We start from the raw sequence: 72089 nt of genomic DNA, 5'->3' as shown, positions 1-72089 counted from the left end.
GCCTCTTATCTATAATAAAAGTCACCATCCTCTTCAAAGTGTGTTGTGTCAATGTGCAACCTCAGTATACTTAATTCTCTGACACACACCCTCTGAGAAGAGTGGTGAGAGTTGCAAGGTGAAGCTCTCTTCTTTGGGGCACTCATTCAGAATATACGTAGACCAAAAGACAATTCTTGTCTCACTTTTATTATGATTTCCCAATGAGCCTCCTGAAAAGCTTCTACCGTTAAATTGATTATGCATAAAATATAATTTATGAACTTGAACAATCACATTTTTAATTTTTTGCAGCTGAAATGATATGTCGTGTACAGTTTAAAGGGTTATCATCTCCTTTCGGAAATAATCACCTGGTTATAAACCCATTATCAAGATAGTAAATAAGACCAAAATCTTCACTGGCTTTGAAGATAGACTTGGTTTCAAATATTTACCCCACAATAAATTGCTTGTATAAATTTGGGAAAATTTTTTGCCATTTTTGAGCCTCAGCTTCCTCATCTGTTAAGATTGGGTTAGTAATGATACTACTTCAAGATGACATTATGAGATGATGAGAGAAAGCACATAGGGCTTTCTAGAAAAATTCTGTCTCATCCGAAACTTGAAAGAGGTATAGTGTTAGCCAAGCCAAGAAGGTGGGAAAACTGGCCTTAAAAGAAATGATCAACTCTGCACAGAATATTCTTTATGGTTTTATCATACCAGTGATGGCATCTCTTGTCATATACATGCATTTAGGTCATAAACTACATTTTATTTAGCATTGAACATCCCCAGCATCCCCCTGCCTTTATAGGAATAAGCAACAAAAGATAAATTGAACTACATTGAAAGTAAAAGCTTTTGTGTTGCAAATGATACTATCAAGAAAGTGAAATGACAACCCATAGAATGGAGAAAATATTTGTAAATAATATGTGTATAAGAGATTGATATATAGATTGTTATAACTGTTATAATAACTCCTACAACTCAATAATAAAATGCCAAATAATTCAATTTTCAAATGGACAAAGGATTTGAATAAACATTTCTCCAAAGAAAATATAGAAATGGCCAACCAGAACATTTAAAAAATGCTCAACATTGTTAGTCATTAAGAATGTGAAAATTGGCCAGGCATGGTGGCTCACACCTGTAATCCCAGCATTTTGGGAGGCTGTGGCAGGTGGATCACTTGAGGTCAGGAGTTCAAGACCAGCCTGTCCAACGTGGTGAAATCTCGTCTCTACCAAAAATATAAAAAATTAGCCAGGTGTGGTGGCATGAACCTGTAATCCCAGCTACTCAGCAGGCTGAGGCAGGAGAATGAATCACTTGAACCCGAGAGGTGGAGGTTGCAGTAAGCTGAAATTGTGCCATTGCACTCCAGCCTGGGTGACAGAGCGAGACTCTATCTCAAAAAAAAAACCGTGAAAATTAAAAGTATATGAGGAACCACTCTACACCTACTAGGATGGCTATATTTTAAAAAGAAAGAAAGAAAAGAACAATAACAACTATTGTTGAGGATATAGAAAAATTGAAACCCTCACACATTGCTGGAAGAAATGGAAAATGGTACAGCCACTTTGGAAAACAGTTTGGATGTACCTCATAAGGTTACACATAGAGGCATAGAGGTATCTTGTTTAACTCCACCATGACCTAGAAATTTCCCTTCTGGGTATATGCCCGAGAGAAATGAAAATATACATCCACACAATAAACATGTGAAAAATGTTATAGCAGCCTATTCATAATAGCTGCAATATGGAAATAGCACAAATGTCCATCAACTGATGAAAATAGGGTATACCCACACAGCAGAATATTATTTGGCACTTAAAAAGAATGAAGTACCGACACATGCTATAACAAGGCCGAACCTTGAAAACATTACGCTAAGTGAAAGGAACAAATTACCAAAGATTACATATTGTGTGATTCAATTTATATGAAAGTTCATAAGAGGCATATCTATAGTGACAGAATGTTGATTGGGGTAACTAGGGCTGGCGGGGTGGAAGAGGGAAAATCAGATTAACTGTTAATAAAGAGGGGATTATTTGGGGGAGTGATGAAATGTTCTAAACCAAGATGATGAAGATGGTTACAGAACTCTCAGAATTCATTAAACCCATTCAATTTGCTAAATTTTATGGTATGTAAATTATATTTCAATAAAGAGTATTAGAAAAATGAAAACCATACAGGGTTCTATGCAGCATTGTCAGAAGGTGATGGAAATTCCAAAGCTCATTCCATTTCTGAGGTATTTTTGAAACTACAGGTATTCTAAAAATGCATGTATATATGTACTTGAAACATCCCGATGTAGAAAACAAACTACTTTTCAACTTAAGTGAAACTAGATTGAGATAAACTCAAAATAAAGTTAAGTCTGTCAAAGTGATTTGATACCATTACAAAATTATTTGACATTCACTATTTATCATGTTAAATTTTTGTAGCCTCTTCTGAATTGCTCTGTAGGCATGTGGGATTGTGAAACTATTACTCTGGCTAATATTTAAGTATTAAGGCATAATGTCTAGCAGATACAGTAATAGACAGTGTCTGATTTATCTGTTTTCGATCTAACTGATAGTAATAGATACACTTTCATTAACATAATAGAATCATTTCACAATTATTTTAATGCACCAGCTAGACACAGAAAATAACTTTGATTTTGTGTTCAGTGCCCATTTGCCCACTTAAACCTGCCGGCAAACTTGTCTTTTCCTACTGCTTGGATTAAATCTCAAGAATTCACACAATAAAAATTCATCCAGTCACTCTGAGTTACAAATAAGATCTCATTTTATCAACTGAAATATCTAGTACAGAGTCATAATCAGAACTCCAGACCCAGGCCTATTTAGTCCTCCTCTTCTCTGACAGCTCAATTCTGTGTTATGTCCGAAAGCTCGTAGCAGGAGGGGAATGGGCAGATGCATCCCCCTTCTTGCCTACTTGCTGGCTGTGCTTTCTGATCCTTCCACGGTCAGGCTCAGGAAGGCATGAATCAGGGACCCAAAACAGGGACTTTGAGATTACTCCGCCAGGGGATTAAGAGAAGACTGAAATTCTGCTCACACTCTGCTCACCAACTCGTGTGTCCTGGCATATGGCATTATGTCCCCCAGGAAGACGCGATACCATTCAAATCTGCACATGCCCATCATCTGTTCACAAGTCTTTTGCCTATGGGGTGGGCCTCCATCTACTTCAAGAACGTACCATTTAGTTTTTTGTTTTTTTAACTAGCAAAATTTTAACATCGTAAAGATAGAGCTGCCCTATACCATTACCCAGCTTAAAAAATTACCAAATCTTAGAGATGTCTTTTCATTTCAAACGAAGTTGTAGGGATGATGGGAATTTTTTCCTCCCCCTCTGAAGTTTCAATTCTGCTAAAATAAACTGACAATGGATTTACAAGAGGAAAAGCACACAAATTTATTAACATGTAAGTGTTTACGGGAACCATACAAAATATGAAACTCAAAAAAGGGCAAGGTGGTTGAAGCTTAAATACTCTCTTCATAGGGAAGAGAGAAATGAGAAATGTAGGTAATTTTAAGGGGTAGTAAGTGACTTTCAGGGAGATTGAATGAGTCCAAAGAACAGCCAATGTCCTAGAACAAAGCTTCTCTGATCTCTGAAGGATGTTCCAACAAATTGCAGAAAAGTGAGGGACAGAACTCCACAGTGAGCAAAGGTTGTCTTCTTACATAGGTAAAATCTCCCAGGTAACTTCTCAGAGCTAGTCTCAGAAGAATAGATGAAAAGTGTTTGGCATGGGCATGGTGACAGCATTGTCTTTTCTCTGTGCTTAATCTTCTTTGGTTGTTTGATAAGATTCCTAGGGAGGAGGTTTTAAGATAATTGCGTTTCTTTTGGAAGAAGTTTCTACAGCCATACTAGAGAACTTCCAGAGAGAAGCTCTCTCTGTAATAGATATACTTTCTATCTATCTGTCCTTGGTGAGGAGGAGAAACAAGAGAAGATCAGAAAGTCCCTGTTTCTGAGTCTGCTTCTAAGGCCTTTTAATTTCCTGTAGTTCAAAGTGCTCAGCATGCTGCAGTGCCATACTTTGGAGGACTGGGCCCCAGCAAAGGTATCGTTCTATGGACTCCTAGAGGCCTTAAACACACTGCCTGTAAACCTACCTTAGTGACTACTTCATATGGCGCCTTTGGGCTACATAAACTCTCCCCTCCACAGTCCTCACCGCTTGTCTAAACCATACCTGTCCTTTCAGTTTCACCTCCTTTATAAGATCCTGCCCTGATTGTCCTGACATAGCCGTTCCTTCATCCACTGAGAACGCAAAGCATCCAGTACCAGTTCCCTGAATACTTTTCTAGTGATACGTTATATTCCTTCCCTCCCTTTCCCTTCCTTCACCTTTCTCTCTCCGTCCCTGCCTCCTCCTCTCTTGTTCTTTTTTCTTTTTTGTCTTTCTTCCTTATCTTTTATTTCCAATTATGGGCCTTGTTTAGAAAGCCAAGTGACACAACTCCTTTAGGTAAAAAGAATAGTGCCTTACTCCAAACTTCTTACCCACTAGTCCTGTGCCTCAGATTGGTCATTTTTTATTGCTTTGCTTGTCTCTTCTGCCCTTTAACTTCATGTTTCTAAATAAAATGCATCTGTTGCTTTTAGAGCTTTTTCAATTTTATAAGTTGTCTTTTTACTTCCTTCTAACAAAGACTAGGATTTAGCTGTCTTATGCCAATGCTAACACACATACTTTATCCTTCCATGGTAGTTCCTTGGTACATCTTAAAGTCAAGATTTGGTGTCTGCGTGGTTATGTTTAAGTTAGATTTTTGTTTATATCAAGTCTTGTAGAAAACATGGTAATATTTCTTTTCTTGTATAACTTTTTATTTTTCCTGGATTTAATAATTGCCTCATTTATTTGCTTGTGTCTGTAATTAATGTGTCTATAATCTGTCTGACTGAACTCTAAGCCTTATAAATGTAGTCATTCAGACTGGTTTTATGGTTTTCTTGGTGATACCCCTCCTGGAACCATCTGGTTTCTATTCTGATCTGAACTGATTGCTCTGCTGGCCTCAGTGTAGTTGTTTTCCTGGGACTTTCCTTCATCTTCATCCTGGGAATTCCCTTAGCTTTTCTTCCCTGTTGGGTCCCAGTTCCTGAATCATTTGTCTTTTTTGATTTGGAGGCTTTGATTTTGGGAACACATACATCAGTATCCTCCCAGGAAAGTCAGCATGCCTGGGAATGGGCGGAGGGATGGATGATTGTTTTGAAATTTTGCTGCATGTCTAAAGATGTCTTCTTTATTTTACACCCACATAATTGATTTATAATTTGGATTGATATAGGATTTTGTGTTGTTAATTATGTTCCCTCAAATTTCACAGGTTTTCTCCACTGAATTCTAGCTTCCAGGGAGGCTATCAGTAATTCCGAAGCCATTTTAATGCTAATCTTTCTCTGCAAGCTTTTAAGGTACTCTCATTGTCTCAGGCTTTCCCCACTGAGGGTTCTTTTCATTCACTGCAATGCCTGCAAGTAAACTCTTTAGAATTTGTGCTGCAGACATTTATCAAGCTCTCGCTATATGCAATAACTATCTTAAAACTCATGCCTGGAGTGCTATAAAATTTTCTTTTATTATTTCCTATTTCCTACCCTTCATTTTCTATCTTCTCAATTTATAGTGCTCCTACGATCTGTCTGTTGGATATCAGATTTGACTCTAATTTTCTTACCTTTTCTCACTTATTTTCAATTTCAGTTTCTTTTGAATAGTTATCCTCCTATTCAAGAGATGTCCTAAATTATCTTCTGTTGTTTAAAAAATGCAACTTCTTAACTATCTGATTAAATTAATTAAAGTTTTAAAGTTTATTTTTTCATTTATCCTGTTTCATGTAAGTTCATTTTTTTCTGTTTTGGATTTTTTATTTAATAATAGCCGCATGTCTCAAATAATTGGATGTTACACCACTTCAGAGTATGGCTTTGAGAACTGGTAGTAAGCTACGAGAGACCAGCCTTGTTGTCTGCAACTGTTTTCTCTAGGACTAATAAATTCTGCTAAAGCTGGTCCTCCATTCTCCTGCCAATCAGGATATAAAGCTAGCATCCTTCAATCTGAATCTTCCAGGGGAAGGAAAGAGAAAGAGTGGACCAGATGTCTCACCATTTAGAATGAAAATGATCACCCATTGCTGGCCTTCCTTTCATGGTTAGTGTGTCTTCTGTCCACTTATGGAAATCTTGATGATAACGCGTTTCTCCCAGAGTCAAGGACGGACAGCTGCTCAGCTTTGTGGGATGAGAGAAGGCATCTGAGGATATAACTGTTCCCTACAATGTTTCATTCCATTCATCTGGGTCAGCAGCCTCCCACACTCCTCTTTCTGAGCTACCTGGTGCTTCTAGTCCCTGAGTGTTTTCAAGGTTTTGTGGTCTGTTTTTGGCTTCTTTTCATTAGGCGTGTACATTCCCAGAAAGTTCAAATCTGTGTGAGTTACCATTTGGTGATGACTCATCTGCTGTTTTGTCTGCTCTTTGTCTCTATGTTCTAACCATTTGGGGGATTTTGGGAGATAAGCATATATGTTCAATTGGGTGCATTTAATTTCAAGTCTATTTTACTGTTTCGTTCTATCCATCTTTCCTTTGGTCCAGACATTTTCTCTCCTCTCATTTTATTCTTCCCAGTCTCCAAGTACCCTAAAGCAATGATCGTGGCCTGCCATCGGTCTGTGAAGTGGGCAGCCAAGTCATGGCAGGACTGATTTTCAAGAGACAGGAACTAAGAAAGGTGGCCTGACCTCAGCCTGGACTATGGCTTTTGAGGGGGACTGGCAGGGCGTTGCTGGGCTGGTCTGGGGATAGGAGGCAGCTGGTCAGCAATAATTACTACAGGCTGAGAATTGCTCCAGGCTGCCTGGAAAGGAAAAGATGGGCATTGTAGGGATCACCTGGACCTGGTCAGGAGATTCTCAGAAACTCTAAGGAGATTCTGGGGTGGTTGAGGTCACCAACTAAAAGGCAAGAATGATTTCAGTCTGCTGCATTCATGATTACAGCTCCATGGTTTTCTAGCTGTGGGGCCCTTAGGAAACTTGCTTAATTCTCTGAAATTCAGTTTGTTCAGCTGCAAAATGGGGTCATTAGCCATACCTTCCTCCTAGAGTTGTGAAGTTAATCCTTTAATATATTAAATGACTAATATAGCTTCATGTAGTGACTCAAGAAAAAAATGGTGTGGGAGGACTAGTCTTATCATGCTTCATGTGTGACACACGGTACATCCTGTTAATAAACCTTTGTTAACTAGTTGAGTGAAATACATCTAGAGCTAATTATACTGAATTGAATTTTATAGCCAGTTTTCTATGCTAGGCAAGAAAACTAACAAAAAACCGTTTTAGTTGTTGCTTTTAGCTGGAATAATTAGCCACATAGCACTGCAATTGAAAAGATGTATATTTCCAAATCTCTTCCAAATATTCCAATCTACACTGCCAGGTAGACAAATCATGACTGATTAACCAAGAGCTATGCTTTGTTTGGTCCAGTAACAACTCTGCCCCAGGCACATCGGCACAGTCTTCCAGGGACTCTGACTGATCAGCAAAGAACCAAATGGCTGGTAATTTCTAATTTATAAACACTGCTTGACGTAGGCAGTTGGGCATTCTGCCACACTCCTATGGCCTGAAATGGCCCAACCACTTTTCAGTGCACGAAAAGCAATTTCAAGTGACTTAATAACTCTTTACCTACCCCTCTGTTGGGGTCCACAGACAACATTGGATGGAGATGGCCACCAAGTGGCCTCAGGACAAGGAGCTCAGATTACTGCTTCCCAGGGTTTCCAGCTGAACAATGAGTATATTGTGAAGGTCCCATCTGTCAAAGTAATCAAAGTATAAAGAGGGAAATGATACAATTAGACCTTTAAGACACATACATTTATCTTTGGTTTTTCAAAACTGATCGCAATTTGGCCAGGCTTCCCTTGGCGAAGAAGACAGAGATTGGCATTCTTTCATGCAAACTGAAATCTTGCCTAAAATGAATATCCGAGTACAAAGGTGAAAAAACAGAGAAGCAAGTAGGACTATTGAGGGAGGCATGGAAAAAATCCTGTATATAAACTAAGTGTTCCAACAAGGCAGATAACTAATTAGCTTAGGTTAAGCACTACTTTTTTTAATGAAACATATCCACCTGCTAATAGCATGGAAGGCTATATACAGAAAAAAAAAAAAAAAAGAACTGAGATAACTCCCGATGGTAAAAGGCCACTGTCCTCTCTGGTTGCTGTGACCTCTAGCAGTGTTGCTGCTGGACTCCCGGTTCCTTCGTCAGTTCTCTTCTGTACTGAGGGACTCATGCAGAACTCGCGCTCTCACTTTCAGCCTCCTTGGCAGCTACAGTCGTGTGCTAGACCCCCACTGTTTGAAACTGGTGGGATGCTCCTCCACCTTTCAGATGCTTTCTCTCTGCTCACCCCAAAGTCGTTCCTCACCTCTGCCATCAGCCATCTATTATCCGGTTACACACAAGCCCCACTGCTTCAAAGCAGTGACCTCCCTCAGTGACCTGAGCCCAGACTGCCACACTCAGACTAACCATCTTTGGACCCTGCCTGGGGCCACATGGTACTAGTTATGATTTCCCCACAAAAATCATTACCTTCCTGAAGGAGAACTTTTCTTCTTCCTATCTTCCCCATTCCCTTAGACCAAGCTAAGCAAGACTCATTATCCAGGTGCTATGGCCTCTTCTTGCTTCTCTGGTGAATGAATTATTGGGTATTCGGGGCACCTACAACCTTGTCTGGATCTGAAAGGGCATCAAATGGAAGGCAGGCAGACACCCAGACATCCCTTAACAACTCTGAATGCCATTAGGCTGGTGTCCTTCCTCCTGCAAGGTGCCTTAGAGCAAGGGCTCATCATCACTTGTCTAGACAAAAATCCTGATCTGTTTAATGAATCTAGCCTTACAAGAACCTCAGACACAAGCAAGAGCATCACCCCAGGACCAGTCCTAAGAAATGTGTGTTTAAGAACCTGAATGGAATTCCTAGGCCATATTTTGTCCTGCCAACATAAGGGCATAATACTGGACTAAATATTGGTGAAATGTCCCTGAAGATGATTAGAAATATGCAGTAATTTTTGGGGTCCACTGTTGATTACTCCTAACTTGTTCTTCATTTTTCTACCTTGATGATAGAAACAATCTCCTTGGGAAAGGGAAGTGCTTCCCCAGTCCCAGTCACATCTGTAAACTTCTGGCATTTAAAAACTGGGTTGGTATTTACTGTGGTGCCAGTCTACTCTACCTTACATAAACAAAGGCTTCTCATTTTAAAGGAAGTAGGGAATCCCTTTCCAGGATTGATGTCTTCAGGAAATAATACTGGGGAAAGTCAGTTGACTAATGTTACAGCTGGACTTTTAATGATCAAGACTACTTTTGGCCACCTGGACTGCTGCTTCTTACGAGAGCTGAAGCAGACCTAGAAATTCAGACTTTGAGGGATTAGATCAGGTTTCAAGGCATTTTATGTCTTCACCAAGTAGGAGCAACCAACCAGGAAAGCATCATATATATCAAGGACAATGGGGTTACTCCAATTTTACACATTTTCTGTCCCTATAACTTCAAGGCACAGGTGAATGAAATGACCCAGTGAAGCCAGTTCATCACTGAGCTCCATCCACAGCCCTTTAAATCTAACTGGTTCACTCACACATCATGGTGCAAAGAGCATGGAATCAAATTATAAATATCGAACTCATCTCAAATATTTGCCTAACACTCTCAGGCTTTGCCACCTGACCTGTTATTTCCAGCTCCTCAATCTTCTGGCTGTTCCAGCTCCCCAAATTTGGCTTTAAATCCTCTTGCTGTTTAGCACTCCATGTGAACCTCATTAATTGGTTTTTAACCTCAAACCCCTGCTATACTCTTGGGATCAGAGCAGGGCTGTTTCCCTAAATGTTTTGGCTTTCCAGAATGCTGACTGTCACTCACACCCCACCATTATGTCCAGGTCAGCCCCCTTAAGCTCCTTTTTTAATTTTTGTTAGAGCAAGATGTGATTATTCATTAAATGCCTAAAGAAACGTTGCCATATAAAATATTTTAACTGATTTGTTTTTAACTTTTTGAGCTATGTGTATCCCCTCTCCAACCCAAGTACATAATGCTGTAAGTCAACCTAAATCATTTTTGAAGACTTCCATTAGATGTACTGCTACTATGGCCTCCTATCTCTATATCCACAGCTACATTCACATGTTATTGACACTGAACTAAGCAATCCATTAATACATACAAACATACTCACAAAAAATTAATCTTCCTTTCATCCCTAATTCCTGCTTGCAAATTGATAGTCTTTGCCATATCTGTGTTTGCATCTGATTCTGATTCTTGGCCATTATTTTCCCCTGGATTCAGTTAAAGTCACTTCTTCCCATTCCTGCCATTTTCTCCCAGCTGACTACTCAGCCACCTTTACACAGCAGTATGTTCTGAGACAATCTTATGCCAAAAATTCTGTGTTTGCTCTTGAGGACAGAACTAAAATAGATAAGGCAAAATTATAGCAAAAAATGGTATCTTAATATAAGGAAAATCTAGCCATGTGTGGTATTTTGCTAAAGCTGGCTATCTCCGAAGTGATGAACTCAACTGCAATTAATATACTTAAGTCAAGGTTGAAGGACTAACATAATAAAATATTGTTTTTGGAAAGAGATGCATTAGAGAACTCCAAAGAGTCTTTCTACTTCTAATATTATATAAAAATAATATGTTCAAATAACATTAAACTCAATTTTGTCTGAGGCATCAAAGGCTGAGAGTAAATGGTGACTTTCACATCCCCAAGTGAGCTGAAGGAGCAGACTCCCTGCAAAGCACATGTTATGGGAGTGAAACTGGTTCTGCCAGCATAGGGAGCCAACCAGGAAAAGAGAATTGTTGCGGAGAAAGGGATAACCCCATAGCCTCTGCCATATATAGTTGCTGAACACCATTCTCCCACCTCCTCCAACCAAGTCTAAGCTTTGAAGAGAGAGTTCAACTTGTGTTCTTATGCCCAGGGAAATGCATAGAAATAAAGAATGGGGCCAGACACAAGTTTGAGAAATTTAAAGGTGACAGAAGTCACTAAAGCTGCCTTCCTCATGGTACAGCAAGATGACACAAGTCCTAGAAAGGGAGCTACACTTACAATAACAGGCTCAGTTTCCCCATGGGGCAAATGAAGCTGTTCTTGAGCCATCCTGAAAGAGCCTCCACCCAAGAGGGTTGCCTGAATACCAAGGGGATCTTAAAACAATGTGATAGAGTGCTAGGATCCAGGGTCTGAGGGAGGAAGTGGGAAGCTGATGCTGGAAGAAGCGTTCAAGTATCAGCTAATACTCAGCCAATCAATACACACCACTATATGTGGAGGTCCCTTGTGTGTTTTGAGGATACATAGAATGAATTGCTTGGAATGATGGGGAGTTTGGGGAACTATCACTGGAGGATTAGATTAGGACCAAACTTTGAAGGTCAGCCTAAATTGTATGATCTAAATCAATACATGAATTCAGCATAGATATTAGGCTGAGAAAGATCATGATGTCAGATGATTGGGAAATATATTCTTCCTTGGTCCCACTTATTTCCCTATTATGAAGCAGATTTTTCCCAAATTAAATTAAACCAATTTCTATTGAGGTTTATTCCTTCATATTCTTTCCTTTATCCTTGTACTCAGCTTTTTGCTTTCCATATGTTTTTTGTTCACCTACATGAAGTCAGATTTAATCTTGTCTTCAGTGCTCTATGCTAGTGTTACATTGCCTGCTAATATCATTCCTACTTCCTGAGATCATTAAACACAAGACATTGATACATCTTATCAGAGTCTTTATTTCAATTATTATACACCAAACCCAAACTTTCTGTCTAATGTGATCCTCACTTCCTTAGAAATGCATCTGACTTGATCATCAAATCATTCTACTTAAGCCTTTCAAAATTTAGTTAAAAAATCAATTCGTCTATAATGCATACAATATTTCTATAGAATCAAAATCATTATCCCAAAGGAAAGATTCCAAATTAAGGTTATTGAAAACTATATCCATCCTAAAAAAATTCCACTGTGCCTCACCTTACTTCCAACTTCTATTTAATTCTTATTTGAGCCTAGGCTCTTTTGTCAGATAGGGCTGGGTTTTGAAGGAGCTGTCCACCCTAGCAAATGTCTCAACATTTCAAAATATTAATTATAACAGTAGTCAATTAGAATGTTTCTGGCAACTTTCTAGCTCTGAAAGTGTTTTCTAATAATAACTATTGGTGATATTAATAAAGAATCTTGGGAAAAAGGAACAACTATATAAAATTGTATTTCTGCATACACATTACTATTGTCTCTTATGTCTGTTGCATATGTTTATTTGTTTACTTGGTGCCAAAATCCTGGAACTGTGCTTGTGGGACATGTACAAAGAAAGCGTCTCTGGTCTCTGAGGTCTTTCCTGATTCATCAAAATGTATTAGGAAAGAAAAGTGACTGTCTTGGCAAAGAACCACAGTATTTTGCTGCATTTGTTTGTTTTTATTAACACAACTCATATTTGAAATAAAAACACATTTTATACCATACTCTTTGGTCCCCTCATTTTACATACTATCACAACTTAAATGCATTTTTAAAATAAGTATGTACAGAAGGGTGTTATTTTTGTTTTCTGACTTTAACAGTTGAGAGAGTGTGTGTGTTTTAAGAATTCCTTTAGGTCTGTTCAATTTATCTCATTTTGTTTTGTTTGTGTAACTTAAAATCACTAATCATTTTCTTGTTTAATGTTAAAATAGTTCAGATAAAATGCAAAAGCACGAAATTGCACCTGATACTTGAAAGTCACTATTCCTGACAGCACTTCATCTTTTTTCATGCCCATATTGGCTTTTCTCCTGGCCCATCCATTCCTTAATGTAAGTGTTATAAATTGCTCTAAAGTGCCATAAAGCATAATATACATAAATCAATATTTCTTGGTTAAAAACTTAGAAATTCTGGTCCACCTCAGGTTGGTTATAGGTGTCCTGAATCTATCATGTCCCTTGCTTATTTCATCTTACCAGAAGTCATTTCTGGGCCCAAGAATGCCTCCCTTTTTGTTTTTCTCTCTGACCCTTGTCCCCTGGACACTTGCAGTGACACATCAGGATGGATTGTGGGGAAGATATCATCCAGCAGCCTTAGAAAAGCCCCATTCTTTTTCCTTTTGGCCTCTGATCCTGGCAACTTTGGAGGAGTGGAGTGATGTTCTCAGACAAAGTCAGACCGCAGGCTGGCAATATGTCAAGCTCATCTGAGGCAAATTCCAGTTTGTCATGGGAAAAAAAAATGTTCATTTTCTTCTGGGATTCAATGAATTAAGCAAAAGCCCACTCTTTTCCTTCTGGTTTTTGCAAATGTGTCATCTGATCTAAATGGAACACCTGCAGGCAGCTTAATGACAAAAACGACACATTTGAATTCTGCTATCTTTGGAATTTTTTAATATGATCATATGCTGCACCCTTGGGTAGAAAACCACATCCCTCTCCTGGAAATGACAGCTTGCCCCCACAGCCAACTGATGCTATTTATGTGGCATTGTTGTTATTTATTCCCATCTCAAAGGGGATGATTGAATGGCTTTGTGGTTTCTCCCAAGACGCTGTAGAGCTATATAGTATGAAATCTGCAAGCTCAGGTGATCATCTTTCTTGAGAAGATTTTCACAGGTGGCTCTTTGGAAATTGCATGAAAATGTTGGTACGACATTAGACAAAGTGATTTTATTAAGCTTATTGACTCACAGTTCACTTTTCTTACTAATTGTGATCCTCTGCACACAGAAGGCAGACTGCCTTCTCCCTAAAACCTCACTCAGCTCCAGCAGAAAGCAGGCTCTTCCTGGATATTAAGAAGCAGCTTTTGCCTGAGGAAGACACAACTACCTAGATTGTGTTTCATGGGAATAAGAATGGGGAGAATGAGACAGACTCCAATCCCCCAGTTATCTCCCTCCCACCTGTCCCAGTCTCAAACACTTTCACTGACATTCATTCCTTGGAATTTGGAAAACTTGTACATCAATAGAAAACTAAGTGATCTCTAAGTATATGAAAAGATGCTAAGCTGTACTCATAAGGGCAATATAAATAGAAAAGATCCTCAGGTGTCATTTTTTTACTAATGATATTGGCCAAACAATTTTAACACAAGAAGGTTTTGTTATGTCATTGCTGGTGATTCAAGCCTTGTGGAGGAGCACTAGGAATAGCTATCAAACTTACAAATGCAATTGTTCTTGGATTTCAGCAATTCCAATCTTAGGACTTGATCCTATAAAAAAAAATCCCTGCATATATGAATGACAAATATATAAAATTATTTCTTGCAGAGTTCTGTAAATATCAAAATTCAAAACAACTTAGACTTCTTCACTAAGGGACTGGTTAAATTAACCATGGTATATCCACACAATTGACTATTATACAGTACTACAAAAGAAAGTGGCAGCTCTTTATATACTGGAAATATCTCTAGGATGTATCTTTAAATGGAAAAACAAAGACATAGAACAGTACATATGTGTTAATATAAGTATACATGAAAGAGGCAAAAAATTCATATTTAGTCTTGCTTTCTATTTGCATAAAGATATACTTAAAATATAAATTAAAAACTAATAACAGGGGTTACCTGTGGGAAGTGATGAAAGGAATAAAACTGATGAGATTGGAGAGAAGAGTAAGAATTCTCAATGTATACTGCTTTGATTTTTGAGCTGTGTGAATGTGTAACTATTCAAAACATTTTAAAAATAAGAAGTCATATATTTATTTACTTTGTAAAGCATTTTATTGGGGTAAAACATATATAACAAAATTTGCCACTGTAACTACTTTTAAGTTGATAATTAAGTGGCATTAATTACATTCACAATGTTGTGCAACCCTCACAACTTTCGATTTCCAAAAATTTTCATCGACCTAAACAGAAACTCTGTATTCATTAAGCAATAACTTTCTGTTCTCCACTCTCCTCATCCCCTGGTAACCTCTGATCTACTTTCTGTTTCTATGAATCTGCCTACTCTAGAGATTTCATATCAGTGGAATCATACAATAGTTGTCACTTTGTGTCTGACTAATTTCATTTAGCATAATGTCTTCAAGGTTCATCCATGTTGTAGCATGTATCAAAATTTTATTCCTTTTTATGGCTAAATATTTTATCATATGTATATAACATTTTATCTATTCATCTGTAGATGGACATTAGGGTTGTTCCCACCTGTTGACTGTTGGGAATAGTACTTCAATACACACTAGCATGTGAGTACCTGTTTGAGCCTCTGTTTTCAATTATTTTGGTTATTTACATAGAAGTGACTTGCTGAGTCATGTGGTAATTCCATATGTAGCTTTCTGAGGAACTTCCAAACCATTTTCCATGACAGCTACCCCCTTTTACATTTCTACCAGCAATATATGAGGGTTCCAATTTCTCTACACCCTCACCAACACTTGTCATTTTCTGCTATTTTGATTATAGCCATCCTAAAGTGTATGGAGTAATAGCTCCTTGGGGTTGACCTACTCAAGATGTTTAAATTGATAAGAAAGCTATTCATAAATGCCTTCTATTAAAACGTAGAAGACAAAATTGATGGCTCCCACCTGTAATCCCAGCACTTTGGGAGGCCAAGGTGGGGGGATCACTAGAGCTCAGGAGTACAAGGACAGCCTGTGCAACATGGTGAAACCTCCATCTCTACAAAAAATCCAAAAATTAGCCAGGTGTGGTGGTGTGCACCTGTGGTCCTAGCTACTTAGAAGGCTGAGGTAGGAGAATCGCTTGAGCCTCGTATGTAGAGGTTGCAGTGAGCCAAAATTGCACCACTGCACTCCAGCCTGGGTGACAGAGTGAGACCCTGTCTCAAAAAAAAAAAAAGAAAGAAAGAAAAAAAAGAGTAATACTGTGAAGAAACACCATCTCAAATTTGTTACTAAATCAACAAGTTGGCTGACATTTAGCAGACCTCAAGTTGCCAAGGTGCGGGCACTGGGTAGGCCCTATCCTCTGAATGTACTCGTAATTACACTCGTAATTACAGTTGTTATTATTATTGTTGAATGTCTATCAAATGCTAGCAATTTATGCCATTATTTTCCCCTGAAAGTTCTCTGAGATAGATATTTTTTATCCCTATTTGATAGATGAGGAAGCTGAAGTTCTTCCAGGATAAGAAAGCCAAAGTCAAACCGCTGGTAAATGGCAATGCCAGGATTTGAATCAAAGTTGTCTTGATGTCTGGACTTTTTTCCACCCAAAACAAGGCCTTTAGGCCCAAGTCTTTTCCTTTCTTTCTGATTTGATACTGTGGCATCTGAGCTAGTTTACACCATTTTCTCTGAAATCTCAGGCTCACAAGACACCACCAAAGAACACAGATCTTTCTATCAGCTTGGCACCTGGAGCTTTCTCCTTTCTCTGAGACCTGCAAATTTGAATATATCTGCAGCCAAATGGCAGGTTCCTTCACAAAAGGAAGTCAGCTGTAATGCACAAGAGATAGGCTGACTGCTTCGCTAATCTGAACTGGGATCTGGCAGGAGAAAGGTGAGCAGACCCAATGGCCAGAGCTTTCCATCCATGATCTGACAAGTGGAATGAACGGTCAACCCCTTCTTTGTAAATCATGCCTTACTCTGAGCACAGTGCCCTCCTCTGTGAATAGCTGCTGCCAAAATGCTGGATGAAGTGGCCTAGCCCACCTAAGAGAGTCTACTGAAAAGCTCACCAATCACCTCTTCACCAGGTCCATGTGTGAGTGGGGTTGTTAGCAACACCCATCTGCACACAGGGAAATATGAAGTCCCGGGAAATTCATGATCTTGCCAACTGTGCTGAATTCTTTCCCATACAAACACAAACTGCTTTTTTTACCACTTCACTGCAACACAGAGAAGATTTTAATATAATATATTACAATAGGATATATTACAATGGTAATACACACACAGACACACACACACACACACACACACATACATATGAAAACTACTCATTCAGGGAAAACACCACAATTCTGTTGTATTAGTCTGTTCTCACACTGCTAGTAAAGACGTACCCAATAGTGGGTAATTTATGAAGGAAAGAGGTTTAATTAACTCACAGTTTGGCATGGCTGGGGAGGCCTCAGTAAACTTACAATCATGGCGGAAGGGGAAGCAAACACGTCCTTCTTCACATGATGGCAGGAAGGAGAAGAATGAGTGCCCAGCAAAGGGGGAAGGCCTTATAAAATCATCAGGTCTCATGAGAACTAACTCACTATCATGAGAACAGGATGGGAGAAACCACCCCTGTGATTCAATTATCTCCACCTGGTCCCTCCTGCAACATGTGGCAATTATGGGAACTACAATTCAAGATGAGATTTGGGTGGGGATGCAGCCAAGCCGTATCATCTGTCTTGGTAGATTGTTGATTTGAGCTCAAAGGGAAGGTCAAAAGAAAGTGAGATCTGAAGCCTGTTGGAAAGATCTGGAATACATGTTCCACTCTGCTTTTTCCTTTGTTCTACTTGTAGCAGTGTGACTGTCCACCCATCTCAGGAATCTGCAGGACCCTGCTCTTGCCTCTTTTTTTTTTAGGTTTAATTATTTTTAATATTTTATCATAAGTAGTAAAAATAAAATGTGAAATTTCTTTTCATTGTAAACTTTGAAGACAGAAAAAGTGAATTCCCCTTACTTCTCCCCAATCTCCTTCCACATGGATATTTTCTATTACTAAATCCTTGTGTATTTCTCAAGGTCTTTTAATAAACACGTTAGTACATTACAACTCAGCTTTTTAATCAGTAAACCTCTATACAACTAATATTTTTTGAGCACTTAAAGGCTATGGGTTAGGCACAGGGGATATGGAAAGATTAAGTCATAATATATTGAAGACTTTTGCCAGGAATTTTGCCGAGGGGTTCATTTTTGGTATTGTATTTAATCTGCACAACAACCCCCAAAAATGTACTACCATATCAATGAGAAAACTGAAACTCAGAGAAGCTGAGTAATTTCCCAAAGGTCGCACAGATGATAGAACGCGGAGCCCAGATTCAAACAGAGGGGTGGCTGTCTAGAGTACCTAGTCTTAAACACACAGCACAGCAATATACTAAAATAATTGTCAGCCTTTTGTCCACTCTGTAAGACCCTCTTCTCAGGACTTTACATAGATTGGCTTATTTAGTGTTCATGGGAACCTGAATGCAGGTTATTATGCCCACTTTACAGATGAAGATACTGAGGCGCGATGAGGTTAATTACCATATCAAGATTATGCTAGTTACAAGTGCAGAGCTGGGATTGGAATTTCTACAGTCTAGTTCCATAGCTGCTTCTCCTGACTCCCATATTATGATGCCTATTCTAATGTTATGTGCATAGATGCATACTCATGCTTGAGTACTCTGCAGCTCTTAATCACGTTTGCTTAGAGTTTTTAACAACATTGAAAATGCTTAGTTATAATGTAACAAAAAATAGACAATTGCATATATGGTATGATTCTAATTATATCAACTATATATAGCAGAAAAAATTTGTGAGAAATTAATTGGTTTTGGTTCCTCCTGATATAGAGTTTTTTTTGTTGTTGTTATTTCAAGAAAGTCAACCATTCTCTGTGTTTCCATATCTCATTGGAGACTTTCATATCTCTTTGTTCTACTTGTAACAGTGTGATTGTCCACCCAACCCAGGACTCTCTTTTATCTCTTTTTTTAGGTTTAATTATTTTTAAAATTGTATTATGCCTATAATAAAATTATATTAATAAAATTATTATAGGCATAATAATAATGGGAAGGTCCAAAGCGGAAGTTTCCCGACACTCCACAGATGCCATGCTCACCTCCACCCCAGCTTCCTAGAAAAGGTTGTGCTAAGTGGGGATATGGAGGGATGGCTGAGAGGCAAGTGTTTCTAGAGTGAAAAAGCGGAAACAGGAGAATTAGCAATGGAGAGATTAGGAGCTTCTCCCATCACTGGGAAGTGGTTGAGACTTTTTTTTCCCCCTCAGTTTCCTTCTACATGGTGACAGCCAGCCTACTAGTAATAGAACTTTTGGAGGAATAGTGCAATTGTGTGGTGCCCTTTCATAGGTTTGGGGGAAAAATGGTAGAATATTAAAACTCATGGACTGGGAGCCCATATCAAAGGTTCCTACACCTGGCTTAACAAAGTTGGAGAACTGTGGTGGCCAGTGTGGAATGGAGAACCACACTCTTTTTCAGAATTCAACTGCAGAAAACCACACACGACTCTTTTGAAAGACACCTTGCCTACCCAATCTCCATCCAAGATAGGAGTTAATAATTACTGGGATTTTCCTCCAACTCAGCTGGTGAGGACTACAATTTAATTTGATTTAAAAACAGAGGGAATGTGACATTCCACATAGAGAAAACACACAAGAAAATCCCAACAATTGTCTTCAGGTAGTAGAATCGTGGGTGATTTTTTTTTTCTTTATAATTTTATATATTTTTAAGTTTTCTATGATTCTCACTTTCTACTTACAAAATCATAAAACCAATTACTTTATTTAAACTCTTATTAGTTATATCACTTCCCCATCCATCTGGCTTAGTTACGCTTTATTTTCATCTAGACATTTTTACACTGCAAATGTTTGTTACAAGTAGGACAGCTATGATTTTTCTCTAGAATCCAATCCTAGAATTTGCATTTAGATATATGTAAATTAAAACAATTTAGGCCAACATCATTCTATATCCTACTTTTAAAAGAATTTTTGAAAACTAGAGGGGTTTCATCTTTCTGCTCCCTGCCATCCTTTAAATTCAGGATCAGGAACATAACAGGCAGCATGGGCCAAGACAGAGTCATGGAGGAATGAAGCCACAGCTTGAACAATGCTCCTCCAAATGGTGATTTTTGGCAACTAATTCAAACATAAAAAATGGAATGTGGGCCAAATGTATAGGCCTAGAAGAGAACCTCATGAGCTGCTTGCAGAGTAAGAGCAACCACTTTGCAGTTTCTGCTTGAGCCAGTCACTGGTTTACAGTTGTAGTTCTTCACTTCAATTAGATGTGAACTGATACCAAAAATAGATTTACTGTGTCAGGTTACTTTATCCCAGACTGTAGCCAAGTGTACTATAATCCTACATAAAAACTAGTACTCTTTAAAGACCGTTTCAAGACAGATCTATCCTTAAACAGTCCCCCAAGGCTTTAGCACCAGGGCTGTTAATTTCAGGTACAATTCCTAGGTATTCCCTGTTTGTCTCAAACATGTGAGACTTTCAGAGGAATTCCAGTTGCTTGACAGTAATTTTTTCTGTGTCCCATAGTCCCGCCTGTAATTTGCATTCCAGTTTTTTGCAAGAACTGAGCTTTTCCTCAAGGCATTCCACTGTGTTTTTGAGTTTATTGTCCCATTGTAACGTGGGCTAAGTAAATGCAGAGTGGGTCCTAACCCTCAGTCTTGTATGATTTCTTTGAGCCCATTTGCCAGCCTTCCTCATGTTTCCCAGCACCCCATAGGGGTATGTTCAGATAAATGCTTGCTACTTATGGCTTTAGATCTGAACCACCTTTCTTGGCCCATCCCTGCTAAAATATATACTCCTTGGGTCATCATTTCCTCCTAACCCATCTTTCCAAGCAATGGAAGAATACATCATCTTACCATCTTCCTTACTCTCCAACAAATTAACTTTTTGCATCTTCATTCTTCACCACTCATATAATAAAGTTCCATAAACGTTTATTGAGTAACCAACCACCTTATGCTGACCCTATTTCAGGTACACAAAGGTGAGTAAAATGAGATGTTTGCCTATAAGGAAGCTATACTTTAGTGGGTTTATTTTTTCCTAGGGCTGCAGTAACAAAATGCATGACTTAGAACAACATAAACATATTGTCTCATAGTTTTGATGGTTTTAAGTCTGAAACCAAAATCAAGGTGTTGGTTGGGTTGGTTTCTTCTAAAAGCTGTGAGGGAGAATCTGTTGCAGGCCTCTCGTAGCTTCTGGTACTCTCAGGCTATAGCCTCAGTGCCTGTAGCCTCAGGCACTCTCTGGCTTGCGGACGGTGTTCTCCCTGCACCCTGAGTCTTCACAATGTCTTCTCTGTAAGAGCATCTGTGTCCAAATTTCCCCATTCAGGGCCCACCTTACACCAGTATGACCTCATCTTAACTAATTACATCTGCAACATCCCTGTTTCCAAATAAGGTCATATTCTGAGGTACTGGGGGTTAATCCCAAAATATGAACTTTAGGGGAACTCACTTCAACCCAAAACAGTAGACAAAAATGCATACACATGTGATTAACTGGAATAAAATATGAAAAGCTGAATACTAATGATAAGCACTAAATGCCAGCAAAGCACAAAGAAGGAGTGTTACATTGTGATTAGGGTAGACTGGGCAGAGATTGCAAAATGAAGCACTCATTCAAACAGCACTGTCAAGAACTCTCCTGGTGTGGCTGCCTGGAGTAGAGAAGAATGTCCGGCTGTTGCCGAGCATGTAAAAGCCTTCCCCTTCTCTGGGCTCTTTAGGGCACACCTTTGACCCATGTCTGAGTCCACCACAGAGGAAATGGGCTCCCCACAGCATGAGCTATTCATCTAATATCTGAGTATCACAGTCTACTGTACTTATCAGATTTATTAGATAAAATCACCTGAGGGCGGAAGTACCAATAAGTATGAGTAATTAAAACACTAAGCAGCAATATTATTAAAGGTATATTAAAATCAATGACATCCATTTGAAAAGATATATTTCACACCCTGTCCTCCACAGTGGGAGATGTGGCTGAGCAGAAACAGGTCAAGCAGGGAGTATTGTTAATGAAAGTCCTCGTGGAAAAGGCTGCCTGAGACAAAATGAGTTAAAATCTTTATTGTGTCTTGACAGCCCACATGAATCTATGATGATGATAAATGTTCTCATTTAGAACTTTTTCTTTTCCTGAGATATTTTACATGTTATCTCCAATTTGCTTTGAATTTCTCAAAAGACATATGTTCACAGAAGAAAGTCTCTGCTTGCTTTTCATTAAGTAAGATCTTATCAGGCTGTTTGCATGTGGCATCACGTTTGAACTATTAATCTTATGACAGGATATTAAAAAGGGGGGAGGGGAATTCCTTAACAGGTTGAGGGCCATTACACTTGAGAAACAGCCCTCAGCACCCAGGAACAAGAACCAGCCCAGGAATTGCAACTGCAATGACTAATAAGACTTTCCTGAAGCCAACATTCTGGGCAAAAAGGTTGCTTCTTAGGAGGGTGTACCCTGGACAGAGGAAGCTAAAATGACTTGTGTGCCGCTTGGCTGGACTGTGGTGCTGCTGGATCATTGACCTGCAGGATCTTGGTGGGGCGCCAGGGAGTGATTGTTAATCAGATTGGTGTCAAGCGATTGTTAACTCTCAGTGACGTTAAGGCTTCTCTGGAATTGAGGCACAAACCAGTAGGGCAAAACACAGATCTAGAGTAAAAAGAAAAATAATAATTCTGTATCCCTACTATGGCAAGTCTATAAAGTACAGAAACACACTAGTGTACACTCAAACACACACACAAAGAGAGACACAAAAGCAACACTCTAAGAAACCAATAGGAAACTGGCTTAAGAGAAGGCTTTGGGGATAAGTGAGGTCTTCATGACTTTCTGGGCCATAAGGCTGGGACAAGACTTTCACATTTGTCCCAACAGTAGTGAGAATCTTTGATGGATTTTAAGCAAAGAAAATACACAACCAGAATTGTATTTTTCAAAGGTTATTTTGACAGTGGTATGGATAATCCATTTAAAATACGGCGAGAGAAAGTCAGAATGCTATAGAAGTCTAGGTGACCACCTTCGCCTATGGCTGGCCTATGGAAATGATGAAAGTATATAAATTCCAGGAGAGTTTTGAAGTTCAAATTAAAGAACTTGATGATGACTTAATTACCAGGAATGGGAAAGAGGAGGATATCAAGGGAGATTTCCAGTTTTCTGGGGCTACAACCAGACCAATGGCAGGGAATGAGGCAGAAATGGGGATAGCAGACATGGTGGGGCAGGTCATGAGTTGGATTTTGGACATATTATGTTTGCAATGTCTATGAAGTATCTAAGTAGGGATGTTAAGTTGTTTATTTCCATCTAATGTTTATTAAATGCCATAAAGTAGCCTGATATGTGATCTACTCAATACTGTCTGGATAACTCTCATTTTTCTAAGTCTTTAATTTAAAAAAAATTTGAAATATTTTTGCACTTGAATAAAATAGAAAATCGTAGTATTATTGCAAATTTATAAATTAAGTTGACTCAAAATATCCCGAGCTTCTTTCTCCCTTTTCTATCCAGGAAAAGTGTTGTCATTTGAACGTCAAGGGTTTCTCAGACCACCAGAAAAGGTAGCCAAACCAGGCCAATGTTGACGAAGGCCTAAGAAAAATTAGGTTTATCATCAGTAGAGAATATGTGTGTTCTTGCTATATGTTAACCAGTTTTTTTTCTCTTCTTCTCCAGATTATCTCCTTTTGATATCTCTGCTTAGAGGAATACAGAATGTGGCCACATGTTACTCTTCTACCAATGTCAGGATAAAGCATGCATTAGGATCCCTCAGTGGAGAACTATGTCCATTCCATGCTCCTTCCAACTAGTTTGAGAAATGGCTCCAAATTTTCCTTAATATTATTCTGAATTGCTCTATGAAGTAAATGTCAAGCATTTTATTTCCATTTCCCTAAAATAGAGAATGGGTTGCTAGGGAAAATGCCTAAGCCAGCCATAAAGCATTTCCAAAGGGAGGACATAGTGAATAAAAATGTTAATTCCTGTCTTGTTTAACAAGCTCTCATGGCAGCTCCAAGGGGTAGTAAAATTTATACTCCTACCAGGACAGCTCTAGAATATGGCATCAGCATGGGATGGAAAGTAGCCCTGGGAAACAGAATAGTGTGGTTGCCTGCTACCCTTTACTTAGCTGAATAGTTTGTCTCTGCTGTGCCTAGGAGGTTTGCACCTCATGGGGTGGGAGGTGGTGCAATCAGGTAAGAATGCTCTTTACTTACTCCTTTGTCGGAAAAAGGATGACTGTAATGTGTGGGCTGGAGTGGAGTGGAACTGAGTTTAAAATCTGCAGTAACATAAAATTAAAGACTAGGTATTAACAATGGCTTTGCACTCTGAGTTGCCATGGGCTGAGAAGGACAGCCGGACAGCCAGAGGGATTCCAGAGGGACTTCGCAGGACAGAGCAGTGTAAGCCATCTTACTGCCTCAAAAAACACAGGTAGGAGCACATTAGACTTCAGTAACCCAGGATTTATCTCAGTATCCATTTTTTCTGATTCTCAGTTTTCTTATCCATAAAATAGATTAAATAATATATGCTTTGTGAGGTTCTTGTGAAGATCAAATGAGATGAAAAATGCAAAGTGCTGGAGGAACACCTGCAGGAGCTCTATACATGAAAAACTGTTGGCCGGGTACGGTGGCTCACGCCTGTAATCCCAGCACTCTGGGAGGCCAAGGCGGGTGGATCACCTGAGGTAGGGAGTTCGAGACCAGCCTGGCCAACATGGGGAAACCCCGTCTCTACTAAAAATAAAAATATCAGCCGGACGTGGTTGTGGGCGCCTGTAATCCCAGCTACTTGGGAGGCTGAGTAACAAGAATCGCTTGAACCCGGGAGGCGGACGTTGTAGTGAGCCAAGATCGCGCCACTGCACTCCTGCCTGGGCGACAAGAGCTAGACTCCATGTCACCCAAAAAAAAAAAACAAAAAAAAAAACAAAAAAAAAACCCTGTTATTATTATTGACAAAATAAAAGTAAAGGCTGCTTTCAAGACTGTTAAGAAATTGTCACAGAAAATATTTTTATTAGTCATTGTACAGATAAAGAAAATGATTCTCATATAAAGAAAATTTTCTATTTAAACTTTTTATTTAAATTTAAATGTTCTAGTTAAAATGAAAAAATTACGATGCTTCTGCCTTTTATGATGAGAGATAAGAAGTCATGTTAGTAGAAGAATAAATCAAAATATTCCCTTACCTGCAAAAAACTGATGAGTGTACAAGCCACACTTAAGAATTTGTGATCATGTTTAAGGAAAGATGACAATATGAAGACCTTGAATACTGCCTTAGTTTTGCAAAAGACCTTGCTAGGCCTTCCTGTTTAGGTCAAGAAAAGTCCCCAGAGAAGGTCTTAAGGAAGAAGAAAGAGGTTAAGAAAACTGGACAAAACCTGAGCCAAAATTTTGACATGGATATATCCTCATAGAACAAGACAAAATGCTGTAAGCAGGGTGGATGGCTCTGTGTGATGATCTTGGTTGCATACTCCCCTTCACTAAGGTCAAACAAAACCCAAAAATCTCTTATAAACACCTCTCATTTTCATTGTCCATGTGGAGAAGCTCAAAGCTTTCATTTGGCCTAAGTGACATCCTAACCACTTTACAGCCTATTCAGGTCCACTTTATAATATTGCACATGTTGGAAATGAAACTGGTGCTTATGACTCCCAGAAGTATAAATTTTAATGAAGATTCTAAAAACTTTATCTTGGCCCTGTGATGGTGCAGATTGAAAAAAATTTCCATTTCTGACATGTCTATAATGAACTTCATTGCTGCTTTTTAAAAATTTTTCCTTTTGATAAGAAATTAAAGACTGATTTCCTCTTTACAAAAGAAAATGCCACTTTATTCCCCATAGACACCCTCTCTCTTAGTAAAACAACTCTGATTTTTATAGCTGGGCATCTTGCCACCCAGTTAAAGATATATTTCCCTTGCAGCTAAATAAGGCCAAGTGACTATGCTCTTGCCAATAATATGTAAACTGAAGTGTAGCAAGGTACTTTTGGGAAGTCTCTTTAAAAAGCATCATTTCTTTTGTATTTGTCCCTTCATCTTCCTGCTACTCAAGATTTTCATATAATGGCAGGCACTTCTGTAGGCATTTTGGATCATGAAATGTCTTTGATGGAAACTAAGAAAAGTAGAGAAACAGAATTGAAGGTTTCACAATTCTAAAACCTTTGTAAAAGTTTTGTAAAAGGTTTTACAATTGAAGGTAATTAATATTACACTATTGATTATAGTAAAGGTCATGCTTCTGTGGGGAAAAAAAGAGTCCCTTGACATGATGGTTCAAACAAGTTAGGAAAGGCAGACTGTGCTTCTCAAAATCAGCCAGAGAATCAGACTGGCTGAGCACACTGCCATCCTCAATGCATGGCTTCTAGATTGCTTTAGCCTTTATCATTTGAAGCCAATAGGAAGCAAGGAGAACATCAAAGCACATAATTAATGACTGAAAGCATCCATCACTTCTGCTCAAATCATTTTGGGAATGTCATAGTCTTCTTGATCGCACTTGAATGCTGGGGAAGCTAAGCAGTGTAGTACAACTGGACAATCAGTTCCTATGTCCAAGAACTTTTTAAAGACAGTAGGGTAGAATGCTTACTTGTAATTAAAAAGCAGTCTCCACCAAAACCGTAGGTCTTCATATTCTATCCAGATGGTAAGAAGTTTACTTTTCTCTTGTTTAGCTTACTATATGCTGGGCCTTTATTATTTATAGTTGAACATCATCTTCATTGATACACCCCTTTTATGTTTTTTCAATGAACCTCATCTGTAAACCATTAATTGGGTTATTAGATAAGTGCTAAATAATCCCCAGCTGTAAAATTCTAAGAATAATTAAAACTTCCTTTCTTAACATTCTTAGTGAACAACTTACAGGTTAAAAAACAAACCCAAAGAGATTATTTCCTGCAAAGAGCCTTTAGTATGGTAGCACCTACTTCTAGAAGGCCTTTCATAAACTGTCGTCTAGTGAAAGTGATGAAGAAGAGTGGCTGGGAGTCAATCTTATCAGGAGCTGGAACAGGTGAAGCCCTCACCAGTGAAAAATCTTGACAGATGCAGCTACTAAGACTTCCTACTACAAAGAATAACAGCACTTAGAAAAGCAGGTTAGAGAGTTTGTTTTGTTCAACAATACTTCATTCTCTTACTTATCCCAACAAAATTTACTGCCATAGGATAAGAGACTTATATTTGTTGGAATACTTTTACCTTTGGAGGTGACTGGCAACTTACATCAAAAAGACTTAAGTAATGTATGACATATATCTAGAGTTATATTTGTTTGAAGAGAGAGAGCAAGTTGTTTAGATAAGAGCTTGATTCCTTGTTCAAATAATGTCAACAGATTCATTTCTTGGTTCTGCTTCTGAGTTGGCTCCATTTATAGGTGAGCCAGATTTAGGCCCCCAGCAGCACAAAAGAGAGAGTTTGCTTCCCCATTCAATGGTCCCAGAATTGTGCCTCATTGTTCTGATTGCACAGACTTGGCTTATATCCCTGACATGAACCCAAACACGATGACCAGGCAGTGAAACAAGCAGGTTGACTTAACCTTGGTCCCACACCAAACCCTCATAGATTGAGAGAGAGTTAGCCTCATGCTAAGCACAGAAGCTGAATGTGGGGAAGTCAGCACACTGTGTTCCAAAAACAGAGAATAGATAATGAGTGTCAAGGACAACAGATGAAACCTCCGTGTATTATCTTTGTTTTGTCCAAAATGTAAAACCTCAAAGGCAGACAGTTCAAGGTCTCGTTTAATTAATGTATCCATCTTCAAGTCTAAACTCTCTGAGGGATGTGCACCCAGTGAGATTAGGATACAGGTCCCCATGGTTCACTGATCCATGGCTAGTAAGTTTAACCATTCCTACATACCCAGTGTGCAATGGGGAGGAAGGACCCAGTACCTATAACCAAAACACGTATAGAAAGGAAGAAGGGGAATGGAAAACAATGCACAATGAATCCTACTTCATAGTACACACCTATCCCATGGGCAGGAAAAGCAATGACTCACTGCTCTGGCCAGACAAAGTCCTTTGGTCAGTCAATGTGGCTGACCTTGGCTCTGTCCTCTTAAATCATTGCCCATTTCCATTTATTTCCCCATAGCTCCTGGTTCTGGTCTGTGGAAGGATCCCCCTTGAGTATTGTCCTACTTAAGAGCTGGGTACTGAGGATGATGTCCTTTCAGGGAGCTGCACCTTTTTTGAAGCCCACTTCATTTTGCTGTATGTCAGGAGCCCTGATAATTATTTTAGATGCTGACCAGAAACCTTTGGTGACTTATCTCCTCTTCTCAGAAATTCACATTCTAGGTTCAAGAGTTTGTAATACAACATTCCAGAAGTTAATTTTAATACATTTATTGCTCTTTTACTTGAAAAAGAGAAAAAGCTCAAATCAATCTGGCTTAAGCAAAAGGGGAATTTTTTGATGTAGATAACCGAGAAGTCCAGGGATAGCATTGGCTTCAGGTAGAACTTGATTTCAGCTGTGCACAATGCATGGTCTATTGATCTGCTTCCTCTATGTCTATTTCATTCTCAGACTCCCTATGGTGGTGACCAGTATCTTCAAACTGATACCAGAGTAAAGCCTTGTAAGTTTTGTTTCTCTGAATCAAATCAAGATAATTTTGCTACCAGAAAATAAACCTATTCTAGATAGCATGAAACAAACAAACAAGCAAAACCCACCATACGAATCTAGTTAACGTGTGGGCAGAATGGTGGCAATTGCTCATGTTTCCTCACATTCCACATTTGAGAAGAAACCTATCCACATTCCCTGAGATAGAAAATATATAGTTTAGTCTAGCTCTAACCAGCTCAGCAGAGGGTACGGTGCAGGAAAAATATTGCCTAAATAACTTGTATTTATGACTTTGTTTCTGTGAATACTTTTTGTTCCTGAGAATTTGAAGAAAAACATGTACATCAGAGCAGTAAACAACACAATGTCTGAGATGATAATAGCTGTGTAGCACCTCTCTGACATGCTCTGATGGTTAATTTGATACGTCAACATGGCTAGACCATGATACCCAGAAATTTGGTCAAATATTCTTCTGGATGTTGTTTGAAGGTATTATTTTTAGACCACGTTAGCATTTGAGTCAGTAGACTGTGTGTAAAGCAAAGAATCATCTGTAATGTGGGTGGGCCTCATCCTATTAATTGAAGGCCTTAAGAGAAAAAGACTGAGTGAGGTCCCTCTAGGAAGATGGAATTCCCCCCCGCCCCCCGACTATATTTGAACATGAAATGTAACATCAGTTCTTCTGTAGGTCTCCAGCCTGCTAATCTACCCTTGCATATTTTTTGGACTTGCCAGACTCTAAAATCATGTGAGCCAATTCCTTAAAATAAATAATAAATATCTCTCTTTCAGTCTTTCTTTTTTTCTCTCTCTCTCTCTCTCTGGGTGTATCTCCCTCTCTCTCTTTCTTTCTCCCCCTCTCCTTTTCTCTCTCTCTCTTTGTCCCTCTCTACATATAAAGAAGTAATACACACACACATACACACACACACAGAGAGAGAGAGAGAGAGAGAGAGAGAGAGATGCCCTCATGATTCTGTTTCTCTGGGGAACCCTAGCACATACACTAATGTAGACGTGGTGCTAATACACTGGGAAGAGCCAATATAGCACTTGTATTAGTTTCCTCTTGCTGCTATAATAAATTACCATAAATTTAGTGGCTCAAAATAGCATACATTTTTATATTGTAGATTTGGAGGTCAAAAGTGTGACACAGGTCTTGGCTAAAATCAAGGTAATAACAAGGCTGCATTCCTCTGGAGGCTTTAGGGGAGAATTCATCTTGTCCAGTTGCCTTTACCAGCTCTTTGCGTTCCTAGGCTCATGACCTTGGCTCACTTCTTCCTCCATTGGAGCCAACAGCATAGCATTTTCCAGTCTCTCTCCAACTCTGACTCTCATGCCTTTCTCTAATAAGAGCCCTTGTGATTAGAGTGGATGCACTTGGATAATCCAGGATAATATTTCTCAAAATATAATTATATCTGAAAAGTACCTTTTGCCATGTAAAATGACATATTCAGAGGTTCTGTGGATTAAGGCGTGAACATCCCGAGGGGGTATATTATTCTGTCTACTGCAGACCTTTATAAAGACTGGTATTTTGTGATACATTCAGTCATACATTCAACAAGTGCTTACTGTATAGTATGAGCTGAGACTTCTTTGTGCTACTCCAGAGGTCAACATATTAGCCAACAGCAAAGAAGATGAGTCTGATTCTTATGCCCATGGAGCTTACATCTAATAGGACCAATCAAAAATAGATCAGAAGATCCTATGGTCTGAATGTCTGTGTCCTTCCAAAATTCAGTGTTGAAATTCTAATTCCCAAGATGATAGTATTAGGAGATGAGGACTTGGCAGGGAAGTGCCCTTATGAATGGAATTTGTGTCCTGTAAAAGAGGCCTGGGAAAGCTAGCACTGTAGTCCCTTCTAACATATGAAGTGACAATGAGAAGACATCCATCTATGAAGAAAGTGGGCCCTCACCAACACCCACCATGCTAGTTCTCTGATCTTGGACTTCTCAGCATTGAGGACTATATGAAACAAATTTCTGATTTTTATAAGCTACCCAGTTTATGGTGTTTTTGTTGTAACAGTCCAAGTGGATTTAAACAGGAAATAAATGCGTAAATAAGATAATTTCAAATAGTGATAAGAAAGTTGAAAAAACAAAATGTGATGGAGTAACTGGATGTGGGATGAGGTAACTTCTAAGGTGAAGGCTTCCAAGCTGCCACTTGAATCAGCAGTCTCCAGCCATGTGGGGGTCTGTGAGAAGAGTGTTTCAGGCAGAGGAAATACCTGTTGCTCAGGCCTGAGGTTGGGATTAAGGTGATTTTTTTTTGTCTTGTTTTGTTTTGTTTTCTGAGATAGAGTCTTACTCTGTCACCCAAGCTGGAGTGCAGTGTTGCCATCTCAGATCACTGCAACCTCCGCCTCCCAGGTTCAAGCAATTCTCATGCCTCAGCCTCCCAAGCAGCTGGGATTACAGACATGCACCACCATGCCTGGCTAATTTTTGTATTTTTAGTAGAGTTCGGGTTTTGCCATGTGGGCCAGGCTGGTCTTGAACTACTAGCCTCAAGAGATCCACCCGCCTCAGCCTTCCAAAGTTCTGGGATTACAGGTAAGAGCCACGGTGCCCGACCATGAATTAGTATGATGTATTTGAGAAAACGGTCATGCCAGAGCACACTGACCAAGGGAAAGAATGGTACAAGATAGTGTCAGAGAGATAGGCAGAGCCATACCACGTAGGACTTTGTTAAAGGGTTTGGAGACTGTGTTAGTCCATTCTTGCATTACTATAAAGAAACACCTGAGACTGGGTAATTTCTTAACAAAAAGAAAGAAAGAAAAAGAAGGTTTAACTGGCTTACAGCTCTGCAGGCTGTACACACATGGTGCCTGCATCTGCCCGGCTTCTTGGGAGGTCTCAGGGAGCTTTTACTCATGGTGGAAGGTGAAGCAAGAGCAGGTGTCACACTGCAAAAGCAGGAATAAGAGAGAGAGAAGGGAGAGGTCCCACATGCTTTTAAACAATGAGATCTGTGTCAATGACAGCTCTTGTATCAACAAGAGGATGGCACCAAGCCATTTATGAGGCATCAGCCCCCATGATCCAAACACCTCCCACCAGGCCCCGCCTCCAACACTGGAGATTACATTTCAACATGAGATTTCAGGGACAAACATCCAAACTGTATCAGAGAGCCCATTATTTTTCCCCCATGAGATGTTTCTTGGTAGAGAAAAATTTAATAATATTAAGAATCTGCTCACCACATAAACTGTTGATCACCCTTTTCTGGCTAAGGGATATTTGTCAAGAATCCTGCATTCAGGCCTTGTCCCTGAGAGCAGTCTTAAAGTTCCCCAGAATACTTCCTACCAGACCATCAATTTGTCACAGCTAGTGTGCCTGCAGAATGTAAGCAGTTAGTAAAAATTATCTGAGCTTACATACAAATATCTGGATTTACTGATCATTTCCAAGTGCATTTTGCCATGGGTATGTGGAAATATTCCTGGAATATTCATAGGAAAAAAAGGAAATGAGTTATGTTGTCTCCTAGCCAACAATTTAGTATAGTTTTTTTTATCACTACCCAATAAAAACATATAGGTGCTCCCTGCTTCTCCCCCATCACAACATAGCTAGGTTTGAAAAAGATCTATTTTAGGTTTCTTTACTTCACAATAGGAGAAAGTCTGTGTTTCTCAACACTTATAAAGCTGCAAGAAAAAGAGCTGAAAATAAAAAGGAGAATTGCTTTGGTCATTTTGCAGGATAATTCAACTTGAAAAGAATAAATGTTACGACCTTATATTTAAAGTCCAAATAAAAAGAAAAGTGTCCTATGGTGTCTGGGAAGACAGGCCAGAAATCAGGAGCCTAGATAATTAGCAATTTGAGAATCATGGTCAGAAAACAGCAAATTAAACAAAAAGCATTATGGTGGAAAAATAACACCATGGCAAACTAAGGCTGGTTCAAACCTTGATAAATATCTAGACTTTCTCTCTCTCTCTTTTTCTCTATCTATAGCTCTATCCATATCTGCATTCTCCCTTCCCCACATTTCCATCCATTTTCTTTAATTTATTGCTTATTCTTTCTGTGTTTCTTTTAGCAAACATAAGCAAATATATAGATATTCTTATTACTTTGTCTTTCTTACCAAAAGAATGGAAGCATAGTACCCCACATATCTTTGTAAAAAACCTTTGTATCAGTTGATTTCTTTCTCTCTCTGTGATTTCACAGTACCTTGTTTCATGGCTCTACAGTGTACTCAGTCTCCCATAAATGGTTATTTGGGCTGTTTTCTATATATTGCTATTATAAATAATGATGCATGCGTAACTTGGTTTTGTTATTTGTGGGAGTGTATCTTCAGACATATTCCTAGAAGTGGATTGTTGCATCAAAGGATAAATGTGTGTGGAGTTTTGATGGACACTGCCACTTCCCTTCCATAGGGATTGTATCATTTTGCACGTGCACCAGCAATTTGTGAGTGCCTTTTTCTCCAAAGCCCCACTGACAGAGTGGGTTCTTAAGCTTTTTAATTGGTGCCAAACAAGCTAATAGGTAAGAAATTGCATCACACGGTAGCTTTAATTAGCATTTCTTTGAATACGAGTGAAGTTGAGTGCTTTCCCCATGTTTTTTAAATGCCATTTCTTCTGTCAGATTTTGATATTTCCTTCCTTTGACAGTAAAGAATTCTTTATGCATCCAGGAAATTGGCCTTTTATCCATGACACCTCAACTATTTTACCACAGTGTTATTTTCTTTATATTTTACTATGGTTTATTTGTCATGCAATTTGTTTCTATTCAGTAAAATTTACCAATCTTTTTTTTGTTATTATTATTGCAACTGGATTTTGAGTCTAATTACAAAGGTTTTCCTCACTCTAAGTTTATAAAAAATGTGCCTATGTTTTCCTCTTGTACATATCTCTCTCGTTTATACTTACATTTCAGATCCATTTGGAGTTCTTTCTGATGCATTATGTGAGGTATGAATACAATTTTCTTTTTTTTCCAAATGATTATCCAGTTGTGCCAAATTCATTATTAAATGTCCATGTCTGCCTCAGTGATTTGATGTCTCACATATGCTAAGTTTCCACATGCACTTCAGCTTGTTCCTAGGCTCTCTACTGTGTTTCGTTGGTATGTCTATCTATTATATCCCAGTATCACATTTTAAAAAGAGAACTTAATAGTGTATTTTAATGTCTAGTAGGGCTAGTTCCCCTTTATTCCTCTTCTTCTTAAGGGATTTTCAAGCTATTCTTGCATGTTTATTTTTTTCATTCAATCTTCAAAACAACTTATCTTATTCCAGAAAAACAAGCAAACAAACGAACATTTATTTGTATTGGAATTGCACTAAATTTATACATGAAACTGAAAAAAATTGATATCTTTATGAAGCTGCATAATCCTATCCAAGGACAGATATCTCCTTCAATTTGGTAAGTCTTTATCAGAAATGCTTTCAAGTTTTCATCATATATGTTTTGCCCATTTCTTGTTAAGTTTATTTCTCAGTATTGGAAGGGAAGGGCAGAATTATAAGAGATTTTTCCTAACATTTTCCAATGATTTATTCTATTTATGGAAATTATTGATTTTTATGTAAATTTTATATCTTGTTGCCATTCTTAAATGTTGTCTTAGTTTTACTTTAGGTCTTGCTCGTTTATATTCTGAACTTAATTAAGGTGCTCTTTGACACATAATATATTATTAAATTTCATAAAATTTTAATGGATGTTGGAAAAATGCATGTTCACTTTTTAAAGTAGAAAATTCAATATATCCATGAACTGGTGCTCAAGAATTCTGCTAGTCAAATTTTCTATGTTAGTTTTGGCATATTTGATCACAATGTCTGTTGATATTTGTTTATGTTTCCCAACTGAAAAAGTTTTATTTAAAAAAATGTTTCCCCTTTTTTTCTAATAGCTTTTGCTTTACTAATTTGAATCTATGTTATTTGGTAAGTGATAATTTGTACTATATCTTCATTGTGCATTATAATAATCAATTTAAGTCATTCATATATTCCTCAAATTAAGGTTATCATTTTGCTTTATTTTTTCTGTTTCAACAAAGACATTTTTGCTCTTTTTAGCTTAAGTTTTCCTTTTACTTTTTGTTTTACATGTATTTCTTCTAAGGAGACTCTTATTTTTGTGGCTATCGTGTAATTTTACTATATGTTTTGGAATGTTATAGAGACCACCAAACTGTTCTCCCAATATATACCTAGTGATTCATACCCCACCAGCAGCCAATGAGAGTTCAGATTGCACCATATTTTCACAAGTCCATAATTTTTGCCCAAATGATGGCTGTAAAATGGATTTACATTGTAGCTTTTTAAAAAATTTTTCTTTTCTTTTATAATTTCAATTTTTAGATTCAGGGAGTACATGTGCAGTTTATGTGATTACACTGCATGATGCTGAGAATGGGGTATGGATCCTGTCACGCAGATAGTGAGTATAATGCCCACAAGGTGGTTTTTCAACCCATGGGTCTTTGTGTCCATGAGTACCCAATGTTTAGTTCCTATTTTCTTGTTCTCCACTTCTGCAAAATGCTTGTTTAGATACTTACTTGTATTTCCCTTATTAATTTGTAGTTCTCCGAATATTCTGGATGCCAGTCATTTGTTTGTATGTTCACTGGGAATTTTTGTTCCTTTTTTATTTATTGATTTTTTTTTGACCAGTTTTTGGTTTCAGTTTTAGTTTCTAAATGGTGTCTTATAATGAACAAAAGTATAGTTTAATACAAATAGGTTATTAATCTTTGCTTTCATGACTCGTGCTTTTTTTGTGTCTTATTTAAACACCCTTCTGTGAGTCCCAGCCAGAGCAATCAGTCAAGAGAAAGAAATAAAGATCATCCAAATAGGAAAAGAAGTCAAAATATCTCTCTTCACTGACTGTATAATTCTATACCTAGAAAATGTGAAGACTCCACCAAAAGTCTCTTAGAACTAATAAATGACTTCAATAAAGTTTTAGGACACAAAATTAATGTACAAAACTCATTAGCATTTCAATACACTGATAACGTTCAAGCTGAGAGCCAAATCAGGAACACAATCTCATTTACCATATAGCCATGTACAAAAAAAAATGTCTAGCAATACAACCAACCAAGGAGGTGAAAGATCTCTGCGAGGAGAACTACAAAACACTGCTTAAAAAAATCATAGATAACACAAAAAAATGGAAAAACATTTCATGCTCATGGATTGGAAGAATCAATATCTTTAAAATGGCCATACTGCCCAAAGCAATCTGTAGATTCAATGCTAGTGCTATCAAGCTACCAATGTCATTTTTCATAGAACTAGAAAAAAATATACTAAAATTCATATGGAACCAAAAAGGAGTCTGAAAAACCAAAGCAATCTTAAGTAAAAAAGAACAAAGCTGGAAACATAGACAAATGAAACAGAATTGAGAATCCAGAAATAAAGCCACACATGTACAGCCATCTGATCTTCAGGAAAATCAACAAAAATAAGCAATGGGGAAAGGACTTCCTATTCAATAAATAGTACAGGGATAGCTGGCTAGTCATATGCAGGAGAATGAAACCTGACTTCTACCTTTTACCATATAATGAAATTCACTCAAGATGGATTAAAGATTTAAATGTAAGACCTCAAACTATAAGAATCCTGGAAGAAAATCTGGGAAACAGCAGTCTGGACGTTGGCCTTAGGAAAGAATTTATGATTAAGTCCTCAAAAGCAATTGTGAGTCTCTGTCTCTACAAAAAGTGAAAACAATTAGCTAGGCATGGTAGTGCATGCCTGTGGTCCCAGCTACTTGGGAGGCTGAGGTAGGAGGATAACTTGAGCCCAGAAAGTTGAGGCTGTGGTGAGCCATGTTTGCACCATTGCACTCCAGCATGGGCAACAGAGTGAGACCCTCTTTCAAAAAAAAAAAAGCAATTGACAAGCGGGACCTAATTAAACTAAAGAGCTTCTGCACAGCAAAAGATACTATCACCAGAGTAAACAGACAATCTACAGAATGGGAGAAATATTCACAAACTATATATCCAACAAACATCTAATATCCAGAATCTATAAGGAACTTAATTCAAGAAGCAAAATAACAAATAACTCCATTAAAAATGGGCAAAAGACAGCTGGTCATAGTGGCACATGCCTGTAATCCCAGCACTTTGGGAGGCCACGGCAGGCAGATTACCTGAGGTCAGGAGTTCGAGACCAACCTGGCCAACATGGTGAAACCCTGTCTCTACTAAAAATACAAAAATTAGCCGGGTGTGGTGGCACACACCTGTAATCCCAGCTACTTGGGAGGCTAAGGCAGGAGAATTGCTTGAGCCCAGGAGACAGAGGTTGCAGTGAGCCAAGATCATGCCACTGCACTCCAGCCCAGCTGACAGAGCAAGACTCTGTCTCAAAATCAAACAAAAAAAAAGGGGCAAAAGACATGAACAGATACTTCTCCAAAGAAGACATGAAAGCAGACAACACACATATGAAAAGTTGCTAATATCACTAATCATCAAAGAAATGCAAATCAAAATTACAATGAGATACCATCTCACACTAGTCAGTTGGCTCTTATTAAAATGTCAAAAACAACATGTCAAGGCTGTGGAGAAAAGGGAACGCTTATACGTTATCGATGGAAAGGTAAATTAATTCAGCCACTGTGGAAGGCAATTAGGGAATATCTCAAAGAACTTAGAACTACCATTTGACCCAACAATCTCATTAATGGGTGTATATTCAAAAGAAAATAAATTGTTCTGCCAAACACACATGCACTCGTATGTTCATCACAGCACTATTCACAATAGCAAACACATGGACTCAATCCAGGTGCCCATCAATGGTGTGTTAAAAGAAAAACTTTAGCCAAGTTAAATTTAAAAGAGTTTAATTGAGCAAAGAATCATCTGTGAATCAAGAAGCCTGGTGAGCCACAGTAGGCTCAGAGACTAGACTCCAGTGCAGCCACGTAGTGGAATAAGATTTATGGACAGAAAAAGGAAAGCGATCTACAGAACATGGAAGTGAGGTACAGAAACAGACGGATTGGTTACAGCTCAGCGTTTGCCTTATTTGAACACATTTTGAATAGTTAGCCATCTTTGGTCAAAACTCAGTGATTGGCACAAGAGTAGGTTACAGTCTATTTATAATTCAATTTAGGTTACAGTTTATGATGTACAGAGAAACATTTAGGCTTAACTTAAAATATGTAAGGAGGCAGTTTTAGACTAAACTTGATTTAACAGATGCATTGAATACAGAAGATGTGATATACATACACCATGAAATACCACACAGCCGTAAAAAGGAATGAAATCATGTCCTTTGCAGCAACATAGATGCAGCTGGAGGCCATTTTCCTAATCGAATTAATGTAGGAACAGTAAACCAAATACTGCATGTTCTCACTTATAAGAGGAAGCTAAACACTGGGTACTTACGAACATAAAGATGGCAATAATACATACTGGGGACTACTAGACAGAGGAAGGAGGAAGTGGAGCAAGATTTGAAAAACTATTGATACTATGGCTACTACCTGGTGATGGGATCATTCATGTCCTAACTTCAGCATCATGCAACATACTCATGTAGCAGACCTGCACATGTACCCACAAACCTAAAAGTTGAAATCATTTTTAAAACTTATAAATAATATAAAATGTTTATAGAAAATAGAAACAGAAAAACCCTTCTTTGAGGATTTTGTTTCTTTTCCTTTTTTTGTTCTCTTTGAGGTTTTAAACTAATCTCTATCATTTTCTACTGAGATTTTACACTGTTTCTTTTCACTTTTCAGTTTTGGATACATCTGGAATTGACTTTTTTGCATGGTGTAAGGTAGGTGTAGAATTTAATGTTTCTCTATATGAATAACCAATTTTCCCAACTTATATTTAATAGTCCATACTTCCCATACTGTTCTAAAATGACACCCTGCTTTATTTCAAATTTTCTTTATTTATGGTTCTATTTATGGACTTTCTATCCTGTTGTATTGGCCTCTTTGTCTTTACCTATCTTAAAATTATGAGGCAGTACATTTTATTGCTTTATAATAAACCTTGATATCTGGTGGAAAATTTATGTGAGTTTTCTGGCTATTCTTTGCCTTTCATGTAAATTTTATAATAAGCTTGTCAGGACATGAAAATCCTTGTTAGGATTTTTACAGTCTTCCTTTGGTATTGGCAGAGATTGGTTCCAGGAATCCGTGAAGTTACCAACATTCACGAATGCTCAAGTCCTTTATATAAAATGGTATAGTAGTATTTGTATATAACCTACACACATCCTTCCATATACTTGCAAATATCTCTAGATTACCGGTAGTGCCTAATACAATGTAAATACCATGTAAATAGTTATTTTAATGTATGTTTAGGGAATAATGACAAGAAAAAAAGTTTGTAAGTTTGTACATGTTTAGTACAGATGCAACCATCCATTGTTTTCCAAATATTTTACATCCACAGTTGGTTGAATGCACGGATGCAGAACCCATGGACCACAGAGGCCAACTGTATTTAAAATGCTTTCTGTTTATGCATTAACTTCTTGTAGAATTAATATTGAGTCACCCTATCCATGAATACGGCCTACCACTCCATTTATTTCATTTGTCTTTAATGTCATTTCCCCATAGGTTGGATATTTTCTCTTATTTGTGCTATTTGTTCTTGTTATAGTCAACTATCTTTCAGAGAAATTTTAAGAGCATGAAAAATGTCTTTTATATCTACAAGCATATTTAACATTTCTGGTGCTCTTCTCCTCATCGGGCAGATTTGGTTTTCCATCTGTTATCACCTTCCTTCAGCCCGAAGAATTTTAACATTTCTTGTAATGGAGGTTTGTTGGCAATAAAGTTGTTCATAATATTACCTTATTATACTCTGCATGTGTGTAGTATTTTTTGTGATTTCCTTTCTTGCATTACTAATATTGGCAACTTGTGTTTTCTCTCAGTTTTCTTGATTAGTATAGCTAGAGGTTTGTTTGCCCTCTGTGGTCCATTTGTTAACTTGATTGATCTTTGCAGAGAACCAAATCTTGCTTTTAATTACTTACTCTATTATATTCCTTTTCTATATCTTTGACTTCTGTTGTTTTCTTTATTACTTCCTTCATTACTCTTACTTGTTTTCTTTGCTCTACTTTTTTTAACTTAAGCTGGAAGCTTATATAATTTATACCTTTCTTTTTTACTAATGTATAGGCATTAAAATAATAAATTTACCTCTAAGTATTGTTTTTATTTCACAAAGTGTGTGTGTTGTGCTTTCATTATCATCCAGTTCCGAATGTTTTCTAATTTCACTGAGAATTTTCCTTCTGACCCATGAGCTATTTAGAATTCTTTTTGCTTTTTTTTTGAAAATTTCTTTTTTGCTTTCATTTTTGGAGAATATTTTTATTGGATATAGTATTCAATAGTAATTATTTTTTCCTTTCAGCAGTTTAAAAATGTCAGTTCATTGTGTTTTATTTTGCATTGTTTCTGATGAGAAACAATGTCTTTTTTCTTCCTCTTTGTAACCTGTCTCTTTTTCTCTGGCTGCTTTTACGATTTTCTCTTAATAATTATTTTTTATAAATTTGATTACAATATGTTTTGTGGTTTTTCTTGGGCTTCTTTTCTTGAACTTTATTGACCTTTTGGATCTGTATGTGGATAACTTTCATTAAATACAAAGAATGTCTGACTCAGTATTTCTTTAAATACATTTTCTGACTTCTGTGGTCTTCATGGGAGCCAATGACATGTTTGTTAGACTGTTGTTTCATATTATCTTATAGACTGTTTCATATCATCTTACAGACTGTTTCATATCATCTTACAGACTGTTCCATATCATCTTATACACTGTTTCATATCATCTTATACATGGTTTCATATCATCTTACAGACTGTTTCATATAATCTTATACAGTTTCATATCATCTTATACACTGTTTCATATCACCTTATAGACTGTTTCATATCACCTTATAGACTGTTTCATATCACCTTATAGGCTGTTTCGTGTCATCTTATAGACTGTTTCATATCACCTTATAGACTGTTTCATATTATCTTACAGACTGTTTCATATCACCTTATAGGCTGTTTCATATCATCTTATAGACTGTTTCATATCACCTTATAGACTGTTTCATATTATCTTACAGACTGTTTCATATCATTTTATACACTGTTTCATATCATCTTATACACTGTTTCATATCATCTTATAGACTGTTTCATATCATGTTATACACTGTTTCATATCATCTTATATACTGTTTCATATCATCTTATAGAATGTTTCATATCGTAGACTGTTTCATATCATCTTACAGACTGTTTCATATCATCTTACAGACTGTTTCATATTATCTTATAGACTGTTTCATATCATCTTTTAGACTGTTTCATATTATCTTACAGGTCAGTGAGGCTCTGCTTTGATTGTTATATACTACTTTTTATTTTTTAGAATTGGGGGGTCTCACTCTGTCAACCAGGCTGGGGTGCACTGGTGCAATCAAAGCTTACTGCAGCCTTGAAATCCTGGGCTCAAGCAATCCTCCCACCTTAGCCTTCCATGTAGCTGGAATTACAGGTGTCCAAGACCACTTAGCCTACATTTTTTTCTATTTGCTTGGCTTATATCATCAAGTTCCCTGATCTTTTCTCTTGCCATATATGTAGTGTATCTTAGCCTATCTAGGAATATTTTTTCTTCTGATATTTTATCTTTCAGCTTTTGATGTTCTATTTCTTAATGAGAGAATTTCCTTTTCCCCATTTAACCCCCACCCCACTAACCCTAGCTTCTGGTAACCATCATTCTACTCTCGGCTTTTATGTGTTCTTTCTCTTTTTTTTTTTTTTTTTAAGCTTTCACATATAAGTGAGAGTATGTAGCGTTTATCTTTCTGTGTCTGGCTTACTTCACTTAGCATAATGTCCTCCAGGTTCATCCGTTTTGTCATAAATGATATAATTTCCCTCTTCTTTTTTTTTTTTTTTTTTTTTTTTTTTTTTTTTTTTTTTTGAGACGGAGTCTCGCTCTGTCGCCCAGGCTGGAGTGCAGTGGCGCGATCTCGGCTCACTGCAAGCTCCGCCTCCCAATTTCCCTCTTCTTTAAATGCTGACTAGTATTCCATTGTGTATATATACCACATGTTAAAATCAATCCATCAGTTGATGGATGCCTAGGTTGATTCTATAAGTTGGCTATGAATAGTGCTGCAATAAACATGGAAGTACAGATGTATCTCTGACATAGTGATTTCAAATCCTTTGGGTAGGTACCCAGAAGTGGGACTGCTGGATCATACTGAAGCAGGATAATTCCCTTGACCCCTATGCAGGAGTTGTAAAGGGATGGCTCACTTACTCTGTCCACAGCACTCAAACCCTTTGTGGGAGGGGGAGCATACAGGTGAGCAGGTGCAGGAGCTAGGGAGAGTGCCTTTGGGTGCTGGCAGGAACAAAACCCCATACTAGCCTGTGGCAGCATGTAGGGGTTGCCCGCGAACCCTTGAGGCCCAGGGGGTGTGTGTTACAGTGCACTCCTCTAGCTTTGCTGTCCATGGATGGCCTGAGTGTTAAACAGCTCAGTGGAGGGTCAGTGTGACAGCCTCTTTCACCTGCACCTGGGTCCTTGTCTGGTGTCCAGGAAGAATGAGATTGTGCAAACAGATTGGAGGTGGTTAATGCAAAGCATTTTATTGAGCAGTGGAAGTGGCTTTCAGTGGGATGGGGAGCTGGAAAGGGGATGGAGTGGCCAGGTGGTCTTTCCCTGGAGTTCAACCATCCCTGGCCGAACTCCTTTCCAACCATAGTCTCCAATGTCCAGCTGCTTCTTCCCTCTCAACGTTCAGACACTTCTCTCTTTAAGTTTTTACTAAAAGACAAGTTTAGTGAGCTTAATACATGAGCTTCTTGGGATTGCTACTGGATGCCCAGCATACTGAGTGAGCCCACTTAACTCTGGATGGTTGGAACTTGAATGTCTCCCAGTCTTCAGGTCTATGGATTTCAGTAGTTATCCAGTTTATTATTACTCAATGCTTTGTCTTTCTCCAGGAGTTATTTGTTCTACTTTGTAAAATGCTCAGAAATCTGCACAGGGGCTCTCTTGAGTCTCTGGAAAATGCTAAGATTTCTGGGCATCTTTCTCTGAATAATTCCCTTCTTTTCATTCAGCCCTACAAATTCTAGACAACTAATCCTTCCCAAGTTCTGATCAATGTTTCTTTAATTCAAAGAGACCACTCTGCTCTGAAATGTTTTCCACTTCCATGCACCAGTCTGGAACATGCCTCCAAGCAGAAACCTGGGGAAATGATAGGGCTCATCTCATTTGTTTCCTTTCTTTCAGAGATTATAGTCTTGCAATTTTTTCCCCAAAGTCTAGAAATAGTTATCTTTCATAAAATTTTTTCACTTTTAATATCGTTTACATCAGAAGTACTAGTCCAGTACTACCTACTCCATCATGGCTAGAAGTGGGAGTTCTCTGCATAGCACTTTACTCTTCAAATAAGTCAAGACTATTACAGTTAGAAAAAAAAAATCTCAGGAGTCATCAACAGATCAATCCACCCCAACCCCATAGGACTTGAATTTCATTTTCTCACTATCCAATAAATGGCTGTTTAGGCTATACCTGGTTGCTTCTAGTGATGATGAGATCACTATCTCCAAGGTAGGCATACATTTCAAGCTGGCAGGATCATCTTCTTTTTCATGTTCAGAACTCCATCTCTCTGTAACTCATGCTTGTCTTATCTCTTGATTCTGTATATGGAAGAGTCTACTCTCTCTTCCACTAAACAGTCCTACAAATAATTGACAGCAACATCATGTTCCCACAGAGCCAGCTCTTCTTCAGGATAAGCATGCCTAGTTTCTTCAACTTATTCCACAAGAGTGAACAAGTAAGGTAAAAAGACAACTGTTTTTTTCTCCTCCCTGCCCTTAAGTATATGCCCTAAGACTTTTGAAATCTCAGGAGAAAATTCCTTTTGAAGCCCTCCTGCACTCTTAGCTTGAATCAGACATGCTTAATTTGATCATTTGATCAAAGGATCACTCAGCTGTTGCAAACAGTCTATGTAGTTGGCATCTTCAGCATCTCCTAGGACTATACCTATAGAGCCTCTTCCTAGTTTTATGATACAGAAAACGCCAGTCCTGACCATGCCTTCTAATGGAACTACAGAACTATTAGATAATTGCTTCATTTATTGGGGAGTGGGAACTAGAAGATAGCAAAGTATAATTCTATTGAAGTACATGTTTCTATTTTCTAACTGATAACTTTAAGACTAAGATTGAACATAACATTTCAGGCCCCAAATTGTCAGTTAACATATCTGAAGATTAGGGATAAGTTATGGTCCTAACATTATTTGTTGCTCAACTTTTTTCTTTTTTTTTTTGAGATGGAGTTTCACTCTTTTGCCCAGGCTGGAGTGAAGTGGCGTGATCTTGGCTCACCACAACCTCCGCCTCCTTGGTTCAGGTGATTCCCCTGCCTCAGCTCCCAAGTAGCTGGGATTATAGGCACCTGCCACCACACCCGGTTAGTTTTTGTATTTTTAGTAGAAACAGGGTTTCACCATGTTGGCCAGGCTAGTCTCAAACTCCTGACATCAGGTGATCCGCCCGCTTCGGCCTCCCAAAGTGCTGAGATTATAGGTATAAGCCACCATGGCCGGCCGACTTTTTATCCTAAAATTCAGCTTTCAGCACTTTGTTTTTACTCCAAAGTCAGGATTAATCTTACTTAATAACTGTCTTATAGTGAAGTTAAATAAAAGTCCTGAAAAACATGTTCACCTGCACCTCTTCATTCGTAATAAGAACATGTTTGGGGGCAGTGGGCCTCGTAGACTAAACCTGACAGTTTGTTTTAATTGGTTTCTGATTCGTTTCTTTAGGCTGTGCCTTATTTCTCTCAGTCTCCAGGTCTGTACTAATCTGCATAACAGCATTAACAGAACATTGTGAAACATTATTCTCACTCATTAAAAAAATGCAGATGCTAAATGTCACCCGTTTACATTTTGAAACAGTGATTTCCTTCAATCTACTTTATCTTATTTAACTTTTAAAAAATGATTTCCCAAGGGCTATAGTGTAGGAAAACCTTGGTAAGTAACTTTACCTCAAGCATTTTTTAATCACATAGAGAGATAACAGTTGCACCAAAGCGTCTCCTTATTAACATGTAATGTCTGTTATGGCGCGATGGGTTCTGCAGCTGAGGAGTAGCTATAAACATTTTTTGTTGCCTAAGACAAAATGGTTGATGGTTAATACTTGCTTTCTCTTAACAGGCTCTTTATTTGCCCAATTAAACTTGTCTCATAAACTCTCTCATTTTAATATAATGATGAGGCTCTGGGGTTAGATCTGATGCTGGAGTCAGATATTTAGCTGTTCACCTTTACTACCCCCAGAGAGGAAATGTTTTTCAGTACCTTGTGATAAAAAGTAAAAGGGAATAATAGATTTGAAGTGTCTGATATTTTGCAATCTGTTACTTTTTCTTGTCACTTCAAGACATGGCTGGAAAAAGAAAAGGAACTGACCAGAAGATAGGCCTAGAAGTTGGTTTCAAATAGAGGAGTTGGACAGATTCTGCACTGCAGGCTTTGCCAGTCAATGAACTGGAGTATGAACAGCAAGGGGTAACCTGCAACTTCTATCGTTAGGCTTCACCTTATTTCTAATACTAAGTGGCTGTGGACCCATAGGCATTTGTCACCACCTAACAGCGGTCAAGAGCTCTCTAATTTTAGCTAATTACTCTGGCCCCACTCCACCACCACCATTCTTTTTTTAAATTCACCAAACTACATTTCACTCCTACTGTGAGCCAAGCCCAAATCTAGGTGCTAGAAATGCAAATATAAATGTCAAGTTCCCTGCCTTAAAAGGAATTCACAGATGACTATAAAACACGCAATTCAAAAATTCAAAAACAGTTTGATAAGGCTTACAACCAAGATTGGCCAAGTTCAAAACTAAATTTTAGTGGGTCAGAGAGAATTTCTTGAAAGAAGTAACACATGAACTAAACTTAACAGATAAGTGGTTAGCTTAGATAATGCAGGGGTAGAAGAGATGGAAATGTTTGGAATGAAAGAGGAGCGAGGTTTCAGATACCATAGTGTGGAAGTCTGAAGGAACATGATGGCCTCAGGTAATGATAATTGGTTTAGTGTTGTGGGGACATTAGGCATTTGTATGTTAGCCCCTATTTCTATTATTAGTATTAATCAGTTGCCCAAATGAGAGACCTCTCTTTGCATATGCCTTAGTATTACAGCCTTAGACATGGCTTTGAAATATATTTCTTCTCTCTATCCTCACTATCACTGCCTTAGGTCTCCCCTGGACTATTGTGTCTTCTACCTGAAAGTCAAGCCTTCATGCTGTCTTCTCTCCATTCCAACCTCTATGGGAAGAAGAGATAATAACATTTTCTGACTGTATAAAAAAAAAGTACCAGGAATTTTTTGTTGATTGCAGGTATATTTAAAACCCTTTATCTTGCCATACAAGTCTCGATCTAATTGAGACGAGCTCATCTTACCAAGCTACATTCTAGCCCACTCCCACACCATACAGGTTATTCCGTAACCAACCACATATATTTAGAATTCTACTTTGAGGTCTTCCCTGAGATTTGAACATGCAATTTTTTCTTCTCTTCTTAGACAAATACCTACTCATCCATCAGGATCCAGCTCAAATGCAATTTTGCTATGAATCTCTCCGTGGCTTTACTGACGAAATTAGTCAGTTTATCATTTCTCTTCTCTTAGCACACTGTAAATAATTCTATTAAACATCCTATATTATGTGGCGATTATGTTTTCATATCTATAAATAAATAAATAGATTGCAAGGTCTAAGCATATCCATTTTGTGACTCTTGGTGCCAAACTCTAGAGACTATAGTGAGTTGAATGATGGCCCCCAAAAGGATATGTTCATGATCTGATCTTGGGAACCTGTGAATGTTACCTTATTTGGAGAAAGGGTCTTTGTAGATGTAATTAAGTGAAGGATTTTTTAGATAAGGTGATCATCCTGGATTATCTATAAAGGCCCTAAATCCAATCACAAGTGCTTTTATAAAAGTGAGACAGTGAGATATTTGACACAGAACAGGAGGAGCCAATGTGACCCTGGCGGCAGAAATTAGAATATGGTCCCAGCCAAGGAATGCCAGCAGCTACCAGAATCTGAAAGAGGCAAAAAAAGGATTTTCTGCTAGAGCCTCCAGACGAAGTGTGGCCCTGGCAACACCTTGATTTGAGATTTCTTACCACCAGAACTGTAAAAGAATAAATTTCTGCAAATTTAAGCCATGCAGTTTGTAGTACTTTATTACAGAAGTTACAGGAAACTAATAGAGAGACCAAAAGGTGGTGACTATCACTATTATTAGCATTAATAGAATACAAATCCACCAGGATATAAAATGTATACATTACATTTCAGGTTCCTTTTTATGCCATAAATATAAATAGCAAGATTCACCTATATCATTCATTCATTCATTTATTCACATATAAATATTTATGGTTTGATCCTTTTCTATGTGCTAAGTACTATGCTTAAGACCTTGAATATATTATCTACTTGAATATTCACAGTAACATTCTTAGGAAGAAATAATTATTACAGCTTTGCAGATGACTTGAAAGAGACTTACAAGTTTTAAGTAATTTGTTCAATCATGAGGAAGTGACTGAGGCAAGATTTAAACCAGAATTCTCTGAACCTAAAGTCTATACCCTTAACCCTGATGATCCACAACCATATGATTTTAAAACATGCAGCCAAAATTAGGTATATGACAACATAAACAGTATTTGTTTTAATGACTCTTCTTTTGCCAAAGTCCAAAGTTAGATGTCAATTAAAGGCATATTCTTAAACATTCTTACATTGGATAAAACAAATAGACTCCATTTCACTGTTTTTATTAATGGAACTAAGTTGCATAGTCCCATTCCTATGATAAATATTATTTATCTAAAACTTCAAGCTTAGAATTTAAAAATAATATAGGATTTCACTCTAATAGTTTCTATTAGTGAAACAAGAGAGTTCCCTGACGCCCTTTGCAGGATGTGCAACAGGGGTGTGGCTTGTGTGTTCAGCTGCTATGCACTCAAACCCTTTACAGAAGGGGGAGCATGCAGATGGGTAGGTGCAGGAGCTTGGGCAAGCACTTTGGGGCTCCGATCCCACAGTAGCATCTGGGGTGGGTGTCTCCAACTCCTGAAGCCAAAGTTGGCATGGCATGTGTTACAGTGCACTCCTTTAGCTTTGCCATCTGCAGATGGCTTAAGTGTTAACCAGCTCAGTGCCCTCTTGGTACCCAGGTCCTTGTCTGATGTTCAGTAAGAATCAGGTCATACACGGACTTGAAGGATAAATGCAGGGGTTTTATTGAGTGGTGGAGGTAGCTCTCAGTGGGATGGATGGGGAGCTGGAAAGGGAATGGAGTGGGAAGATGATCTTCTGGAGTTTGGCTATCCAGCAGCCAATCTCTCTTTGACCGCCCCCAGCCAAACTCTTCTTGGCATTTGGATGTTCCTTCTCTTCTCTCTGCTGTGCTGTTCTGCCATTCTTCTACTCTTCTGTTCGTCTCTGCCTTGTGTGCTTCTGGAACCTGGGGTCTGGGGTTTATATGAGTACAAGATGAGGGGGCATGGTGGGCCAAAAGGCAACTTTTGGGTGCAAAAACAGAAATGCCTGTTCCCATTTAGGGTCATGGGTTTTCAGGCTTGAGGGTGGGGCCTTTGCAGGGGAACTGCCCTCTTCTACACAGTATTTTCCTGTCTCATTTCCATATAATTAATAGTAGTTTAATTGCAAAGATATACTTGAATCAAAGTAATAATAGGATTCCACCAAGGTAAAGAGAGGAGAATTCGAGCTTCCACTCAGAAATACAACTCTATTCTATAGGGAAATAATTTTGTCATCGACTGCCTTAATCTTTACTTGGATTACCTTAATTACATTTTGTTAATTCTACTCTCAGTTTCTTCAGAGACTGACAGGCACAGTTTTGTTATCATATTTTATTTAAGTGGATCAGATTTGTAGACAACTTGGTTTCAGAAACATCAACAGGATTATCTTCTGTATCAAATAAAGGATGATAATCTGTTTTTAAAGCTTATAACAGAATAGTTCTGAAAGCAGTAATGGAGTCTAGGAAGAGATGAGGTAGAGACGGCAAAAGGCCATTGATTGCCCAGAAGTTTTCTTCCAAAATCTTAGACCTTACACAAATATACAAATACCATTTACCTAAAATAATTACATTACTTTAGCCTGAGCTATATTTAAGCTAGGTCATTTGTTAGTTTGCTTATTTGTTTTAAGATCAGTGTTTCGTAAGTAAAATCATGTTTATGCTAAGACAAAAACTAAATCCACCCTACTAATACAGAGCTGCAAATACCTACAAAGCCACTTTTGTCTTACTTTTTCAGGAAATAACAGATATAAAAGAGACTATTTGTATGGCATAAGCCTCATGTTTATCAGAGCTTAGTCATGGATGTCTGCCAATTTGGTGCTGTGAAAGAGCACCGGACTGAATTGGGAGACGTAGGTGCTAATCCTCTTTCATTACTAATTGTAGGAACCTCAGATAGTCACTTTTCTCCCTGGGTTTTAGTTTTTTATTACAAAGACAGTGAATATGGCAAGATGCCCCTAAAGTACGTTCTAACTTTAGAAGTTCGCCATTTCAATCCCCAAAGAAAGGAATTAGGTGTAATATTTTTATTTTGTTTCATCCAAGATCAAATGATACTCATTTACAGTGCAACTTCTAAGAGGCTCCATTAGCTTCATATTGTTTCACAGAACTTCAGGCTTTGCCTTACATAGTTATTTTATAAAATTATGGGCTTACCATATATTTTGGAGGTTGAATTGACAAGATTTTATGGTGATATGAATACGGAAATAAAGGAGAAAAAAGTGTTAAAGATGAAATGCTTGTTCCTGGCATAAACCACTGGGTGGTTGCTAAAATCAGAAATACTGGAAGAAAACTAGATTGGAAGGAAAGGTCAAAAATTTCATTTTGAACAACTCTAATCTGGGGTGCTTCTAAGAATCAAATGTGTATGTAGGTAAATATTTCAAGTTTGGAGTTTAGAAGAGAGGCCGGGCAGGGAGATATGAATATGAAAGTAATTAGCATATAAATGGTATTTCAAACCAGATGTACAGATGAGATTGTTGAAGGACAGAGTATAGATTGTGAAGATGAGGGCTTGGAGAATAAGCCCTAAGAAACTCCCACATTTAGAGTTCTAGGATAGGAAAAGTGAAATAGCAAAGGACCAGAGAAATAGCCCTAAAAGCAGGAGAAAATGGGGATCATGTGGTGGAATAGAAGCCATTGCCAAGAAAGTGTTCAGCAAGAAAGAAGTAGCCAACTGTACTGAATGCCTATGAAAAGACGAGGTCAAGATGGACTAGTAAATTTATTCCATCACATACTTCTGATTCAAGCACATGCACAGATAAAATACAAAATGGAAATCAATTACACAATCATGCTCACAAACAAGGTAAACAAATATTTCTATGTACATAAATGGAAGACAACACAAAGTGTTAAGTGGGACTAAAGCTATGAATAGGCAACTGGGCTAAAGCCTAAGAGTGTTTATATGAAATGGTCTAAGGGTTTAGGAGACTGGGGTGAGCTTGAAAGATATTACTCATTATCATTGTTTGGGGCTGTGGCTCATATCAAGCATTTAATCTAGGGTTGTAAAAGCATACGGACATAGTCATGTGACTAAGACCGAAACTGATATCTTACTATGGGGCATATATCCCAGTCTACCCTGTAAAATCTGGCCCCAGGCTGACTTTCAAGAACTAGGTAGACCTCTAAATGTTGCAGTGGTCCAGGGCTCAGTCTTCCAACCTCTCTCCCATTACATTGACTCTTTGGTGATATAGTCCATGCTTATTTTTTAAAATACCATCCACATCCTGATGACCCCTAAGTTTACATTTTTAGCTTGGACCTCTCCTTTGACCTTCAGATTCACACATCAAGTTGATATCTCCACTTGGATGTTCCAAAAACATAGTCACAATTTTACTCCCCACACCTTGCTCCTCTCATAGTCTTCCCCACTCCAGTTAATGACAACTTTATCCTTTCCATTTCTGAGACTAAAAACTTTGGTGTAATTCTGGGCACTTGTTTCTCATCTCACATGCAAATCTCGGCAAATCTTGACAACTTCACCTTCAAAATGTATCTAAAATGTGACCACCTCTCATTAGCTCCACAATTACAATGGCTCAAGATGCCATTATCTCATACCTGAATTACTGAAATTGCTTAATGCCCTCCCCCACTCCCCACCATTGTACTGCTGCTCTGCTATTGTCTAATCTCAACATGGCGGCTTGGGAGAGCCTTTGAAATATGTCAGCCTTTTCATATCACATCTTGGCTTAAAATATTTTAAAAAGTTTCTAGATCTCCAGAGTAAATGCCAAAGTCTTTATAATGCACTGCACAAACTGCTGTCTTTCTGACTTCTTTTGGTAAACTCTCCCATTGCTAACTCCACCCCAGCCTCACTAGATTCCAGTGTTCCTTGAAAACAAACATGCATGCTTCTGTTGCAGAAATTTCATTTGCTTTTCTCTCTGATTAAAATGTTCATGCCCTAAGGAAACACAGGGCTGGCACCCTCACTCCCACCTTTTATCAAACTTACCTTTCAGTGAGATCTTTTCTAATCATTCTATTAAAAATGGTAAACTCTCACAGATGTGCCCTGCCTCTTTTCCTTGCCATGTTTATCTCCACAGCAACTTCTATCATTTGACTTACTAACTGTTACACACATGTATTTCTATACGATCTGTCTCTCCATCACCAGAAAATTAACTTCATGAGAAGGTTATGTGAACCTGATGCAATGGAAGTGTGACGTGTGACTGGCCACTTGAGCTAGATGGATGGCAGTTGTGGCTGCCACACAGAATTTTTCCTGAAGGTCTCCTCTAAATGGTTTCACCAGTTTTGTGGGACACTTAGCAGTGTTTCTGAGTAAGGACTGGCCTTTGCACTTTCAAATCAGACAACTGAGTGTTTCTTCCAGGTTCCATAACCCATCTCCAGGCCTGAGTTAGGAAGAATTTCATAGTAGTTGAGTATATACCTGGCGCATGTATTACCTATGTCTTGGACGTTGAGTCCAGCCTTTCAGTTCAAAATCTCTGTTCACATATAGTAAGTTTTCTATTAGAATTTCCATTATCATTTCTGGCTTTGGGACAATAGCTATTCCATTCCACTGACATGTTCTCCATGAATCTCCGAGTTGGTCAGAGGTCCAATCCCTTTACCTGTGTGTGACTTCTCAGCTTCCTGGTTTGGTTAATTAGAAATCAGTTTCAGGCCACTTTTCAGTGGCCTCCAAACCCAAAAGTGAATGAATATGTTGGGGAAGGGGCACACGAGTAGCTGTTTATGGAGCCAGGAGGGTCATCTCCCCTTATAAATATTTTCCAAAAGTAGCACCCTTTAAATACAAAATAACATAATACTCTAGAATATGCCTTGTTCTGGCTATGATAAAAATGTGTTAATGGAAGCAGTGTGAAAGCAAAAACCAGACAAAGCAGGTAGTCACAGGGCAGGGAACTCTTACAAATTTCCTGTCCCTTCTCATCACCACTGAAGAAGCCTTGCTTTGCCCCAGTGATGGAGGAGGAGGATGTCTTAAGTTACTTGCCCTTGGTAGCTGTGCCACAAGTAAAATGTCCTATTACAACTTTATCCCTTTTCTTTCTTCATCTAGAAGGACTTTCTTCCTTGTATTTCCTAATAAAATCCTACTAATTCTCCAAAAAAACCATTTAAATGCCTCAAACCTTCCTTAATATCCCCAGATCCAAGTTGCCTTTATTTCTTCTGAGTTCAAATATTCCTTGTCCTTCTTGGTTAATACATTTTATTTTTATAGGATTTACTATCCTTATCAGACTGTCAATCCCTTCATATCAGGAACCAAGTCCTACCACCTTTGCTCTTAGCAAAACATTTTAAGTAAAGACTTACTACCTACCTATTGAATTGAAACAGAATATAAATTGTTGAGGTATATTGTTGTAATACAATGTATTTCGTGGAGGTATAATGTATATTTTTGAGATTTGTCATTATCTCCTTCCAAGTGAAATGAGAGAGCTCCCTGACTCCCCTGACAGGACATGCAACAGAGGCATGGTTTGTGTGTTCAGCTGCCACATACTCAAACCCGTTATGGGAGGGGGAACACACAGATGGGCAGGTGCAGGAGCCAGGGTGAGCGCTTCTGGGCTGTGGCCCCATGGTAGCATCTAGGCGTGGGTGCCTGTGACTCTCAAAGCCCCAGTGGGTGTGTTACAGTGCTCTTTTAGCTCTGTCATTCACAGATGGCTTAAGTGTTAGCCAGCTCAGTGCCCTCTTGCTACCTAAGTTCTTGTCCGGCATCCAGGAAGAATCAAGCCACATGAACAAATTGAAGGATGGTAAATGTGGGGGATTTTATTGCTGGATGGAGGTGGTTCTCAGCGGGATGGATGGGGAGCTGGAAATGGGATGGAGTGGGAAGATGATCTTCACCAGATCAGCCTTCCTGCTGCTGATCTCCTCTCTGAATGCCCCCAGACAAACTCCTCTCGAGGTTCAGATACTCCTTTTCTCCTCTCCTTCTCTGCCACACCACTCTGCTACTCTGCTGCTCTTCTGCCCCTCTTATCTTCTGCTCGTGGAGCCTGGGGTTTGGGGTTTATATGGGTACAGAAGAGGGCAATGGGGCAGGCCAAAAGGCAACTTTTAGTTTTGAAAACAAGAAAGCCTGTTCCTATTTAGGATCATGGGTTTCCAGGCTTGAGAGTGGAATTACAATGGCTCAAGATGCCATTATCTCATCCTGAATTACTGAAATCGCTTAATGCCCTCCCCCTCTCCCCACTGTTCTACTACCGTTGCTTTTGCCAGGGAACTGTCCTCTTCTACCCAGTATTTCCCTGCCTCCTCTCCATATCACAAGCAAATACCTCCTTGAATTTAGGTGTTCCCATGTGACTTGCATTGGGCAATAAAATGAGAGCAGAAATGGAGGGCATCCCTTCTGAGTTGAGGCATGTAGAGTGGTGTGTGTCTCCCCACATTCTTCCCCGCTGTGGAAGCCCCTGTAGTTGTGGAGGTGCTTTACGAGCCTGGCAGCCTGCAATGCGGAGCCTCCACATGGGGACAGTTGCCTTGGAGAGTTCCCGTAGATGTGGAGGTGCTTTGCGAGCCTGGCAGCCTGCAATGCGGAGCCTCCACATGAGGACAGTTGCCTTGGAGAGTTGCTGGGTGATGAAATTTTGGAGCTGTTTGTTCCCCAGCATAATGAAATTTATCTTGAGGTAAAAGAAAATCAAGTTTTAAAAGAGAAAGAGAGAGGCCGGGCACGGTAGCTCATGCCTGTAATCCCAGCACTTTGGAAGGCTGAGACGGGCGGATCATGAGGTCAGGAAATCGAGACCATCCTGGCTAACACGGTGAAACCCCGTCTCTACTGAAAATACAAAAGAATTAGCCGGACGTGGTGGCGGGTGCCTGTGGTCCCAGCTACTCGGGAGGCTGAGGCAGGAGAATGGCGTGAACCCGGGAGGCGGAGCTTGCAGTGAGCCGAGATCGCGCCACTGCACTCCAGTCTGGGCAACAGAGCGAGACTCCGTCTCAAAAAAAAAAAAAAAAAAAAAAATAGAGAGAGAGAGAGAGAGAGCTGAATTCAAATCTTGAGTTTGCCACTTCACAGTAATGTGACTTTTAAGAAATTCAGAAAAATCTTATACCTCAGTTTCTTTGTTTGTAAAATGGAAGCTGCTACTCCCTCTACCTTCCACATGTAACAGAAGGTTACAGAAAATATCATAAGTATTGATCATATAATAGATGCTTAATAAATAGTATCTATTCGTCTATCTATAATATCATATCATATATATCTTACATTTATGCACTTTCTGGGTCACCTAGCACAATGCCAAGAAAAAGACCATGGCCTGGGTAAAGTTGGCTGATTAATCTGAATATTTATAATAGAGTACCTATACACTATACAATGAGAGGCTTAAAGAGGTACTCAAGAGAACATTTCTAAATTAACAAAGAATGCAAGTGAAGTCTGGTATAAAGTTGACCCCGACCTTTAAAGAATTCAGAGGGCAATGTGTTCTTAAATAATGAACTGTACTTGAATAATATCTTCAATGTGTTGGTTCCAGCCCTTCAGCATACATTGCATACCAGACCTCCCTGTTCTCACTGCCTTGTTCCTAGATGATTGTTCTGTAATTAACCTTGGAAAACTCCCACCCTTCATTTTTCCTCTTCATGTATCCTTCGGAATATATCATTTAGCCAGTTCAGGGGTTTGGCTTGATTCAGCTTCTGAGGTTTTGATTTCTCAGACTCATTACACACTGGCAACATGCCATGATCATCAACACTAGCCATTTCTATTTAATAGAAAATTAATTATTCTACTTCATAACATTCATGTTTTTTTTTATTTTTTAACTGCAATTCTGTTTGCCTAAGAAAGATTTGAGATTAAAAAAAAAAACTTCTTGTTACAAAATGGTATTTTGTTCTAAACGTCTAAATAATTTAAACTCAGTCATAAAGATTTAAAGGATAGTTTGGAAGACGTTTGATATTGTCAGGGAAAGATCATGGGCTTTGGAATGAGAGGAGAATCTGAATTTTAGCTTCTCCACTTGATAGCTCTTTCTTTAGGGTAAATCTGGCTTTTTACAACTTCACTGTCTCACTTCCTTTATCTGTGAAGTTCAGATAATAATAATATTTACTTCTTAGATTAGTAAGAATGGATGAAATAATATTAAAAAATCCATGTAAAATCCATAGACGTGCCTACTATAAAGTTAGCACTGGATGAAAATGTGGGTTCCATCACGGAAGTTACAGTTTACTTAGGAGATAAATGGAAACATTTGAAATTGAAGAAGGAGCTCTGTAAAATTTATCTTGAATGAGAGCATCTTTATCCACAGAAAGGGCAATGAAGGACTGATTTCTGTGATAAGAACTTCAGGTGCACCAGCAGGGCATAGGAGAAGAAGGCCAGTGAATGCAGAAGTTGAGAATTTTAGTGCTCAGAGAACCTTAAAGAGAAACCAATGATATGATGCAGGATTTGAGATTTTATCTGAACTCAAAAGTGTAGATACGATTTGGATAGATGAAGACATTAGGTGAGTGGTAGAAGGCACAGCTGAGCTGCTATGTCACGACAACAGAATTTTTTCATATATGGAAAAGAATAAGATGACCAGCTCACTGGAGCTACGAGTTTGCCTTAGGAACCAGCATAAAAATTGGAGAGAAGGATTGCATTCATTTAGGGAGAATCTGAGATCCACAGTTACTTTCACTTTACCTTGAAGGAAATTTGGAGCCATTTTAGGGTGGTAACATGACAAAGCAGTGCTTTAGTATGATTCTCTCTGGCTGCTGTGTTTGCAAGATGATATCAGATGTAGGACACACTGGGGCAGAACGGCATGTTAAAGAGATGATGAGAGTAATACTGATTTGGTAGATGGAGACTTGGAGTAGTGGCAAATGTGAATAGAAGATAAATGGTGACATCCACAGCCATTCTCAGGAAAACATAGGGTTTGGCAGTAGATTCCTAACACGAAATTAAGAAGAGGTAATAATTATGAATGACCTAGATGAGTGTTTGTGCGTCAGACTCAGAAAGTCCATCCCACTCATCAAAGAATCTTTGAAAACTCCCTATTGTGAAGCATTCATTGAACTTTGCATGATGAATTAGAACAAAGTTGTATGTTATTATATTTTAAGGTGACCTTTGTGTTGACTGGTTTATTGGGAGAGACAAAGTATCAATACCAGTCTACTTTGCTTGGTACCTAATAGACCTATGGGCTCAAAATGGAAAGATGTGGATATCTTGTATTTTATTTGTTTACTCACTTTTGCATGATGGAGCTAGAGACTCCGAAGGCAACCTGGACAAGTTCTTACTCTGCTCTAAATGTGGAGATGGCTTCTGTCTCAAGAAAGGGCTTGTTCCATTATATCAATTATCATATAACCTGAAAATTCCTCATGTGGTTGGCTTTCACCACCTGTGCATGTCTGACCCTACTCTTTTCCTTTTATCCATGGTGGTCTATGCATGGACTCCTCCTTTGTTAACAACAAGCTCACATTTAGTTAATTCACCACAATGGGAAATTAAAATGCCACAAAGTCAGGGGAAAAAATGAACTAAACTGAAAAATGTGCTAAGTGGGAACAAAATTTGTACATAAATTTATATCTTTCAGCCCAACATTTAAAGAACTGCATCAAGAGAACAGATCTAGAGAGATCATTTAGTCCATTCAAATAACTTCAGCAAACGTAGTGGCTCTCAACCCTGACTATGTAGGATAATTTTACAGGAACTTCTGATAGATAGCAGTCTCATCCCCAGAGATCCTGTTTAATTATGTATAGAGGGATACCTTGAGATCAGGACATTTTGAAATCTCCCTAGGAAATTGTAAAGTGCAACTAGGGTTGAGACATATTCTTCTGTACCCTGGCCTGGCTGCTCTTTAGGATCAGTTGGGGAGTCTGTAAAAAAATATGCCCAGTTTCAACTCCCAAAAGATTCTCATGTAAGTGGTCTTGGGCAAAACCTGAGCGTTGATGTATTGGAAAGTTCTCCACGTGATTCTTCTGTAAAGCCAGTTTGAGAATCAATGAGCTGAGGAGTAACTCCTAAACATCAAAATCCCCTGAAAAGGTTGTTAACACAAAAGATTACTGGATCCCATTTCCACAAACTCTGCTTCAGTAGTTGTGGGTGGAACCAGAGAATTTACATGTCCAACAAGTTCCCAGGTTCCGTTGCTATTGCCAGTATGGGGACTCCATTTTGAGAACCACTGAAGTAAAATTTATCTATATTAAAAATATCTCCGAAGTAGATTAGTCTTCTTTGTAAATATCCTCCAATACTTTAGCCTCACCTGAATACATCCAATTTATTTCCTTAACAAGGTTTTAGTTCTTTGAAGTTGAGATGGTAAGTGAATTCATATGAACACCACTAGTTACCAATTAATTCCTTCACTTTTTATCCCTCTCTGCCCCCAAAAAAGTGATTTTTTTTTTTTTTTGTAATTTCAGTTCAGAAGAAATGTAAGCAAATAACTGCTAACCATTCAAAATTTGATTTTTGACTTCTAAGGGTTAAGGTCCACTGATCCACAGTAATTTAAAAAAATTATATAAACACAAAAGAGTAGGAGGCACAGATAAGACACCATTGTAGGTATCACATAATAAAACTCAAGTTAAGGTCATGTTGACCCATAGTGTTAGAGAATGCCATCTACCAAGCACAAAGGAAAACAAATTGTCACATTTTTTTTTCTGTCAGTGGTTGTAAATGAAAGAAGATATTTTGAGGAACAGGATTAATAAAACATTAAAATAACTAGGAAAAAAGGCTGGTAATTAAGCATGTACTGTAATTCCAACCCAGCCTGAACAATGGGCTCTTCTCTTCTGATTCTGCTTCTTTTTAATTACAGAAATAACAGTTCTTCCTGGATCAGCCCTCTCCCGTCTGTCATCTCCAACAGATACAAAGCCAGCTTTAAGAAGACCAAACCTACAAAAATCATTCATGCTTTCTGCCTCCATGTTTTTCTTTCCAACCTAGTTCCTCCAGAAAATGTAAAAGAGCAACCGAACCGTCAACTGGTACAATGACTTCTACACGTCAGACCTCGGCCACGCCACAGTCATCAGATTATTCTATCACAGGGTCTCTCAACCGTGGAATATGGTCTCCAAGGGAAACAAGCCAGAGAGGGCTCAGGAGCATTGCTATAAAGAGTAGGCAAATGGAAATCTTTCCCCAAAGGGCACACTGGGATTGTTAGGCGAGGGCTGCTCAATCCATTAAAAGTTTAAACTCGAAAAAGAAAAAAGAAAAGAAAAACCTTTTGAAAAAATACAGAAAGCAACCTGTTCTAGATTTTATGTATAAAAGAGAGTTTATTCAGGGGACCGAAATGTTGACAGTGAATCAACTGGGAGGATATTTTCAATCAGAACCGTCTGACTGACAGCTTTCATATTATTAATGCACATACTAGGAGACATCAAATTTGAAGGGCAGGCATTGTGCTAAGTCAGACTTCTACCTTAAAATGCATTACATTTTGTCTGTAAATCAAGGTCAGTTATTAAATTAAGGTGCTCTCATCCCTAAATACTTTATTCCATCATCGTGTGTAATTAATCACAAACCCCTTAGTTGGGGTTCTTTAGAACGTGATGAGCAAAACCCATAAAAAATTAAGAGAAAAAATAACAGATATCTTTTAAAAAACAGGGAATAAGTGCAAGGAAATTTAAGTATAAGTAAAAAAATTTGCACGATTCTTTAAATAGATAATAGATATAATAATAATAATTTTGGAGCCCTACAATTCCACAGCACATTAATCTTTTCAAATCTGTTATTTTTCATCATTAAAACAATCATGTAAAACAGGTGGAGTACTTCGATATTCCAATTTCACAGATGCATACACTGAGTCAAGGAAAAGTTAAGTATCTATTAAAGTCATCCAGCTTACTGGATATGGAACTGAGACTTGAAAGCATATCTGCTAAATCCCACCTCTTCTCTAAAGATAGTGTCACCTTTCTCCAAAGATAGTGTCGGGACATAGAAAGCAGAAGTTAAACTGTATGCGCTATTCTGCCTTCCATATTTATTTTTCCCAAGAAGTAATTTAAAAAACACATTGGAGATAATGTTGTGAAGCACTTTGCTAAATGCTAAATTGTCCAAACACTTTGGAAAAAAGTGGCAGTTTCTTAAAAAATTAACAAAGAATTACCATATGACCCAGCAATTCCACTCCTAGCCATGTACTGAGGAGAACTGAAAATATATGTCCATGTAAAAACTTAGAGTTAAATATTTGTAGCAGCTTTATTTAAAATAGCCAAAAAGTGGAAACAATGCCCCCAAAATGTACCTCAGTGATGGATGTATAAATAAAACATGTTGTATACATAACAATGAAATATTATTTAGCCACAAAAAGAAATGAAGTTTCTTTTTCTATTAGTTGGCCATAAAAAGAAATAAAGTGTTTTTTGTTTTGTTTTGTTTTGTTTTTTTGTAGCATGTACTGACCTGGAAAACCTCATGCTAAGTGAAAGAAGGCAGTTACAAAGGACCACATATTTTTGATACCATTTATATAACATGTCTAGAACAGGCAAATCTAGAGAGATGGAAAGTAGGTTAGTGGTTGGCTAGTACTAGAGTAAGCAAGCAGGGATTGAAGGGTATTGGCTAAGGAATACAGGGTTTCTTTCTGTGGTGCTTTTCTTAAAAAGTTCTAAAATTGATTTTTGTGTTGTTTGCACAATGCCGTGAATATCCAAAAAGCTACTGAATGACACACTTTAAATGGGTGAATTGTATGGTAGGTAAATTATGTCTCAATAAAACTGTTAAAAAACACACAAGCATACTCTGTTTCAAATGTTGCCTAAGATCATCTCTGCATTCAAAAGAGATAAAAGAAACCCTCTTTCTTTACTTCCTTTACTTTTTCTTCTATTAGTCTTCCCAGTTTTTAGGATCCAGAACTCAAGTTCTTGTGATAAGTTATTTGCAAAGTACGAAGGAGTTTGATCCACTTTGGTTTGCCTGCGATCTAAACCCAGATGTAGTATTTTGATGGGCATTCTGAATTTTCAACATCTTACTGACAGAAAGACTGGCTGGAAGGACACAATCCTTCTGTACAAAGGACACTGAGTATTCTTTAATCTCGTATCTGTTTTTGTTTCTGTCTCTTACCTGGATTCTTGTGTTGCATTGTCCACACTTACACATAACAATTCATAACACTTCAACTCCAGGCTATTAGATTGGGGCGGTTTAAAAAACCCTGTAGCCAGGCATGATGCCTCAGGCCTGTTATCTCAGCATTTTGGGAGGCTGAGGTGGGAGGATGGCTTGTGGCCAGGAGTTCAAGACCAGCCAGAGCAATGTAGTCAGATGCTGTCTCTACAAGAAAATCAAAAAACTAGCCAGCCATGTCACCATATGCCTGTAGTCCCAGCTACTCAAGAGGCTGAGGTGGGAGGATCGCTTGAGCCCAGGAAGTTGAGGCTGCATGAATTATGATTAAAGGACTACACCCCAGCCTGGGCACACAGCAAAATGCTGCTTCTAAAAAAAAAATTTAAAAAATGAATAAAGAAAGAAAAATTTAAAAATAAACACTGTAACCACTATTACTTACTTGACTTCCCATCTTTCCTTTTTCTAGTTTTTAGAGAAATGGCTCTTAGTATCTCTGCAAACCACCTACCTAATCACTAGCTTAATCTGATATAATAAAATAAAATTTACATAAAATCATTCCCATAGTAACTATCTACACAATTAGATACAATAGTTCTCTAATTTTAAGAGGTAACTGTTCTCTTTTCAGGTGCAAAGTTAACCTAAAACACAGCATTATGTTTTTTTTTTAAAAATACATTAGTCAAATCTAAGCAGGCATATTAAACAATAAAAGGAGGTGATTTCATCACGTGCACAAGGCTGAAAACTTTTTTCTCACTTAATTATTTAAAGATTGTGAATTCTTTGATGTAAAAATGTGTTTTTTAATTCATTTTTATGCCTTTACATTTCTTGAATATCTTGAATATTTCCTACTATATAATGGGTGCTTAATGTGAATGAATGAATAAACAAATGAGTGAATGAAAGTCTGAATTAGTCACACCTGTTTTTAGCAGACTGGAATCAAAGAGCCCTGGACCCAAGACATGATTTTTTCAATTACTATTTTTGTACGCACGTGTAATTTGGTATCGGTTAGACTTAGTTTTCTCATCAGCTACATGGGGTTGCTGATGTGTTGTGAGCATAAATAACGGTGTGAACCCAGAAAATCTGAGACAGGTCACAGTTAATTTAGAAAGTTTATTTTGCCAAGGTTGATGACATGCCTATGACACAGCCTCGGGAAATCCTGACAACATGTGCCCAAGGTGGTCGGAGCACAGCCTGGTTTTGTACATTTTAGGGAGACAAGAGACATCAATCAATATATGTAAGAAGTACATTGGTTCGGCCTGGAAAGGCGGGACAACTTGAAGCAAAGGCAGGAAGACCGGAAGTGGGGAGGGAGCTTCCAGGTCACAGATGAGAGACACAAAAGAATAGGTTGCATTCTTTTGACTTTCTGATTAACCTTTACAAAGGAGGCAATCAGATAGGCATCCATGTCAGTGAGCAGACAGATAATTCTGAATAGAATGGGAGGCAGGTTTGCCCTAAGCAGTTTCCAGTTTGAGTTTTCCTTGGTGATTTTGGGGGCCCAAGATATTTTTCTTTCACAACAGCATACAGTTTCTAAAAAACAGGTAGCACTGAAAACATGTGAACTATTAGCTCACAGGCATTACTTTATGTAATAATCAGGTTGGTCACAGAAAAAGTCAGAATTTACAGATAATCAGGAGAAGAAAGAGTAAAAGAGGATGAAACCAAAGCAAATTTACTAGCTGAATATGATTGTGATCAGCCTGATGATTTTGAAAAACTACGAGGAAAGAATCCCAAATTTGTTGCAAATCATCATTATGGTTTGTTGCAAATCATGTCCTCCACTCTGTGAAGCAGACATTTTTCTTACTGTCCTGAAAACTTTGATGGTGGGGACTTGTAAAGAAATAAATTATGACTTAAAGAAAGGTCAAGAATAATCTATTCCAGCTGTGGCTTGAGGAAGCTAATTTGAATTTAAAAGAAAGCAAAAATCCTTTTTTATTTCCCTCTTTCCACTCAAGATTTTTAATATTGTGGACTCCTAACAGATATAATTTCATGGCATCAATAGAGGACTCAAAAGGAATATTCAAATGGTGGAAAATCTATGAATAGTTTGGAGAAGAATCCCAGATACATTTATTGAAAAAGTAAATTATGTACAGTAGCTGTCAGGCCCAGACAAAGGTTGTTCTTGTTAAATATAGTGAACTCCAAGTTTCTCTTCAGAGAATCAGTATGTCAGTATGCTCAGCTCTCTTATTCTCTGTTCTCCATTTTAAAGTTAACTTCCTGATTCTCTTTGCCCCCTTGCCTCTAGTTTCTGTAAACAACTTTCCCACCAGTTCTAATCGGTAGTTCACATCTGTTCCCCTGGTCACCTGCTTTGACCTGAGTCACCCCTGTCACCTGCTCCATCCTGACTCATCCTGAGTCACCTGTTCTGTAACCGTTCTTCCTGCCAAACTACTCACCCCACCACTCCAACTCATACCCCTGCTCTCTTTAAAGCAGCCAACTGGAATTAGCTTAGACTGTGTGGTCCAACCATAGCTAATAGGGGAATGATGCAGCAGTAGGGGCTACCTGCATCAGGAATAAAAACCCCTTTTTTTTCCCTCCCTTGTTCAGGTGTGCTCTTGCCATTGCTCCACCTGCAAGATGCACCCTTCTATAGAAGTAAAATTGCCTTGCTGAGAAAATTTATATTTGAGTGCTATTCTTTCATTTTTGCGGCACTGAAAAATTTGCTTCTAACATTCTTCTCCCAACATGGCATCCAAACCGTTCCCTGCTGTGCTGCCTCATTCAACCTCTTCCCATTGTGGTCACTTGTGATTTTTGGCTAGCACATAGTTTCATTTTATTGTCTAATAGTCCTCCAGAGTTCACTGAAATCCTGCTACCTGGGAGTGTATACTTGGCTAGCAAGTAATGGAGAAGACATGGTCTCATTCCCCGCAAGACCGTAAAATCTGATGTAGAAAATTCATCCTTCTTTCTACCACTCATTATTTTTTATAATCTTATTTCATCACTGAAGCTTTGGGAATTTAGTAGAATGCTCTCTTAACCTCAAATTGTTGCTACTTTTCAGCTATTTTGGTGAGATAAAACTTTTCAGTTATATAATAGCTGATTTTCCTGAAATTTTTTCTTGACATGGAAAGAATTTTATTAAAGATTATATGAAATAAACATATTTGACCAGCTCCCAACTACTCTGGTCAAATAAGCTTTCTTTTGGGCTCATATTGTTTAAAACTTCTGCCAAATGTTCAGAATACTTCTTTTTAAAAGAGTTTTGTGAAAGACAGGTTATTTGGCAAAGTAATACTACTAAAAGATGTGAGAATAAAACTATGTATTCTCCAAAACTACTCACATTTTAATGTGAGATTAGACTTGGCAAAGTCCATTTTGTTGATTTCTTATTCTGAGATAAATCTTCAAATATTTACTATATATTATGCTATTTGCAAGTTAATTTCATATTCTTAGAATTATTAATACATATGAATTTAGCAAAATTTTAATTTCATGCTGTGTCATTTTATACAGGGTTAGGCATCCCTAATCAGACTATATGTGTAAGGTGTATATGGAACATAAATGAATTTTGTGTTTAGACTTAGGTCTCATCTCCAAGATACCTCACTATGCATATGCAAATATCTCTCAATCTGAAAATATCCTAAATCCAAAACACTTCTGGTCCTAAGCATGGTAGATAAAGGATACTCAATCTATAATTGATATTTCATATTGAAACAAGTTTATCTACTGGAAAGTTGAAGAAAGATTGAGATTTCTTTTTTTTCTAGTCTCTTTCTTCTAAGATAACATTCACCAAGACAGATCATATACAGAGCCATAAAAAGCCTTAATATTTCAAATCATTGAAACCATATGGAGTATGATTTCTAACTACAACAAAATCAATCTAGAAATCTAGATGAAAAGATATTTTAAACATTCCTAAACTTTTGGAGCCCTAGAAACACACCACCAGGTAAGCCATGAATCAAAGGAGAAATAACAAGTTAACTACAAAGAATAAATTGAATATAAATGACAATGAAACATATTAAAATTTAGTGCATACAGTTATTTATTGCTTGGAGTTTTTGCTATAACTTTTAGAAGAAATACGGAGCAAAACATTTATATGATTGGGTAGGCAAAAATTTTTAGGACAAAAAATGAGTCTTCAAAGAAAAAAATGAATTAGATTTCATTTAAATTAAAAACTTACAGTCTTTGCAAGACACCATTTAGAAATTAAAAGGCAAGCCACAGATTGGGAGAAAATATTGACAATACTTATTTCTGACAAATAATTTATAACCAGAATACATTAAGAACTCCTACAACTCAATAAGGCAAACAACTTTTAACACAGCCAAAAGATTTGAACAGAAGGCTCACAAAAGAAAATGTACAAATGAACAATAACATAAAAAGTTGCTTAACATCATTAGTCATCAGGAAAAGGCAAATAATTGAAATAATAGGTGGTGCAGAGTGTCGTTGAAGATACAAAGCAACTGAAAATATTCTTTCTACTGTTGGGAAAAGTAAAATTTTGCAACCACTTTGGAAAAAAATGTGGCAGGTTCTTTTTATGAGCTTAAACATTCACTTATACAACTCAGCAATTATACTCTTAGGTATTTACCCAAGAGAAATGAAAACATATATTCACATGAAGACTTATGCATGAATATTCATAGGAATTGTGGTCATAATAGGAAAAAACTAGAAACCAACAGTCTATCAAGAGATAAATATAGAAATAAATTGTGGTCTATCCATACAATGAAATACTTCTTGGAAACAAAAAAACCACAAATCTGTAATATATACAACAACATAAGTGAATATCAAAAACATGCTGAGAAAAAGAAGCAGACCTAAAGGAAAAGGTACTGTATGATTTCATTTATATGCAACTCTACAAAAGGGAAAACAATTTATAAAGATAGAAAGTATATTGGGCCAGGCACGGTGGCTCATGCCTGTAATCCCAGCACTTTGGGAGGCTGAGGCAGGTGGATCACTTGAAGTCAGGAGTTCAAGACAAGCCTGGCCAACATGGCAAAACTATTTCTCTACTAAAAATACAAAAATTAGACAGTCATAGTGGCGGGTGCCTTTAGTCACAGCTACCCAGGAGGCTAAGGCCAGAGGATCGCTAGAACCCAGGAGGAGGAGGTTGTAGTGAGTGGAGATGGTACCACTGCACTCCAACCCAGGCGACAGAGCGAGACTCCATCTCAAAAAAAAAAAAAAAAAAAAAAAAAAAAAGAGAGAGAGAGAGAGAAAGAAAGCATATTGGTGACTGCCAAGGGCCAAGGATAAGGGTGTAAAGCTGAGTTCCTAGGAAAATGAAGGAACTTTTCGCTTTGGTGGTGGTTACTTGCTGTACACATTTATCAAAAACCATTGAACTATACATTTAGAAGTGGTGCATTTTATTACATGAAAATTATGCCTCATTTAAGTTGATTTTTTTTCAAAGCTGACAAAAAAAACCACCAAGATGGGGTTTGTATTTATGAACTAAAGAATTAGGTTTTTCCCTTTTTTAAAATTTTTTTCTTCTCATTCCTATTGTTTTTAATGTGCAAGTATTTCTTCTATAGCAGAAAAATATCAATATTCATAAAAGCTCTTATACAAATTTCCATGCAGGTTTGCTCTCTTGGATTTCATCCTGCCTTGTTACTTCTTTGCTTTTTAAAAAGACTGGAGTACTAAGGGAGTATTAAAAAGGATATCTCACTTATTCCTCAATTTTCAGGCCACATTGTTTTAAAGTAGAATATTCCTCTCACACAGGTCTTCTACATCTTTTATTTGCTAGAAAATTGTGTGGGTTGAAGAGCTCAGCAGAGCTATTGTTTGTGATCACTCTGCTGCCTCATCTCGACCTTTATGTAGTAAAAGTTTAGCTTCTGAAGAACATAAGGAAGAGTGTTTCATTTAGCATTTCCAGGGTACTGCCGACCCTTCCTTGTTCTCTGGTCTTAAAGACACCTTAGCAAAGTTAACATTGGAGACTCCCAGTTTCTACAGGCAGTCTGATTAAGGAGGTTGTTGAAATGGTACCAGGGGTACGTTTGTGTACATTCATTTAAAAAGTAAAAAGGAATACCCTGGCACAAGGCCATGTTGCCCTCTACTACTTAGTAAAATTAATTAAATTGGCCTATTCCTAGGAGAGGTTTTCTGCTTGAGTTTGAATAGTTAGTGCAGGTAAGGTTTACAAAACTCTGTTTGGATAGGTGTTCAATTAGATTTTCCAATTTAGGCTGTGCTGAGCTGATATACATTTTTGAGCCATTTGGTGCATTTTGATTTTCTAATTTTCTGGGTCATGTTTTCCAGCACTACAGAGGCTAAAAGAACATACTTGATGAGTGAGTGAAATCAAAAAGGAAACAAAGCATTTCTAATACATGGAGAGAACCCAAAGAAAATATTCACAGGCCTCTTCTTCATTTATCTTTTAGTGGCAATTCTAACTATTGTCATTCATTCACTTACTCATTCTTATGTGATCTGTTATTTTTTTCATTTATTCTGTCATTTGTTTATTGAGTCCATACTAAGTACCCAGGCCTCAAAGATGCAATGATAATAACAGCTACCATTTTCAGAACATCTTAGGTTTGTGGCATTGTACGTACTTCGTTTCTAATGTTAAAATTATTTTTGAAAGCAAGGCCTAATTATCCTTTTTCTAGATGAAGGCAATGAAACTGAACCAGGATTTGAACTCAAATATCATCAATGGAAAAAGGAGGTAAGAATTCGAATCCTATCCTTGACAAACTAGACTTGGGATCTTGGAGAGACACTTTATCTATGGGAGATGGATGTATAAATCCCCTATAAAACAGGAAGTGCATTAAGTTATTTTTTATGGTTGCTTCTCTTCCAATGGTAAACATTTCTAATTCTGTCATTTTTGCCTTGAAAATTATAAAGAGTTGACTTGAAATTTCAGTTTTTAGAGATTTTGTGATTTTAAAAATTATTCTGTTTTCTGCTTTCTCTCCTTTCTAACTAGCTCATCAGTTAAGCTCCAAAATGATAAAAAGAGGTATTGGGTACCTAATTTTTGGGGAAACCAGATATTGAACTATCAACTGATTCCAAATTATGTCAAACAACTTGTGAGCTGGTGGCTCTTAAGCTCTACTTTCTCACATTCTTTTTGGCATTGGTCCTCGAACATAACAACGTAACGATGTTCTCAATTTGGTGATTTTTAAAATATTTTAATCTTAATGAATGAATACAGAATAAGTTGTGTTTGCTGAGCTCAAATCTCACCAAGTGTGAGAAAACTATATTTCAGTTGTATGTCCTGTTACACAATGTTCTTGGAACTTCTCATATGTCATTCTGTCTGTTCATGTGCAATCTGATAACTAACTGCAATTAGCAAACGAAATATTTATATATGCTGCCACATAGTCAGTCCATATGTGCAAAATATTGCAAGTTCCTCAGTAGCATTTAGTATCACCCGTTGTTATGTTAGTTTCTTGAAATAGACCTTATGGTGCCTTACAAAGTATGTCCAAAACGCATGCAATTTCCTTGCTTTGCATGTTTATAGTAGAGCTGAAGTCAGCCTCGGTGAGGTTTGTTCTCTAACAAAATTCAGCACCACCAACACAGAGTTATCTTCTGTGTTACTCATATCCTTAACTTGTAAGTTACTCCATGTCCCACAGAGCAGTGTACATCCACATGGCCCAACCAGTTACTATTTTATTTTAAAGAATTTCTAGTCATTGCCCCAACAGAAATAATTGAAGGTCGCACTGAGAATCTCAAAAAGGAAATTTAAACCTTGAACAGAGACACATTCTCTTAATCAGCACATGAACAACAGGAAGAATTTGTTGACTTTTTAAAAACTCTTCCTGAAAGTGGAAATTCATAAATGGAAAGAAAACATGCATTGGATTGACTTCTGAATTAAATTAAAGGACATTCAACAGTTGAAAGAATACAGGGTAGCTGCCCTCCGTAAAGTATCGGTATTTGTAGGCTTTCTCCCCTCCTAAGTCTGATCACATTACATTGAGTAGTGGAGAGTGTAAGGAACTGAGATTCCACCTGCAACCTTAGGCTTGTGTATAACCTTATTTATTAAAAAGGTTCAAGCGATCCCAAGCAAATCACAACACAAAACAGCGAGGGAGAGGGAATGCAGAAGAGACGGAGAAGAGGTGAAGGAGAAAATGAGGTGATTGACGTACCCCTTGTGAGGGGTTCTGGTACTTGTGCTACTGAACTAATGATACAGCCAATCGAAACTGCTGAAATGTGGTGAGCAGAGAAAGGTCCTGGTTATTAGACCAATATAAATAAGAATGCATCTAAACACAGCTAAGATCTAGTTCCAGGGGATATTGATGCCATTAATTTATGACCTGTATGTTTTTTATAATACAAACCTTGTTAATAATGCAGTCTCTTGAAACGTACAATTCCACAGCTCTTAAGAACAACCTTGAAAAAGAAGGTACTTTATGTTACAATAATGGTATCATGTCACTACAGTTTGAAGGAGGGAGGGATGCATTATTTCCTGTCTTTTTATATTGTAAGAGATTTGTGGTGGGATGGTTTAAGAGGCTTCTGCTGTCTCAAACTGTTCCCTTCAAGTGCTGACCATGAACTGGGCTCAGAGATGATTTGGACACTTAACATTCTCAAGGACAAAAATTTCTCCCTATGTGGCAGAGAGAGCAAGATGGGAAGAAAAGATTATTTTATCATTCTGTTTTACTGCCACCAAGGCAAACTTAGAGACGGGGGAAAGACTAAAAATCAGACTCCAATACTGAGCTTGCAGTGCCTAATTGCATACCGTATAAATTAATGGCATAAATGCCTACAAAGGAATAAAAATACACAGTGCTATTTAAGCAATGGTTTAAACAAATACAGCATATTTTCAGTTAGAAATGCTAACTTGGCCACTCACTGCCAAATCTCTTTGCAAGGCCTGCCGGCCACACGGTTTCCCCCACCGTGACAGATTGGACTTAATTGAAAAGTTTCTAGTTTAGAGCTGTCGCTGAAAACTTGTATCATGAAAGAAAATCAGCCTGGTGATTGTCCTTCAGTCTATTTTTATATAGGCTCTTCATCCTGGTCATCATTTTTTTTAGGAATTAATATGAATATTTCCCAAAGCCATAAAAAATATTTAACCCAGAGGGGAACTATATTTTAAAACGATCAAAGTCTCAGAGATCATTACTGCTCCTGATTCTTGTTTCTTGACATCAGTGAACTTTATGTGCCCTGTTTATTACATGGGATGCTTTTTAAGCAGCCACTTGTAACCTAGTTAGCTTGCTCTCAAAATGAAGTGAAGTGAGCAAACTGGAATAAATAATCTATAGGAGAGGGAGTAACATGAAGGTAAATAAGGAAAAAGGTGGGAAATCAAGGAGTTAAAGAGTCTAACTGTCCCAGTTGGTAACACTCACTGCCATATTTCTTTAAGTCCTGTTTCCTAAATTTCTCTCCAATGCCTATTGCTATATGTGACTTAGAGCATCCTCATGGACAAAATCAGTTTCAGTGAGTTGCCAGGTAATGATCTATCTTTCACAAAAGTTACCAGGAGTTTTCTGTTGTCCAGAGCTACACTGCAGGCAAGCTTTATGAGTCTTTTCAAAGGAAATAGAAGGCGTGGTTGCTACTCAGAAAGTAAAAACTTAATCGTACCTCAGTAAACATCAGTAAGTAGTTATCACAGTGGCTGTGATCCTAAGGAGCCCCCGTGCCTTGCTACTCAACATTTGCTCACGAATCAGCGTCATCAGGATTACCTGGGAGCTTGTTGGAGATGCAGATTATCAGGCCCTGCTTAAATCTGCAATTTAGCAAGATCCTACAGTGATTCAGTATGCTCTCAAAACTCCAGAGGCCTCTCCCCAGTGAATACGTATGGGACACCTGTGTGAATTTCCTTGAAAAGTTCTTTAAGTTTAGAAAGTATCCTCTACTTTTCTTATTCTCATTTTTAACCACATAGACCTGCAAAACAGATGGCTACATTTAGAATTTAAGAAAACAGGTCCAGGAAAGGCAGCCTGATTTTTGACATTGGAGTTTCCACCATCCAGGTGCTTAGTCCATTTGGAGACAGGAAACAACACCCAAAGAGTGAGGACTAAGGACGCTGTGGGTTGATGGCAAACTCAATTGCACACAGGTGCAGAGGATACATTAAGTAGCTACTGCGCTGACACATATTAGCATCAGCTATGTAAGCATAATTATTGGTCAAGGGCAGATTGTTGTAAAACAGCTAATAAACAGGAAACATTAACTTCCCTCACACTGGCCTTTGCAAAACCAATATTAGGCCTATGTGTTCTGTACATGTATTTTCTCTGAAGCCAATTAACCTCTTTATTGGAAAACAAGAGCTTCGTTATTGTTGAACATGGCAGCTAATCCTTCACAGTAGATAACTTTCATTGAGCAAGAGTGGAATAAGTTGTGTTTACTTCACTGACTGACATTCCTATACAATTAAAAGAAAGATTAATTGTTTACTTTCCTCAACATTGGTGCTGGTGAAGGCTAGGAGATCCATAAAACTAAAAACTATAGTTTTTCATTTATCCAAGGCCAAGGGAGCAGTGGAAATTAATTTTGGTATGGTATATATCTTTTTATTATCCTGACCATGTAAGGAAGGTTGAGGGCTTGAACATCTTTGCAGAATCAATTTTTATTATATTTCCTCCATATAACTTTGAAGGTTTAGAATGGAACAAGATATGAGCCTGCAGATCTGTCAAATCATTTTGATGTTTCAGACTTAGACTATTTGGCTGATACAGAGTGCATGGAAGATGCCAACGGAGAAGAATAACAAAAAATATGAGCAATGACCACTTCAGTAGATATAAAATGCTGAAGGTATACTTAATAATAATAACTTGTACCATGACAGTGAGTCCATCTAAACTTACAGGAAGAAATTTCATGAGCAATAATGGTGCAAACTCATCGACCTTGCTGAATTCACTTGGAAATCAAATATATGAGATTTGCAGTATAGGGCAACAAATCAAGAGGATAGGAGCTCCATGGTGTGTGTGTGTGTGTGTGTGTGTGTGTGTGTGTGTGTGTGTGTGTGTGTCTACTGTGGTACTCTTGTTATTTTGCATTGATGTTTCATCAACTGATCCATCCTCTTTGTTTTCTGCAGTCACTTGATTCCCTAACTCTATTGTTCCCCTTTTTCCTCTTTCTTGAACTTTCTTCTCCACATATGCAAGTTAAAGTCTATCCTTCCTTATTTCATTTCTTAGAGTTGAAATCTCTTGTTTCCTTTATTTTTTAAAGTGACTTCAGTGCCTGAAGTTATAGAGATACAAATATCTAAGACTGGCTTCTAGGTCAGAAAC

The 72089-nt window shown here is 38.0% G+C and overlaps 1 long non-coding RNA gene across 1 annotated transcript; it reads left to right on the top strand.

The window, feature by feature from the left end:
- Window positions 1–25101: 25101 nt before the first annotated feature.
- On the top strand, window positions 25102–34060 carry LOC134757849 (uncharacterized). The gene is made up of 4 exons (XR_010132386.1): window positions 25102–27119; window positions 28567–28618; window positions 33564–33598; window positions 33931–34060. It is a non-coding gene; the product is annotated as an uncharacterized lncRNA (long non-coding RNA).
- The last annotated feature ends 38029 nt before the right edge of the window (window positions 34061–72089 follow it).

The sequence above is a fragment of the Gorilla gorilla genome, chromosome 22, assembly GCF_029281585.2.
Source record: "Gorilla gorilla gorilla isolate KB3781 chromosome 22, NHGRI_mGorGor1-v2.1_pri, whole genome shotgun sequence".
Taxonomy (NCBI): Eukaryota; Metazoa; Chordata; class Mammalia; order Primates; family Hominidae; genus Gorilla; species Gorilla gorilla.
This window is presented reverse-complemented; position numbering and strand designations above follow the sequence as displayed.